Source organism: Amblyomma maculatum, chromosome 10 (assembly GCF_055883805.1).
Source record: "Amblyomma maculatum isolate TAMU_Amacu chromosome 10, ASM5588380v1, whole genome shotgun sequence".
In the NCBI taxonomy this organism is placed as follows: Eukaryota; Metazoa; Arthropoda; class Arachnida; order Ixodida; family Ixodidae; genus Amblyomma; species Amblyomma maculatum.
Window position 1 is genome coordinate 54,880,887 of NC_139353.1, and position 72,089 is coordinate 54,952,975.

Below are 72,089 nucleotides of genomic sequence, written 5' to 3' on the forward strand. Positions count from 1 at the left end.
TGCAGAGGAAGCTCGACAACTAGCGCGTGTGCGAATCAAAAATCAGCAAGAACATGATGCACGACGCTACAATCAGAGACACCGACATGTCATCTACGAACCTGGCGACAAAGTGTGGGTCTGGACTCCTATTCGCCGCCGTGGACTCTCCGAAAAATTATTGCGGCGATACTTCGGGCCCTATGTTGTCCAGCGACGTTTAACCGACGTCACTTATGAGGTGGTGCCAGACAAGGTGTCGACATCAAAGCGACGCCAGCAACAAGCAGACGTCGTCCACGTTGTGCGTATGAAGCCGTACAACTCGGACTGACCTCATCGAGACGATGCTTCCTGAGGAGGGGGGCAAATGACGCATATAGAAGACGACGCAAAAGATGACATCTGAGACGACAAGCGCGAGCCTGGAAGTGAAAGAAGCTTGAACGCAAGACTTGTTCTGGTCGACCATTCAAACCATCTATCGCTAGGTTCTCCTTGGTGTTCTACCGAGACGTGACAATATATATATATATATATATATATATATATATATATATATATATATATATATATATATATATATATATATATATATATATATATATATATATATATATAACACTCTTCATGAGCACAGATTGGGAAATACTGCTTCCTTTGCTGAAAGCACAGCAAGGGCTGTTTCACAAGAACGATATGATTTCATAGGTACCTATCAGTGGTCTGTTTTTGCTTTCTGGAATTGTCAGAGTGAGATATATTCTAGTTTAGATCCGGCTTGACAGTTCAGCACACCACGAATAGCCCCTTAAAGCTTCCTATGACTCGGCTACATTATGTAGGCTTCTGCGATTAGCGTTCAGCATGAAACCCTCAGGCATTCAAGAAACTTCGCGAGTATATGCTTTTTTGTCGGCATTGAGATGACTTGCTATGAACACGTATTGAGATTTAATCGCTAGAGTTGTGACACTGCTCGAGAATTGGCGGTTACGCACGCAGCGTAACAATAGAAGGTAATGAAATATGCCGATTATTCCAGTTTTCAGAAATTTCATGGGATAACAGAAATGTGGCTGCAGCCGACTAAAAGCTTTTAGGAGAGTAATAACAAGGCTTATTTGTGTGTTTTTTCTGACTTACTTCGTTACTTTATAATACAAAAATGAATCTTATGTTCTTTTAGGAGAGATAACACAAAACAATGCGTGCAAAATTTTAGGACGGTAACTTATCAGAGGAACAAGTGCGATAGTACAGCAGCCATAAACATTTTCGGGTGGAGCACTAGTCTTAATCTGTCATTAATTGAATGGAGGTCAGTTTAACATTATTTCTAATGCACATGTCCTTATGATAGGGTATTTTCTGCTATTTTTCCTCACGTTTAAAGAACGCAAGCAATTTAAGTCTTATAGAAGCAGGAATTTTGCATTTGATGTATTCTCTGAAAAGCAAGACAACAATAAATATTCCTGTATTACTCATACATGACTTTGAAAGAAATCAATCTGAGATAGAAAGTATTATTCAAATTGAATGAGAGGTTTATGTGTATTTTAACATTTGTGTTTATGTCTACTTAAGCGGCAGCAGCAGGAGTAGGAAAGCTGAATTTGGAGTGGGACAATAGCGTTGTAAAGACACCAAATAAAATGAAATAAATAAATAAATCATTTTCATAGACTTTTCCCTCCTTAAGGGCATTTCGCATTCAGAGTCCGGCAGCCAGACATTCAGTTTAGGTCATCAGAAATTTGCAAATATAAACTAGTTTATTTTTCTAATCCGACTGAACATTTAGTTTAACGTATTCCATCAAAATAATCTGATATACGATCCGAGTGTCTGTGACAAATGTGTGTTCTGTTGCTGAGGTAACTGCATCTGAAATTGAAGAATCTTCGAAACACTGCAAGCAGACTGTACATCTTTTTGGCTTGATGAAAAAGCGTAAGCATGTATATTACGGAGCTATTTCAATCTTGCGTGTTGTGGTGATAAGTAGTTTTTTCCTGGAAACCCAGCATCGCTTTATAGATGCTGTGTGGATATGTATTTTATAGGGTGCGTAGAAATTGACACAGCTACTGTCACCACCAGTAGAAACGAGCTGGACTTTGTAACGTTTTCTGTTGCAATATTTTCGGCATGTTTTAGGAATACTTGTCTTGACGTGATTTAGTACAAGGGCTTACCTTCTATCTTCGCAGTGACAGCAACACCACAGAAAAACACAGAAGCGAAAATCTTCACAACCGCCATGACTTTGTTTGGTTTGACCTATAGCGGGAAAATACAACTCGTAAATATATTACTGTAAGAAAAAATCACTGAGCGAAGCCGCCCTTTCGGTTATCTTTGTGTAGTCATACAAATAGATAGTTGCTGGTTTTGGAGCGGATGTAAACGGCTAAAACGAAAACATCCCGATAGCTGATTTGTCGCCGACGAGTTTCCCGTGTCAGAGGCTTAACGCTAGTCATGCCGGATAGATAATGTGCAAATATAGGATTACGCAATTCTACCCAAGTCATTATCCAAATTTAGAGAGCTGTAGTTCCGGGCAACACACCAAACCACGGCTCGGTTAGAAACATTGCTTTATCGCCGTTTTTTATGAGTAATTCTTTAAAATGAATGTGGTTCCACGCACTCAATGGAAATTACACAGTCAACGGCAACAGCGGTATGTGATTCTATTATTTATAACTGTTTTGTTTTTAATGCAGATCCTTGAAACATCTAGTCTATTAAAAATATTACTAACTCCGTGCCAGCTGACTGTCAGTGGTTTTCTGCTGTTTACCTAAAATCGGCATTGAATCGGCAAACACTGCTTGGGAACAACAATAACACAATTCGGTTAACAATACCATCGCAATTCTTTTCATTGCAAAAGAGGCAACAGAGTTCCATGCTGTTAACAGTTGAAGTATATATGTTTGGAACTTTTTTATATAGTGTTACATAAACTGGAGTACTATTTTTCGAAGTAAACTACCATGACAGGTAGCGTGCTTAGAACTGTACACATTTTTGCGTGGCTTTTTAACTTTCACAACGCCACCATAGCTAGAGCAGGGCGCATATATTTGTACAGAGGAGAATGGAGTAATAAAACTAAGCGCACTGTAATAATGGTGGATAACATGCGCCTCCAAAACAATAAAATAAAAAAAAATATCCTTGAACGAACACTACATGTAAAATGATTCCTGCTCGCTACAGTTACTACCCCCGCTTTGTTGAACTTTTTTAAGTGCATTCTGATACTGATTCAAACATCTCGCCTTTTTTTCATTACGTGGACCTGTTTGCGACATTTTTTAAAGTAGGGGCCTGAGCATCAGCGAGTGCTTTTAAACAAAAGCATGAATAGCAATGGGAAAGTGGTTCTCTGTACACTCTCTGCTACGAGTTATTCTAAGGTCATTCCTTTTTGTCAATATAATTTCCGTGATTTAAACCTCAAAGATGGCGACTTCCATCCCGAGAGCGCTTGTTGAAGTAAATAACTTAGTACGTGCGCATTCATGGTTTCTTTGAACTCGGTATCAGCATCTAGGGCACACTGTCTACCTTTAATTGGCATAGCGAAGCGCGCACGTTCTTTTCGGGATATTGAAAATGATCGAAGCTTTCCCTTGAGCAGGATGGCCCTTTTAGCCCTTTGCTTGGGCGTTTTCGTTTCCTGTGTAGTTGTAGAATCATTTTTCTGAAAAATAAACTCAATTAAGGCGTCGCACCAGTTTTGCTTAATGTGCTTAGTCGTGGTTCTTGCTCGCCTGTCAGCTTTGGTGAAAAATATTTGCCCTTCTTTGGGGCTACATGCCCCGTACATACACTGTATGCGATATAAAATTACCAATTTTGGCAGCCTTTGAATCAAAAAGCAGCCTTAGTGACTGCGTATATACATGCTACCCATAATGACACACCAGAGTTCACAAGCTTACACGCAAATGTCGGTCGTGACCCTCAATTGTTGTTGAGACTTAATAAAGTGGCCTTTCGCCGTTTACAACATTATGTTATTCTCTTATAATTAACCAGCTGAATGCATGAACAACGTTGACTATTTACTTTTGGGGCCGGTTAAAATGGGTAAGGTTTTGTGTAACAGTGAATCGGACGTCACAATGAGCTTTGGAAAAACTGCGCCTTCGCTGTGGCCTCTCCGTCATCTACTACAACGCGAATGAAACCTACGTCCGTCCTCTTAAAGACGTTTGTTTTCAGAGGTCTGCTCTTTCCAATTCGCCAATAGCCGTGGCTGGCATTCGTGCTATCTTCAGCTAATGTTATCCGCTATAGCTTTAATGACGGCTTCCGCAAATGCTACGTGTGTTGCTTTTCTCAATGCGATAAGTTCGACTGCGGCCAGCGCTGCAGTTAACAACATAAAATAAGTCAACATTCACTTGCTTATTATTTCGGCGTCCTTACGTACAGCCTACGGCCTCAACTTGATGTCAATACAACATGAAAAAACCGGAAGCAATCAAGTTGACACGCAATCTTCGAGCATTCTACGCGTCACGTGACATTATCGCCATTGAGAACAAGCAATTGGTCTCACTGCCCGCGAAATACCCTTTGCTGAGGGGATGCGCATGCAATTTTTGTTTTGGACATTTTAGGTATGATACATAACTTCTTAGTGTTGAGCCGCCTCATATACAACAATCACGGTTATTGAAAACATTGAAATACTGAAATCCCACTTAGCACGACCTATCTACCTGCCTAGTAATGCACGAATTTATGAATTAATCACTTATCTACTTTTTTAAGCAGGCCCTCGTTATCACGAATAGGAGTTTGCCTGTATCTCTCTACAGAAACGTTGTTGGTTGGTTTGTTGGTCTGTGGGTTTAACGTCACAAAGCGACTTAGGCTATGAGAGACGCCGTAGTGGAGGACTCCGGAGATTTCGACCTCCTGGGGTTCTTTAACGTGCACTGACATCGCACAGCACACGGACGCCACTCCGTTTCGCCTCTATCGAAACGCAGCCGCCGAAGCCGGGATTCGATCCCGCGTCCTTGGGCATAGTGTGTCGAGCGCCTTAACCACTGCGCCACACCGGCGGGGCCTAAGAAAGAAAAAGTGGTAATAACTGAATTTCAAGAAAAACCAAGACGTAATATTGTATGGCAGAAAGTTAATTGTGCTGACAAGATTAAAGCTTTGGTGGGAGAGCTACCACTGAGACAAGGTTTAAATGGAGATATGGAACAGTCATTCGCACTGCATTGGGTTTCTTCAGACTGATGATGTTGACAGGTTCATCACTTACCTAAAGCAATGCATTTTCGTTATCTTTTAGCTGTTTCGTCTATACAACCTTAATATTATAATTTCTGACATCACTGCCACCATTACAAGAATGATTATGTTAAGCCATTTGCTGTAAAGACGTTCACATTGAATTGCCTTCATTATTGAGGTACAAATCGAAACTTTTTGCCTAACAACGTTTATGAAATTCTGAATAAGAATTAAGTTGAATATAGTGGGGATGCCATGGAATAAAAAAGGTGTATTTATTACAGATTAACATGCTTCTTGGTTTAGTTCGTGATCTCATTGTTAATGTTTTCTTAATCTAAAATAGGCTTCCTTTTATTTTGTATTATTTTGGATATGTGCATACGTATGTTATATGGCAGCATTTATATGCCAGCACAGCGTTAGCACTTCTTCTATGTAAGTTGGGCAGAATAGTTAATGCTCGGATGACTGAGGCAGACAGAGTGGGTCACCTCCTCAAAGGAATAGCGCAATACGTGTACAATATTTATGTGTAAAGTAAATGCCACTTCCCTTATTTGAAAAGCTTAAGATGTTCGTAATAAGAGGTATAAAATTATTTTACCTCAGCACCTCTTGTAAAATATTTACGTTCGTTCAGTCTCTGCACTGGTTCGCCGTATTCTGAGTATTGGTGTCTTTTAAGTTTCGCTTTACAGGTTCGTCGGAGACTATTGCGCAGGTATTGAAAGCTTTTGTTTTGGACACACTAAAAGCTTTGGCACTAGTTTTTTAAAAGTGCTGTTGGCAGAATATTTAAGGGATAGCAATATACGTCTCCCTACGAGAAAATTCATTGTTTCGTGGCGTTACCTAATGATGGTAAGCAACGTCGAAGCGATGGGAAGAGAAATAGAAGTCATATGGCCTCAGCATGCCGCACAGAGTACGTCGAAAATTCACGATGCGTCACTGAATGCATACAAAACTATTCGCAAAAGAGGCCACCGCCACCTCAGGCTGTCCTAGATACGTCATTTGTCTATGCACACTTGCCAGAGACTCAGTTTTCCAGTCATTACTACCAAAATTCTGATGCGACTGTTGATTGCATTACATTCTAGATGGTGCAGTGCGATATCTTAATCCTTATAAGCATACATGTGCTGGTCGAGTTGGTGACAGAGTCACTGCCGTAAATCGAGTGGCATGCCTGAAAACCGCTGTTTCGGTGATTACAGTTACCAGACTGTTTGTCTAACATTGTTGTCTACGTAAAATACGCAATGACATCCTGGATACAATACAAGAAGTCGAAACTTCTCTCGAAAAAAGACCCTCACTCAAAATAATTTCGCCCACTTAAATATAATACTGTATATCGTTTGACTAAGTTTCTTGATATACATGACTGCAATGTCCCGCCGTGGTGGTGCAGTGGTAAGACGCCCGACTACTGTGCCGTAGTTCCCGGATTGAACCCGACCACGGTGGTTGCGTTTCGATGGAGGTGAAACGAAGTGGCGTCCGTGTGCTGTGCTATGTCAGCGCATGTTAAGGATCCCCAGGTGGTCGAAATTACTCCGTAACCCTCCACTACGGCTCTCCTTTCTCTCTTTCCACTTTTACTCCCACCTTCCTCCCTTCCTTACGGCGCGGTTCAGGTGTCCATAGAGAAAGTGTGACAGATACTGTGCCGTTCCCTTCCTGTGAACCATTATTATTATCACATGACTGAAATTGAGAACAGGTTAAACTTTGCATTGTGTTATAATTGTTTGTTTACAAACATTCCCTCCACCACAAAATAAATGGCCTTGGCTCTACTTTATTTTTAACTAGGTTGGCCAACAACAGTGATCAGCAACAGTTGTAAGCATACGCAGCCGCAGCACTTATTCTTGAGATGTTCTTCGAAACCAAAATGGCGCTAACCAGCCGGGCAGTTGAATGGGCTTACTAAAGAAGGAAACTGACGGCGGCTGCTCTTCACTTCGTGTGATGCTTCTCCTGTCGTCGAGATATATGTACGGTGCTCCAGACAGCCTTACTGTCTGTATTCACGAATATGACAACGCTTTGTGCAAGAGCAATGAAGGAGAAGTGATCGCACCGTGACCCCCTTTTGGGACCGCTAAGAGGCTCTGATTGAGAGAACGAAAAGCACAATTGCGACGCGACGTGAAACAACACGGGCGAGCTCTGACGTGCTTTTAGACCTGTGATTTTGTTTCGAAAATTTCTCTATTTCGTAAGAGAAATTTTACGATATTTCATTTTGAGTTTCCTAACCAAGTGTCATATAAAAGGTTATTGGTCGTTTCAAAATATCGCTGGCTTAAACGGTTGGACCAATATATCGTTTGCAGATATAGAACCTTCCTACTAGCCTGAAAAGGAAACTCTCACAACAAACAAGCTTAAAACAAGCGTCCCTAACTTGCATAGCGTTTGCACGGAGAGATTAATGTTTGCAAAGACCCAGTCACGCAATAGGTCTCAGGTATGCCAAAACGCTACATTTCACTAAATAAAGCAGATACCTCCGTTGCAAAGAAATCTACAATTTCAGCTTTCTCTCTTCAACCGTAAAGATAATAAATAAAAATAGGCCGCGCAGTTCGGCTGGACAGGCCTCCATTTGTTGTACCAGCAACGCACGGTTCCCATCGACAAGTCTCCTTCGCGTACATAGAAGCGAATGCTTCTTCGCCTGCGGCAGATATAAAGCGTGGGCCATCCGCCATCTACCTATAAGTGAATTGTCTTGGACCACTACGCACTTAAAAGGTCTTTTGCCTAGTCGTCGTCGCTAAGGGCCTTCAAAATGACGTTCACAGGCTCAAACGAACAAAAATGCTGGGCACGTTGGCTGAGGGATATTACTTTCAAGAAATCGTAAAATCAGATACGGCTACTGCTGATGAACAACATCTTTAACTGCAACTCCTGGCTGTTCGTAGTGGATAAAAATTGGGGAACACTAAATTTAGAGTTTCCAGGGTGTGATGCGAAAGCTATACTTTCTGCTGTCGACGGATCATCCTAAGATATCATGACGTATGCTACTCGTTTCTTTACTAATTCCTGAATATGTGTGAAAATTATCTTACACATACTCATTAGCATACAGTTTTCAGTGGTAGTAATGTCGGAAATATCACCAATATTTCATTGGTGACGAAGCAATAAAGACCCGCCCACGTGGCCTAACATTATTCTTTGAGACTCGGCCGTCAAGGATACTGGAGGGTTCTCTTTTTAGTCAAGGATTTAGCCAAGGTTTAAGCTCATATTGTTTGGATCATTCAATGTGGTCCCGCCACAAAACCCGCTGACCCTATGAGCCGGCAGCTACTTGTCAGATGTTTTCTAGCGCCTTTTCGCTCAAAATGGAGGCGCTGACAATGACAATGCCGACGGCGAATTTTTGCACGATTGCCGTATTTAAGGCTATTGTTTTAGAAATAACTTAAAAATCTTTAAACAAGTTGATTAGCTTCTGTCATTAATCTTGCTTATGATGTCCGTCAACAAAAGTATCTGACGTAGGCCGCGTTTTCACCTCAAAACAAGTTAGCAAGAAGAATCGCTGAAACACCTATAGTACATATAAGAATGTTCCCTTCTCCTCCTATTCGCCTCCACTTATTTTCTTCAAGCGCGATTTTGTAAGACAGCTCTATGAAGAACTCTGAGTTACATTTAATTGTTTCTTCAATAGTCAATTTTAAGGGCAGAAACGTAATCATAGACTTTTATTACTTCTTAGCACTTGCTTGCTTCTCAGAAACATTGCATTCACAGCATGTATACGGTCATCTTGTAGTACGGAGTTGAAACTTTGAACTTCACTGAGTGATCCGAAGAGTTGAGTCGTAGAATGAAGCACTTGTATGAGCTTGCTAGAAGACTTCATTTGCATCCTCCAGGGCATCCCGCAGAGCTTCCCGGAAGTTGGGGAAGAAATTACGCATCCAAAGGCCCAGTGGAACCGAAGGAAGAAGCCTGCTAAACACACTGCTTGCAATCCTCCCGACATCACCGAGGCCTTCTACAGTGACCTCAACGTTGTAGGTGTTCACAGGCAAAATGGCGTAATCGGTTGTCATCGCCAGGTACTTCTCGCCGTTGTCTCGAGTGCGGACGCGCAGGTGTACCGTAAAACGGGAGTACTCGGCGCGTAGGGACACGTTTCCCTGCTGTCCTGAGCATGACCTCCAAGGTGCGATAATTTCTACATTGCCGATGTTAATCAAATCCATGTGAACCATTGCCGTGCCTTTCAAACAGTAACGCACAACCGGTCCATACCGCCTAATTTTGTCCATGCCCGTTACGTGCACGCCTCCAATATCTAGGCCAGCAAATACAGGTGAGAAGTCTTCAGGGCCACCGGCGCGGTAAGTTTTCGTTAGCATCTCTATGACCTTTTCCACTTCGTGTTCCAGGTTGATGCCAGAGAAATCGCATTCTGTGTATGAAGGAGAAAAAAAAAGCACGGGAAAAGTTTGCTGGAACAGGAATTCAATTCTTTAATTTCAACCTGCCGCGTGATAATTATGGCATAGCCGACAACGGAGAGAACGACGATTTGGGAAAATCTGTTCATCTAGCCCGAAATCATACTATAATATTAAACTGGCGTGCCTCTGCAATAATCCAAAAGAAAGAGTTCTTGAACCTTGTCTTTCAGAGAAATGTATAGCTTAATTATGACACAAACTAATACATGCCAAGTGCTTTACTTAAAACCTTGCATACTGTTAAAGAGCATTAATCATGTATACCAGACCAACACAGCAAAAGTTACGACGAAGACAGGTAGACACACAAGCTATACACAAGGGTAGACACACAGGTTGCCGTGCCTTTTACTGTGCAGTACTGCCATACATCACGGAAGACCAACTACTGAGAGTCTTACCCTACAAAGCGGATTAGCTAAAGTGTAATTTCGAACGCCCATTTAGGCCACAGTTGTGTCTCTCTTTCAGGCTAAAGCGGAAAGAAATTCAAGAGCTCGCTGTTTTCTTTATTTTGGGCCAGTGATACCCTAAGAAAACACTTAGGGCGACTCGCCTGGCATTGTTCACTGGGCCAGTACCCTGAGCCATGCTGTGAACAAAAACGCTGTTTTGTCCCAGAAATCGCAAACGTCGTTATCCACAATGTAAGCTAATCACTTTTTTGCAGCATCTCTAAGATCCAATCGGTGCCTATTTACGCTTTCCTTCCCTACACCCATCCCTAGCAAGTTGTCTTAATATTTTGAAGTCTTTATTCTATGAATGCTGTTTTATAAATATTGCTCTACTCAGGAATATTCTCGGAGCTGTCACATCCAAGGCAAGTACATTTGCACATGTCGTACATCTCGATATGTTACTTGAAGAACATCCTTTCTAGTATGGAACTTAGTAACGGGTGGTAAAAAAGAATAAGGCAGCATTTCGAAGAATTGGTAAGGAAGCAGTAATGGTGCATGCGTACACGAAGCGAATGACGGCAAATCATTTTATTTTTTATTTGGGACACTTAATGTATTCTTTTTCACTGAGAGCAAAGAAATATGCTTTGCAAATTTCACATATATTTACTGCGAGGATGAGTATTTGGTGCATTGCATAGAAATTAAAATCGCCGCACATGTTTATCGTTCACAGATTTCGGACATTTTAAATTAATTTTTCAAGTGTAAGATGTCCATAAGGAGGCGCTCACGTTTTTGACGGCATTCAGTCGATCACATATTGCGACTTTTATTTCTACACAGAGCCCCTGCGAGGTTACAGCAAGTCTGCTGTGCTACAGAGTGTGGGGCTAATCAGCACAATGGAGTGCATGGAACAAAAACCTCACGGAGAGACATACAAACAGCATAGCACAAAATATACCTTCCAGCCACTTCTTATCCACTCTAGACCTCGGTATCAGAGGCTCTCCTCCTCCAGGTCCACTGGTATAAAGCAGTCATCTACCCCTGCGGAACAGCGCCCGTGCAGTGCTTCTCTTCGTGTGCATGCATCCGATGAAGGCCGCAATGAAGCACCCTTCAGTTTGTATGCGCAGTTGCGTCCACAAGAAACTAGATAGCAGCACTATCTGCCTAGGGCGTTTCTTTTCAACCAATACAAAACAGTTTTGGCGATTTCTCAGATGATACTGAATCGTCTGGAAAAGGTGTTAGCCAGCTCCTGCATACAAATGGCAGCACTATGGCGAGAAACCAGGCTTGGGTATTATTTAGACTACAAATTGTGCATGTGAACTAGTCCCATCGTATTCATTATTTTGTTAATTGAAAAAGATGAATGATGCAATCAGCGTGGACAGCAAATGGTTTGAGTTTCAATGCAGTAACCCGCAGGCTACAACCCCAAGCGAAATCTTGTCTTGCTTGTGTAGCAGCTATGGTCCAGAGCTGGCTGCACAGCAACGCACTGTTATGCATATCAACTGCAGAGATTTAATAGACGGCTAAACTTGTGTTTATCTTCCAGCCAACTACCTAAACCAAGGTGACACAGCTGCAAAACCTGCGCAACATTGCTCTCGCGCGGCAATAAAAATTCGCATCGTCTTCATTTTAAGACGAACGCTTTTCTAGGCTCATGGTGAATATCTCTATTGCGCGTGATTTTGCCAATGTGTAAGCGAGATTCTGAGAGGTTCTGTGAGATGTGTCAGTGAGACGTTGCCTTAGCTTCTGACGTATACATAATTTCCCCGGTAAGGACGTCGCAATAGGTTCTGGCGACGAAGCGAAAGAAAAGAATGTAATAAAATTATAACGAGTTAACTGACACCGAAGATAAAGGAAGAAGAGAAAGGCTTTCGCCATTAAGCATTTAGGCGAAGCTAAGTGGCGAAGCTAAGTGCAATCCTGTAATTATTCTTTTTGCCTTTGCATTCTCTGCTTGTAAACCTTCGAATATTTGGCTCTCCTGACACTATCTTTACGTGGACGTTGTTGGCCCGTAAAAGTCGGTAAGTGATGACATGCCTTTAAGTTTGTACACGTTAGTGCTGTGCTGCATATTTCTAGCGGCACAAAGTTTTAAAATGTGGGCAAGAAGTTATGCGCCGCCACTCACTTCTCAGTATTATCACCTCTGTTCTCCTCAACGGACTGTGCGTCTGATTTTTTTTTTTTCGTTTCGTTGTGAAGTAACTTTCTCCAGTTGCTCGATATTCCTGATAAGTGGAGCAAGCGCAGTGCCTTACCTTGTGGGTTTAATTCCTGTGCAACGAGTTCAAGACCGAATAAGAGAATCGCTGCTAAGAGCCTCACAGCTGACATGACGACTTTTATCTGCAACAGAAAAAACAGGGTGCGTAAGCACAAAGGCCTCACAACGTAGATACCCGAAGGAAAACTACTGGCATGATATTAGTTTGCAGCCAGCACGAAGGGCAAGTAACCGTTCCTGAAGCCTCAATAATAAGCCACTATGAGAAGAGCGTGTTTTGGTGATGTGCTGCGGATTTCTTTTGAGCATCAACAGCACAAGGCGATCCAGTCTCGACTAAAGCATGTTATTTTGACAATTTCTTTCATTAGCGAGCACATTTCGACAATCACGAAAAAGGTGGCAGAAAAAATGTGTATGTGGCATTTAGATATTGAAGCTGATTACCCCATTCATTTCAAGAATGCAATTTTAGAAGAGGAGTGGCGTCTGCATTTTGTGCGTATAGACGGGCTAAGATCATACAAAATTATTCTTTATTTTATGCTTTCTTTTTTCGTAACAGGACATACTAAGAGCGCTACTGTCAGTAATAAATCATCGCATTCTCTATACAAGTAACTTATGAGTATTGTTTCAGCCACAGGGTAAAATGATCGATGAATCAGTGCAAGAAAAAAACTTAGCTGAGGTTTAGACCTTGAGTTACGCGAGAGGTATCTGCATGGCTACGCTTAGGCTCGGCATGAAAGTAAAGACATGGCTTCTGCACGTAGTAGTTCACTATATGGTTTTACCTTTATTTATGCCACAGGCGGCACTTTTCGCCACTTACGTGCGACTAGAAGAAAGCTTCTATAGAGCGGTGGTCCGAAGCCCTCCACTACGCTACCTCTTTCTCTCTGTTTTCACTCCCACCTAGCGAGCATGCCTCAGCGTAACCTACCAGCCAACATATAAATCCCCGCTTTAATCCTGCCGTATGAACGTGCCTGCGTGGTCTAGGGATAACGTGAATGCAAGAGCTTTGGCAGCCTGATTGTGATATCATCCTCCCATATGAAAGGGGAATCCCGAGTGTGCAGCTCGTGCAAAACGTAATGTCAGGAAGCCCTACTGCCAGTTAGTGCTCGGCCATGGCAGCTGCCAGCTACCATCTCCCAAGGCTTCTTCTTTCTTCGCTCTTCGGACAAGCACGGAACGGCACGGACAGGGACGGACAGGCATGGAGAGGCATGGACAGGCACGGGCAATGTAGCTCTCGCTACAAATTATTTTTATTCTGCATTTTTGCCGCCCAAAAGCCGCGGATTGGAACCGCATGAACGATTTCTTATAACTCTCACCACGCCTGTATAGTAATAAATTATTTAATAGGTATTTTTTGATAGTCTAGTCACTCTTTTAACGCTTGCAAGATTCAATCCTGAAAAATTTCTGAATGAATATTCTTGACAAATACTTCGCGTTCTCGCATAGCATAACATTTATTTACAAGATTTACAAAATTTATAATCTCCCGAAGCTGCCCATAGCATTAGACTAGCGTATACATGCAATAATAAAGAAATATAAAACATACATAGCGTTCGTATCCTGTGCATTCAAACAACTGCCGCGTGAGAGGATGAACAAACGAAAAATTAAAAACGCTACTCTGACTACGACTGCGCTCCAAATCCTTGCTCGCGCTATCTTTTCTTGTATTGTGTCTTACATTGCGTGGAAGTTTGCGGAGGCATTTCGAATATGAAAGCCTAATTCCAAAGAGCATTTTCGATAAGAATGTTGTATAACCATGCCACAATAAGCATAAATATGAAACGCTCGGCTACAGCCGGCGATAACCTAAAGATTCCATGGTCGACCAAATGAATCGAGGGGTACATATTTTATACCATGCTAGTCGCACAAACTAGACGTTTTGAATTTTAGCATATACGACAAATCCAGGTTAATATTTTCATCACGCAGCTATAAAAATGACAATTTCATTGAAATGCACAACATATGAATATGAAAGCTCTCAGCTACCCTTGTTGGGCGACTGCAGTACAGCGAATAGAAACGGTAACGAACGTAACACCGGGAACTAAAGTGAACTGCACCTGAGAACTGAGCTTTCTTGCCAAAGCTGAGCGATCCGAATGCCGTTTCAAAGGATTTATCAGTCGAGGATCCCAACTTTACATCCAGTTCAGGATACACACCTTGAGGATCTGGCTCTTTATTACTAGCTCACAGCATGTGCATTGCGCACACCAACATTTGTTTTTACTTAGTCACTAACTCCAAGGCATGCCATCTTTTGCACAAACTGTCATAGCTTCAGGGGCACAGCACGCTGACCTCTTCGCGCTGCTGGATAACCATTGCTTGTATTCGATGCCATCGCAAACCCTGTCGTCATGCTTATATATTCTTGTCTTATCAGACGACATAGGCCAGGTATGCTAACAGCCCTGCGAAGCCGCATTTGCAATGGCTGCTAAACACGCGCTAAGATAGAATTTTTGCACAACTTTGATAAATTTTTTAAGCTTTTATAACCAAACTGATTTTTGGGCGCGCGAGGAACAACCGAATCGTGCATTCTTCGTCGACGATATATGATAGCCCATAATGGGTATATACAGGCACTTAGAGGCAGCGAGACCTTGGAGACTGTCTACATAGTAGCTGCTTGGTACAACGTGAAGTTTCTTACCCTTTTTCTCCCTCTCATAAGCAGAACAGGATACTGCGTTTCCCCGGGGTTACCTGCTTGTCTTTCAATCGTTTTCTATCACTCTCTATCTCTTTGAAAGCCAAAATCTAAAGTATGTTTCTGACCTTCCATTTTCATTAGAATCTGATAATACTGGTTTGAATTCATCCCCTGTACTAAGCTAGTATATTTGCAGTGCTTCATCAAATATTCTCCTGGTTTTCATGGTCTACTCACTTTTTGGCTGCTTCGTCCGCCCTTGAGGCTCAGTAAGATTGTACAGGGAGTTTAACCGGCACTCAGTAGTTACACGTCTGGCTATGAAAACACAAATGAAAGCATCCTTTGCCGTTCCTTTGTAAAGAGCGAGTTGTTGAAAGCTCGCCTTCACCGATACGTCGCGAGAATTGGCTGGCATGCACGTCTTTTTCAGCCAGTTCCATCCGGTCCCATTATAATTAGCGTTTCCGCAGAGGCCACATCCGCTACGTCTCTGAACGCAATAACATGATATCGTAGGCAACGTTGCGGTGCTTCGGGAAATAAATCCAAAGGCATATCAAGCCGTTATGGTAGCTTCAAAACAGTCTCTTTCTTCCTAAGTCGGTAGGTAGTGTTTTTAGGTTTGGTGCTCGCCTTTGTAAGGTCTAGCCGAAATCTTCCTAAAGAAAATAAAAAAAAACGCCCGTCAGGTCTTGACAAAAAGTGCGTTGAGAAAAGTTGGTGATATCTGAATTGGTGGCCAAGTATATAAGTTTGCGCACAATTTCAAGCCAGTAACGAACAGATTCGACGATCCCCCCCCCCCCCCACACTAGTCCTTCCACCCGAAAAACTCTCAAAAGTCTTTGGTCTCTAACTGAAAGAGGGAGAGAAAAACAATAGGTTGTGGAAGGAGCACGATGGCATTTTTTATGATGTACCGATGAGGTGGGATATGATATCTCTTCCCCTCTTCTACGGTTGCTCTTGCATAGGACAAAGTGATCGCTGCTAATGAGGGAATTAGAGAGCATGAAAATAAACTTTTATCAAGAAAGATAAAGAACGACCCAAATTTTCCCAGGATATAATGTTCTGCCCGTATGCATAATTTGAGGCATGTTTTGTTAGTGCGATCATTCTTTTGATGTAAAAATACAAAGCTAAGGAGGAAACGGAAGCTAGGGAATAAACATAATAATGAAGCCGCGTTTGTTCTGCATATTTCTGCGTCGCTGCATAAGACTGGGATACGCTTTTTACCAGCTCTTTATCTTAAGTAATGTGAACTAAGATTACTTTCCCCCAGTATATGATGGCTACATTTTTATGTATTTTTTATGCAAATGCAGCAGTTGTGAGGGGGGCTCCGTGTTGTCTTCCTTCGATGTGTTAGCGTATTTCCCGCCTTTGAAAGACATGTATTACGTACTGAAAGGTTGATGAACGATCAACTAACTTTTAGTTCTTAACAATGCCTCCGCATGGATCATCAGTAACATATTTTAAACTACATCTGCCTTCAATTTGCTGAAAGACGAAGCTGACATACTAAGATGCCTTGTTTAGTATCGACCACATTCACATATAAACTTCGATGACATTCCTTCACATATTACGATATAGTTTTACATAGAAATAGAAAATCCGAAAGCAAAGCGCCCGCTAACTCTACCTTGCCACGGGATATCTTCACGACGTCACAACCAAACAACCAGTCAGTATCTGACCACGTTCCCTGTCAACCCCTGGCAATCGTCATCTTCATGAGTGACACTGATAACTTCTTGCTCACTCTACTGACTGCGACACGTACAATGCCGACATCGTAATTTCGGTAAAATGGGCCATTACCACTGTTCCGTTAAAACCTGCGCCTTTTAAACTACAGCCGTTTTCTTGATTTGGATGTCTCCACTTTGTATTAAATTTGTTTTGTTCGTTTTTTGATTAAGCTTTGTCTTTTGTCTAAACTGATAACTTTCTGCACTTGAACAATGTTTCATGTATTTCAGACACAACAATGTGGTTTATCGTGAGAGTTCCAGAAGACTGGTACAACGCGCCTATTCGCCACCAAAACGGTTGCGCCATGGGGTTGGGCCCGCCGCTCTGGCAACCCGATTCATGATCGAGAGCTGCCTGCTCCCTTGGCAAAAGCGATGAATCCGAGCCATCGTTGATGCGATGAACAAAAGGCGTCTTTATACATTATTTACAGGGCAACATTTACAGTACGCGATCATTCGAAGTTCTTACCATACACGACTGTTATTGTACAGAGCGGCCGGGGGATAACGTCGCGTCCGCTCCTTGCGAGCGGCACTGCATTCGATGGGCGCTATTCACGGTCTCGGTCTCGGTCATAGAGCGCGGGCAACCGATTCCACTCAAATTGTCTCATCCGACGGCAGCACTTGACGGCGACTCTAGAGGTTCATTCAGTGAGCGAGCTTACCGCCTGCTTCAAATCTGCCATGGCGTGATAGCGTATTGCTGCTAGGGTACCAGCGCCAGGCTGTCTAGAAATTCGCTGGCATATTTCAACATGAAGCTCGCTGATGCTTCCTTGCAGTGCGCTGCGGCCTTTTGAAGCAGCACTAGAGCTTGCAAATGCCGTTAGGCGGAGAAGCTTGACGTTCGGGTCAGGTGGAATCTGGGGCGGCTTACCCGGGCTCAACAGTGCATCCGTTTCCTATCGAAAAATAACGTGAATCAGAAGTTCTTCGCCAATTCTACCTCTCGCCTTAGATTCTCGCCAATTATTCGTTGGCATAGAGTTCCGCTTTCCTCACTGGGCAGCATGAGTCATCCCCCTTGGAAAGTTATTTTGGCAGTTTCTCAGCCGCTTCGAGTTCGATGGGATTCTGTGCTTTTAGAATTTCGTTCAATGTGTACTTCCCTGGGCTTGCAAATATAGCAACTAAAGATTTTTGAAATAGCGAGAAACAACAATTCAAAATTCAAACGAGAGAGCGCCATTGTTGCGACATCGGCCATGATATCGAGCGGGTCGCACCAAACTGTTCAGGTTCCTCGCATATCGGAGTTACCAAATTGTCTGAGCGAACGGCAAGAAGATTTTTAGTGAATAGGAAATGTGCTTATTAATAACGATATGAGTAATTTGATATCATTAATGCAATGTTTAGAAAAAAATGGAGGGATGTCTTTTAATTGGGCGGCGGCTCGCGCCATCTGTTACGGCAGCACCGTACGGCCGAAAGTAATTTTGCAGTGAGCGGCGCATAACAAGTAGGCAAAGTAGAAATTTTCTATGCTACTCATTTATTGTTGCTTCCGCAATTAGCTTCTTACTAAGGACACATCGCAACAATAGCTGACAGTCATAAGGCAATGCATACATGAGGTCAAATTTTATTCGAAGAAAAGCAATGCGGTTCTCTGGCGGAGTGGCCCAATAGCATGAGGTGGTCATGCTACTGGGCCACTCCGTCACATCTGGTCATACTGTTTCAACACTTAATATGTTTTCTGGTCCTAAGTGCGTCGTTTGGATCATATCTTCACGTAATTCTCCAGGTGTTCCAGTTTTATGTTGAATTCGTATAAAACTAAACGTTTCTCATTTGCTTCAATTGCGTTCTAGACAAAAGCACAATCATTCGCGCAATAACAGGACTATGATCATTAAACTTACCGAATCTTACAGAGATACCTACTATTGATGGTACGTTTTTTTTTTGTCGTGTTAAATGTGTGCATGCTTGCAAAGGCTCTTATGAGACCCTGATCTCAAAGAACGTTTTCGCTAATGAACTTGGTTCACAATTCTTCAGTAAATATCTACAAAACTCTTGGCAACAGCTGGAAATAACCCGCAGATTCCACCTTCCAGGTGGGTAAACATTGAATTAAATGTTAGCCGCCCCACAAAACGCTTTGCATTTCAGCATACTTGACAAAATCATACTAATCTTGCCATAACCCGCTATAATTACGATAATTTCATTGTGACACAAGGATATATGAACATGAAAATATTCAGCTGGCCCGGTTATGTGATAACGGAAGTAAAGGGAATAGAAACGGTAAACTGCCAAACGTAGATCCAGCGACCAAAGGAAACTGCTTGAACGCTGTGCTTTCTTGCACGAGCTGAGCGGTCCGGATGCTGTTTCAAAGGCTACTACTGTCGAGCATCCTAACTTCACATTTAGTTCAGAACACTGACTTTGAGGATCTCACTCTTTGTCGCTGACGCACACCATGAGCATTGCGATCACCAAAATATCTCTTTTTTTTTTTCCAGTTTGCCAGCAATTCCAAGGCATGCCATCTTTTGTTGTAATCATCATATGATCAAGGAAACAACACCCTGACCTCTATGCGCCGCTCTATAGTCATTGCTTCGACAACCTGGACAAACTGTGACAACCAGCTTATATATTGCTACGGAGAAGATTCACAGTCTGACAGCTGTCCGCACCACTGAGGACGATCACAGCACAGGTCTCAGCACCCGTGTGCTTCGTATTCTTCTGGGAGCCTGTTGCACTTTTTTATCCTCAGCACGACCAGCGAATACCGCTAAGTAACATTACCCCCCATTGGGAAAAGCACTGTCCCAGTGCGTTCTACGTTAGTGAAACAGAATTTGCCTAGTAGGGCTTCAGACGGGACACATGCACTATTTCGGAGGATGGCACTCTGGATCAGGATTTCGGAGACACAGATTCAACTGCGTATGTGACGTCGGTTACGGGCGCAAAATTCGGTAAGGGCCTGTGTAAGGGGGGAAATGTTTTTCGCACAACCCCACTCAACGACACGGGAGCCGCGGAAGACGAGAGATCCAGAAGTGGAGTGGACATTACGGTGACGATTGTTGTACCGGAAGTTTTGGGAGTCGTGAAATGCAAAGAGCCTGGCACGAGCTATCCGGTGGGCATCCTTAGCGCGGGCGATGGCATCACTGGCGAAGTACTGGTGGCGTCTGCTACGGGTAGTGAAGTGTCGAAGGGCAGTAACAGGTGTCGGCCATGATGTAGAATCACGTTCGGGATGGCTCGGGTAATAGCGTACCGCGTAGCGTAATCGGTGGCGAAACGATCCATTTGTTCCCTGAGGCGGAAACTGGGAATGGCCGAAGAAGGTCAACGCCTACACAGGAAAATGGGTCAGTGGGTATGGGGCTTGGCTGCAAATGGTCTAGAGGTAGAATTGTGGGCATCTTTAGAAACTGATACAATTCACATGCGGGAATGTACTGCTGGACGAAGCGGCGAGCCCCGGCCAGTTGAAACGTCAGCGCAGGTTGTCGTATGTGCGAGAGACACCGAGGTGGCCAGCCATGGGAGCATCATGGATCTGTTCAAGGATGGTGGAACTTAGATATTGACGATCGACGAGAAAAAAAAATCTGCTCTATCTGGTTGCCTATTGCGTTGGTATAGGGTGTTCTTGTGGAGTACGAATTAGGTTAGAGATGGATCAGGGCAGTCGGAGGTAAAACGGAGGATAAGGGAATGAAGCGAATGATCTAAGTGTTGTTCATCGGCAATGTTAGAAAAGGTCGAGGCAGAAAAGACACATGCGTCATTGTTAGAGTCGTTAGGACTAGGGGAGTTGACAGGATGATGGGAAAAGCAGTCTGCATCTTGGTGAAGCCGGCCGGACTTGTACACGACGAAAAATGTATATTCTTGTAATCGAAGCGCCCATCACCCCAAACGGCCAGTAGGATCTTTGAGGGAGGAAAGCCAACACAAGGCATGATGGACTGTTATAACAGTAAAAGAGCGGCGAAACAAATAAAGGTGGAATTTTGTAATAAAAGTGCCAGATACTCTTGCTCTGTGATAGAGTAATTCGGTGATGAGAGTAATTCTTTCGGTGAAGCAAGAAGACGGGACCATGAACAACGTGAAGCAAAAAAAGAAGAAACATCAGAAACCAACATTAGAAGTTTACCCTACCTCTCTTCGAAATGTCAAGAGAGTAATGTCCCTGTTAATGTGCCCCCAGAATATTTCCTTCGATGTACTTCCGACGATGAAAGAAGTGGCAAAAATGATGTGATATTATAGAAACACAGAATGATGGCTGAACTCTTAACTGTGCTCTGAATGGGTTTCAATATTGGTTAGCAAAACAGACCCTACTGATAGCTGTTGGAATGCCTATTATTTTCACTAGAAATAATATTTATTATTATAAGCACACAAAAAATCGACCCCAAAAACATCCACCGCTTGGTCTCTACCGAGTGGAAAACAATTATCGGCCTTCGGGTTATCGAGAGTACTTATCAGCATGAAATGGTTACTAACTCCGAGGCCGCCTTATAGTCTAGTGAGTGGCTGCTTTAGCAGAGCGTTCTGGGCAAGGAAGAGCAGTCTTCAGCTGTGGCTCATAACTTACAAAGTAAGCGCTTTCCGCGATACGCTTTCTTCTCTTTTCATCAGGCTCCATTGCTACGACGTGAAGAGAATGCCCAACCATGCCCACTTTGGTGAGTATGCCCATCGAAATTTGGAAGTCACGACTCAGTAAGATCACGGTCAAGTGATATTTGACAATGGTTTTATTCAAACTCAGAACCACAAAATTGTTCAAATTTTTCAAACCGACTTGTGATGAGCAATAAACACGAGGCGTTGACAAATATGTTGTTGAATGTGATCGATGTCGAGGTCATGGTGTAAACATCGTTTCCTTCTCTTATGAAGTTGACAGTTTCAAAGTGAGCGTTGCACCTTGCAATTTCCTGGCAAGAATCCCTTAGCCTGCGTCACAGCTGAGGCGTCACCCACGTTCAAGCGCGCTTTGGCTTCGCTAGACGTCGAGTTGTTTTGGGTGCTTGCTGCTGGAGCCCGAAACACGTCGCTACCAATCGTTGCTTGTTACCGTTCATAAAGCTTTGGCTGCCGCAATGACTTCTGAGGGGTTGTGCCCTGCAGTCGTCACGACGTCGGAGCGCATCTGTATAGGTGGCTATTTATAAAGCCCTCCATATAATACACGCTTTGTGGGCTGCGTGGTTCTTGTCATCCGTGTTTTAATGCTGGTGGTTCTTTCCTGCCGACCCCAACGGCATCTTCGGTCAAGAATTCTGTCATTACAAGGTAAGACATTTGTAAAGGAGGGTAATTATAATGATACAATTCCGGTTCTTGACACAATGCATGCGGTCTTTGATTTTAAACCGCGATGTGTAATCTCCATATTCTCTCTGAAGCGTTTTATAGCAAGTTTTCGCAACATACAGATAAGAAGATAAATTTGCCTCTTCCGGCAGAGTTGATTTCTGGTCAGTTTGGTGTCCGAGTGTTTAAAATAATGACGTCCAGTAGTCTTTGCTTGTGCACCCCTTGAAAATTGACTTGACTGTCCTTGTGAGGCAGTAGTGGTTATGTTGTTCTCCGGAAAGAGAGTTCATTCCTCCTATTTATGGCTAGGTAGCAGCTACTGGTAAGAACAGGCCCACCTGGCTGAAAATTCGTTGCCTTAGCAGGGTGCGTCCAAGAGGATCAGCGTATATAAGGGGCTTGATTATTATGATATCTCTTTAACAGACCCCTATGCCATGCGCGAATTTCACTCGTCATTGCACTCAGGTTGCTGCGAAAAGTTATACTAACTGGAGGCTAATAGAAATCATATTTTAATGTACCGGAGATCTCGACGTGACACATATTAATATCTCCACATCATTCGTCCTTTGAAGTGAAGGTCAGCTACATCGAACGACCCTTGCGCGTATGTGTCTGAAATGTACTATTTTATAGAATAATCCTAATGTGCGTGAGTAGCTTACTGTCTTGTAATAACTGTCGTAGAGTTCATAATCGCAGTCCTGAAGGGTGCAAATGCACATCAGTGCCATGGCCTTTTTTTTGTGGGGTGAGGTTTAGAGGAGCAGAGGAGTTATATTCGATCTTGCGCTTATTTGCCTTCGCTTTTCCTAGCACGCATTGGGAACATTTTTCAATGGGTAGCGCTACTGTTGAAGAAGAGCTTGAGGAGGCATGCCTCGGCTTGCATGCAGTTAGTGGGCAGCTGGGGCTGGCACGTCAGATGGAGCTCTGTACATCGGCGTGCCGTCAGCTTTGTGTGGGCACTTTAGTGTCGAAATGGTCGCAATTAAAAATTAAGCGTGATGAAGACTTTGCGGATCGCTTCATCCTTATTTATTTCTATCTGTGTAGTAGTAATAAACGTCAATTTAAAGTGAAGGAGTCATTACACCTTGAAATTTACTGCCTGCCGCCCAAATGCGGGCGACTAGCTGATTTTTACTGCCCAGACTGCTCTCGGATATTAGTCATGCATTAAAAGTCTAATAATAATACTGAAAAAAAAAGTAACTGAAATATGGAAAGGCAAGTGCATAATGTGCTTTCATCAGTAGGACGAATGAAATTTTTGTGCAAAGCTAGAGGTTAATGAAGACGACGACGCGCAATGCGTAGCGTGAGTGTGGGTTGGAGTATGGATGCGTGCCGGGTGATCGGCTGCACTACGACATTCCATACTCGCTCCCACAGATATATTACTGGATTCGACTCTTCTCCGCCCCAACGATTCTTTTTCTGTCCAAGGTCGGCTAATGCAAGCAAGAACATTCTTTGTTTGGTTTCACCATATGAAATAGTGTCTTCGCACTAGAAGTATGTTGGGTTTATCTTTGTTGCACCTATAAATCCCTGTGAAAGCATTCTTGAAATTATTCACACCAAGGCGCGTGCCATGTGGCGTCATAATCTCGTGTGACGTCATAAAAGGAGTTTTCCGCCAAATACCAGCCTCACACCATTGTGCGTCGCGTAAGTTCCGCTGCTCTTGTATAGGTACTGGTTTACAAAACGTCAGAGGGGATGATGCCGTATTTGTCAGCTTGAGCGGTAATTCCGGGGTCTTATTTTTAAGACGAGTGCATTATTTTTATTATGAATGGCGTTAAGACCGTGTGTGGACAGAAGATCTGGGCAGGACGTGATACCAGAAATATTACGTTATTTTGTATGAAAATTGTGAAGAAACCGATCTTTTTATAGAGTTCAGGGCGGTGTCATGTCATTTCTCTGTCGCGTTTAGCATCGATTTCCTAGTCGATTTTGAGGCTTTTTTACATAGGTGTTCGAAGTGGCTCTATATAAAGCTCTAGTTCTATGCTGTTCTTTGCTTACGTTAAAAACAGTTGCGGTGTTAACCAAAGAACTAGGATGTGCACTGCTCTCTTTCTGTCCTAAAGAAACAATATCGACCTCTGTGCCAATCTCTCACTCCTTAACTGTCTAGAAAAACAATCATAAACCGTGCAAAAAGTATTTTCGCATGTCCTAATTGGCATAAGCGGATTTATTTTCCGAATAATGTTAATATTTTTGAAGAGCTGCGCAGACAGCAAACTGACATCGTAGTGTTGAACACGTAAGCACATTACGGTGGGCATTACATATCAGGCACACTAGACCGCTTCTGAGAGTTTCAAGAGAAAACGTTGTACGAGAGAAGAAATGCGTTGTGAACATCTAGCTAAGAGTAAGCATTATCTATTGATTATATTATTCTTTTGACCTCCATCAGATTATTGACATTACAGAGTTAGCACACCACAAATTGCAATTTAGTTCTTAAGGACCTGTTGCCGTGCCTGTGCTGCTCTTAAAACGAGTTGAAAATCATAACCCTTGCTGCACTACATACCTGCATCGTTGTGTAAAGGCCCTATCTCGACAAACAGCACTCCGATTAGGCACGGGCTTTACTTCTGAGTTTCCTATAAAGGAACACCGAGAGGACGCCGCGAAGTCTATATAGAAATACTACAGCATATACATATACCGCAAACACGATTGTTTACTCAGCTAGCTCCTGTTTTGAAAACAAATGTGAGACGAGACTAAACTCGGAAAGCTGAACGGCTGCGGGTATTGTTTTACGGCTCAGGTAGTATGCACATCAACTAACACCAACTGAACTTCTGCTCCGGCCGGGCGTTTGGAGCAGCCGCTTCTGATAAAAGAGAGCAGAACCACTCTTGCAGTGCCATGCCCGGAGCTGTGATGCGTAGCTTGCCGTACAATCTAGCTCACAGTGGCCGCACTATGGGCGCGTATGTATATAAGAGAGGTAATAAACGCAGGGCACATTAGGGCATGGAAATTGGATCGAGAGTTAAAAGACCTGTGCCTGTCAAAGTAGCAGCCTGCGCGGCCCGTGAGTGTGCCTGAAAACGCACGCTTGCTAGTAAAGTGCCGTATTGTGCTGGCCTACACTAGCCTACACTCCTCCTCAGATTTACTCCTTATGCTCTCGCCATTCCCTATCTCATTTTTTCTCTCCTTGCGCTCTCTTTGCAGTCGAGGCACGTTTTGTTACCTGGTGCTCTCGTACAAATAGTTCACTTTGCTCTAAATAGGTGCAAAAACCATAAAGGTTCCTTAATTTTTTTCTTTCTGAAACTTATGGAGTAGCTTCATTGTAAAAAATGGTCCAAGGCGAAAGTGTATTGCTGGCTCAAGGTCCGTTCCCCGAAATCCGCACTTCAACTAAAAAAAAAAAAAAACAACAACAACGAACGAAATGCTCAACATAGTTCAACTCAAAATCTGTTACAAATTCCATTTTCGCCCATTTCTTCAAGGTGAGTAGGGGTGTATTGAAATAAACACGCAGAGCTTTCTATGCTAACGGCCCGGCTTCAAAGCGCGAGCTCTCAAAAAGCTAGTTAGAGTCTGGAAGTGCTCAGCAGCCTCATTCAGTATTGAATCCCTACTAAAAGCAAATACACACGCCGGCCATCTTACCTGCTCATCTTTATCATCGATAAGAGGAGCGGCGACTCAGGTTTACGTCGCCAAGTTTACGCTCGCTGCGGGGGGTAAATCACTGGTGCTGGCGACCGTCGTTCTGTCGTTCGGCTCTCATGTCCTATGCAGCCCCGAGACGGAACCGGATTTCACGTATTTTTGGCAAAGACGGCGAATGTCAAGGTTATGTCAGTAAAAAAAAGAGGTTCGCTATAAAAAAACAAAGAATTCCTTTTCGCAAAAAAAATATACAGATATTTTTTTGTTGTTACGTAAGAATTTCTATGGTGTTTTTGATAGGAATCCTGTTGGGACGTCAGAACTTTCTTTAGTAACATCAGAATTTTCAATAGTTACAACATTAAGGTATTACAGAAAACTCTGCACAACTACATAAAAAATTGACGTTTGAGACAGAATAAGATATTTTGTCGTCTTTTTAACATGGCTCTGTAGTTTTTTTTTTCTCACTGGGTTGGGTTGCTACCCATGCCACGTTTTCATAAAGTGAATGTCCTGCCAATTTCAACACTTGATTGGATATCTCGTGCATACACAGTAAGTAAGAAAAATCGGCCTCCTAATTGTTTCCAACGCGGTTAACGGCCTGGGGGCGTTTTTCTCCCAACAGCTTCGCTGCCCGTTCACGCTTGCTATCGCACTCGGAAGCGAGAGGATACAGCATGTCAGATACTCTAAATTAAGGGTGTAACGAGCGGCCTTTCGGACGGCGGCGTGCATGTTTTCAATGCCTCGCAGCTTATCGGCGCAAGCCAGATATTCACGGCGTCTTATAAAGAGCCGATGTTGGACTCGATTTATTGTTTCCTACGCGTCGTGCTACTGTAAGCTATCTGTCATTTCAGAGAGGCGGTACAAGTTTCGAGCGAGGCAGAATACGTGGGAGCTCCAAAACGTAAGTAGTACTACTAGCCGTGCGCTGAACTTATACGATCGCACACTATGTGGCTCACATGATTTTAACCATTTCTTTAGAGTTACGGTGTGACGGTAAGGAACCGATGGGGGAACATTTGCATTAATGTGTAAACGTTGTGCTAGATTCAAAGTGTATATATAATTTGAATCATCTGATTGTACCACTGAAAATCAAGCCCTGAAGACACTATTCTATTAATCCACTTCAGAGGAGAAACAATATTTCTTGGTACCCTAAAGCTATCGAAAGATTCTGATCATCCTTCGTGGTACGAGAGGAAAGAAGCCGAGGATAATCAAGGGAAGAAGATGCTTGAAGGTACTTAGAAAAAAATATCTTGACAACGTCTTCAGGATGAGTTTCCACATGCGCACTGCACCATATCATTATTGAAGGATGTTCCTGGCGCTTTAACAACACCTTAAGGAGAAGCTGCCGCGGTTTTAGACTTCGATGAGTTTCGAGCGGTTGAATTTTTGCAGCTTTCACTTAAAGCATGTGAAATATCTTGGCGCTAGCATTTGAAACAATGGCGCAATTAGCGATTAAAACCGCGACGGCTATCAGGCTTCACCGCACTACACAGTGATGGCTTGGGGACGCGTGTTGAAATCATTGACGGTGCCGGTACGTTTCCTGCATAGAAACATTTGGTTTGAAGAAATAAAATTAAGGCTGCTGAAAACAGTGCCCTAGAAATGTTGATTAGCACCATCAGAAACGGCGCAGCAGGAAGTGGGTGAAGGCAACGAACATCAGAAATATTACCTCCCGTGGCGTCATGACCCAACTTCTTTGCAGAACTTTTGTGCTCAGAGGCGAAGCTCGAGGTTTAATCATCGAATACGCCATAATTTTTAATTCTAGTGCAAAAAACGCTTTGCATGCATTACCTACAGCCCTAGGTAGATTTGAATCTTGGAATATCGCAAAATTTTCGAAAAGGGATGCAGCTGCTCTTTAATGAGAGCAATCAAACATATGGCTTACAGCAAACCGGTTCATAAGTTATTTTTATTCAAATATTGCATTTATCAATAGAGTGAAAATAATACATTGTTATATCAAATACTCAGAGCCCACAGCTTCGGTTAGCAAAAAGGCACAAGCTGAGATGGTAGAACACAAATAGAATACAGCGCCACATTGCGCAAAAAAAGAAAAAAAGGCTTGCAGGGGATTTTTGTAATACTATTATTCATTTTACCATTATTCGGCTTTCATCAGGTAGTAATAAATTTTTCTTGCAGGTTTTAAATCGCGTTAATTGTTCTTTGCTGAATAAAAGTCGATTGGCTTGATTTAAATTAACGGATAAATGTATTCGGTGAAGTCGTTTAATAAATCATAAAATACATTATATCGCTCAGGACAATGGTTGCTATTAAAAGAAACCGTCACTGATAGATGTGGCAGTCAGTTACAATAAAAGGGTGGAACAGATAGAGTCAGTAGCTAACCTTGTTGACGCCTCAACCTTTCGCTCTGTCGCCCCCCACCCCATCGTCCGCTAAACCTCAAAGAACCAATTGCTGCTCTTCACCCGATTTTCTGCAAAGTTATTTTCGCTAGTTCCAATCAATACATAGTAGGTGGCAATGAGCCCACGAATTCTCAGGATCCCGCGCCTGGTATTTACAAATGTGTTACATCACATCGAGTGACCGCAACGCAACAATAGCGCTCGGGGTGTTTGTTTTCAGTGCTTTCTTATGGTCATCTGCAGCTGTCAGGAGGGCATGCTGATGGCAAGGGCGTAGTACCAGACAGAAATACCTATAAAGATTTCTCACTTACCAGCATGATGTTACCGATTTATCCCATTATGTCTAACAGTACCGACTATCCCAATGCAGGTCAACAGCGAGTATGGCGGGTCTCGAATTATTGGCTGCAGTAGTTGTCATGGCACTGGCCGCTGAAGCCGGTATCATGAGTGCGAAAGGTAAGTCTAGGTGTCGTTTTCTTTTAGTTTTTGGTTATCAGAATAGTTGAAACGTTTATTTGCGCAAGGCTGGTGGACAGATTTCATTGAAGTCGGTGAAGTAAAACAGAGGCATACAAAACAGCAGGTATGAAATAGTACTAGCTGTGGAAGTATACCTGCATGAGCAGTAAAGTACAGTATCAGCAGAAAATCTCCCATAATTCATGGGGGAGAAGCCACAAAGTAGTCAGTCACCAGGTTAGGTTTCGGCTCTTCCCAAGTGTGTGTGTCCGTATTTATCTTCGTTCTTAATGGTTTTTGAGACAATATCCGGGGAAAGAAAATACCTGGCAAGTATACAATGGTCTACTGGGTTCATGAATGTTGTTTTGCTTACCTGGATGTAAGAGTCTATTGACCGAACTCGGACAACGATACTATTATAGAAGGATAAACTTCTTACTGCTGCTGTAAAGACCGTAATCGCATGCGCTTTGCATTTGCATAAATGTGAGGGCCACAATTATAAAACAATGAGACTTTCAGTATAAGATAAAACAAGGGCGCGAGTGCTGTTAGAAGTGCCAAAAAAGTTTGGTTTATGGTCTATGGGGCTTAAAGTCCCAAACCGACACTTGCCGTGAGAAGCGCTGTAGTGGAGGACTCAGAAACTTTCAACCAGCTGGGGGTCTTTTAACATTTAGGGACATCATAAGCATAGGGCACCCAAATTCAAACACTCTTACATGTACTGGCGCTGGCTAAGCGACAGAATCTCGCTTTGTGGCGTTTCGAGCGCCTCCCAGGGAATTCCGAGAACGGTAAACTGGGACCGCAGTTTAAGGACAGCATACCACTGGCTGTGTTTCTGTGCTGTCTTGTGTTTTAGTCACACTGCATATTATAGGTATGCTCACTAATGAATTTGAAGATAATTATATTACCTGTAAGTTAAATTTAGCTCAGTTGCGCAGAGGACTAGTCCTCTGCTGGAAATCAATTTAAGTAGCAACTTCCAGTTTATGCCAAATCTATTCCGCTTTTAAGGCGATCCTTTTATGGTTCATCTCTCAACGGCGTGTCCGTGCGTGCGCTCGTGTTAATGATTAATCAATCAATAATGTAGAATTAGGCGTATGAAAATTATTTGACGATAAACAGTTATTTATTCAATTAAAATTAGTACTGTTCAAGGCTAATTAGTTAGTTCACCAATAATACTTAGCGACGTGGTTAGTGATAGTTAATTAGTAAGCTTTGAGTCTTCTTGAACACACACACTGTGCATGTGCAGTGCATGGGTTTAAGATGTCTCAAGGCTAATTAACCTCGGGGAAAGTTAATTAACCTTGAACATTACTAATTATCATTGAGTAAGTAACTGCAAACGACACCTCCTAGCCACCACAACTATGCACGCGTAATGACGCCAAACAGAGAGCAGCGACAGTTGTCGTTAAAGGCTTTCGCATCTGCGCACTTCAGATCGTCCAAGTGCCCCTAGACTTTTTTGCGATAACAAAACTTGCATTCTGCTGGCAATTACAAACCCTACAAAAGTCTATGTGCTTGTTTTAATGGTTTTAAATTCTGCTCATTTCAGAGACAAAATGTGATTTCCCAGACATTGACCTCGACGACGAAGTGGACAAATTGCTCGAAAAGTTACCAGCAGCATATTTACCTATGGAGGCCCGAGGCTTCAGGCCTTCTCTCCCTGGTCTAGAAGTTGGTGACCAAAACACGACTGGCTTGAACGAAATTAAGCGATACGGTCCAGTGGTTACATATTGCAAGAACGGCGAAAGCATGGTCCAAGTAGACCTCATCAACATTGGTGACGTTGAACTAAACGTTCCCTTGAGGTCTTGCTCAGGACAAGAAGTCAAAGCAATCCTCCACGCTGAATTCTCGCGCTTCACAGCACAATTTCTCGTCGATAAGGATGGCAGCAGCGGAAAGTATCTAGCCTTGAGCGGCCGGAGTGGCACGCTGCCTGTCACGACGTACAACGTCGAGTTCATTCTGGATGGACTTGGCCCCGGGGGCAGAATTGCGAGTGTAGCTTTGAGCAAGCTCGTCCCGCAGCTCTTCCAGGAAGCATGGACGGCGAGTTTCTTCCCTACTTTCCGCGGGGCCCTGCGAAAGGCTCTACAAGAGAACAATGAGGTCTTTTAGAAGTTTCCAAGCAATTACAACGCAGTGGAGCGGTTCAACTACGAACTACGACCACAAAGGCCTAAGGTATTCCGTCAAACGGCCGTGAGGTAATAAAAACATGTATTCAGTCTCTCAAAATGCTTACTGTTTAAATGCATCATACATGGCGCTAAAAATCGCCATTGATCTGGCATAGCGCGTTCCCATATTCTATACTCTACCTGAAAGTTTAGTTGCACAACTACTGGAGACAAAGACTTTCTAAACACCACCGTGAGAGCGCATAGATCGTCATGTTATCTCTCTATGCCTCTGAGCCCAATTTTGACTTGCTTATTACGTCTGGAATAACGTCTCAACGTATGTGCTCGGAGAAATATTTTGCGAAGGCGCGCCTAAGGGACCGCGGCGGACTCTTGTAAAATATATTGGCGAAAACGATTAAGCGGCGTACTTTAGCACGGATAGAAACCAGAATCCGCGCCAGGCTCACAGTAGCCCCTACTGTGTCGAAAGGTAGTCCACAATAAAGGACTTCTGTAGACGCCGAAACCTTACGGCGCTATTTATCGCTACGCATTGATGCTTTTTCTCCTCAAATCGCAAAACCAAGTCAGAAGTAATATTAGCACCCAACGTTTGCCTTGCAAGACAGGCAGAAGGAATCACGGGAAGGTGAGTGTAGAAGCCATTGTTCAGAAAATTTCAGAATATTGGCTTACATTCATGCACTCTAGGCAGGGCATAAACTTGTGATTTTAAATAAGGAATGTCTACTATTTAATGAAACGTTAAGAAACCTATACCTCCGCCTTACGTTAGGTAATTTAGTCCCTTTCAAACTAACGAACCCAGACTATAATAGCGTGTAATCCAAAAAAGTGCCCTGCCTTCAATTACCAACTATAAACAGTTCGTAGATGTTGTTTAGGAACTGAAATTTCGATAAGAAAAATTTGAAGGACTTTTTTATTTTAATCTAAAAGTTTGCCACAAGAGATAAGTCGAGAAAAGGGGAATGGGATGCAGGAAATAGAAAGTTAAAGAACGTGTGAAGTCCAGGTGCACTTAGGTATTCACAGAGGTTGGCGGTGTAGTGCGTCCATTGTCCACTTCTAGTAGTCACTATCGCGGTTCCACCGCAGGCCCACCTTCATGAGTCGCCATTGTCTAACTGGAGCCGTTGCTGGACACATCCACAAAAAGTGACGCACATCACAGATCTCAAGTGCAGTGTCACAGTGAAAGCACCTGTCAGTCACTGCGAGATTTTTATCACGCCAACGATGACGTACAGATTGGGTCTGAGCCGCCCCAGCCCGAATCCGGTGCACTGATACCTCCTTCTGTGAGTAAGATTACGGGGGAGAGGGTGGGAACATTTAGGAATGAGAGAATTTGAAGGACTTGAAAGGCATGAGTCAGTCCAATAATATGAACCGATTTCTTCAACCACCAAGTATCCTGCTGATTTCTAAGAAACATCGAAGAACCTGCGGGCCGTAGCGATTAATGTCTGTAGAAAGAATTTACACATTGTCGACCCATTTTGCTTTTCATCGCGCGTTTGGCCGTGACGCCAAGCATTTCGAAACGGACACTCCGCCATGTTGCGAGCAGAGCCTAGGATTGGGGTTTTGTTGGACGGCAGAATCATAATTCAATGCAGCTGCGTGCTTCTTCCATTCTACAGAAGTGGAGAGAGCTTCTACGTTTTCAGTTTGAGTACAGGATACTATTTCCAGCGCCTTTGACTGAAAATGTCCATTGAAAATGTCCTTATTGTGGTTCTGTGGTGGTTAGAAGATGCCGGACAGAACAGAATTGTTATGAACGCCTTTTTGCATTGCTTTTATGAGCGCAATACTACAAGCGCTGTTTTAACGCGATAGCGTTAAAGACACCGTGTCGAAGAAAAGCCGGTGTCGGCGTTGTGTTGTAACGCGAAAATCAAAAGAAAGTACGAAAAAGTGGGCGAAAACCCGCAGAGTTGAACACAGCTCCTTTGCTGTTTAAGGCGAGCACGCAACCACTCCAATACAAGAAAAACTTCTGCAAAACGAAAAAGCTCCATCTTCTTTAAATTTGTCCATGTCTAAAGTTACCGGGCTGCTTAGTACGAGCCATATCCTTATCCCGGCAATGCACCCCATCATTAAAACATCAGATCTTTGGGAGGCAAACACATGCATCTAATACGGCATCCAGTTTGGAGGTTCTTCACGTGCAGCATACACACTCCTGCCCAAAGCACATTGCTCCCGAAACACTCATTTGGACGATCTTGGTGGCTCTGCAAGCCTGTCCATCATGCGGCTTTTCCAAAGACTGAACAAACCCATCAACAAAAATAGATCTAAGGCACGACAGAGGTTTTGTCAGGAGGTAAAAATCTAATTGTATATGGTGTAATTTCAATGTCCTTTTTAAGAGTTCTTTGTAGTATGTCCCAAAAGAACATAGCATCACGGCACAGAAAAAAAACAATGATCTATTCTCTCAGGAACGTTAGAGAGATGACAATTCGCCGACAAGGGCACGAACATCTCATCATCATGAAGACATTTCTTGACAGGCAAAGTCGCTGTGTGAAATTTAAAAAAAGAACGTTTTTGCAGCTGCCTGAATGGACATTTGCCTAACACGCTTTAGAACAGTGGTGTTCAAAAACCCCAGATAAGGCTACCGATACAACGGTGTAGGGAACAAAGACTCAGTGAGAGCCTGAGTCGTCTGCTTCCTCGGGAAGCTATGCAGGTAATCTACAGAGAAACGCATAGGGAGAAAATTCAAAGTGTCAGCAACCTCCTTAAGGAATCCTCATAAAGGTCCCTCACGAGCCTGCCCAGTCGGTCCGAATAGGTAAGGCAAATGAGGACTAAGACGCCTAATAAGCACAACTACATGAAAGGGGTGGTTTGCCGATTTGTAAAAGAAAAAAACGGGAAACAAGTTGATGCCCGAACAAGAGAACAAGGCCCACTCCACCAAACTCTAAGGGAAAGAACAAGTTGTCATGCCGCATGGGCTCCCATTGAGAGCGCCACACAAATGTTGCAAATATTTTGTGTATTACCCACGGGTGGCTGCACTGTTAATTATACTGAGACAGAGGGGTTCGAGATATAAGGCAAACAACATTGGAGACAGTGGACATCCTTGACGAACAAATGATTCCAGTGGTATTGGTTTCGTTAGCTCCTGATTAACAATTAGTCGTGTATACGAGTTCATATAGCACAGCCTTATGCCTTTGAGCAAAACGTTACCAATGTTTGCATGCTCCAAGACCACGAACAAGAAATCTTACCCAACTTTATCAAACGCCTTCGCTAGGTCGATTTGAATCAGAGCTACTTGGCTCGTCTCATCTGATACTGTCTCGATTACTGAACGTGCAATATGGATGTGTGTTTGAATACTGCGTCCTCTGGTACCACATACCTGATGCGAACTTATCAAGTCCATAATGATCAGCTGCAGACGACAACAAAGAACTTTGGCGAAACTTTTTGTAATCAACATTACAGAGGGAAATTGGACGATATCCTTCAACAGTTTTCAAACGATTAGTATCTTTGCGTTTGAGAATTAACATTGTGTGGCCTGAATAAAAAGTGGGAGACAGGAAACCCACATCATAAGGTGCTTGGAAAATCATCAATATAGGCGATATGCAAGGCGAAAATGTCTTTTAGAATTCCCTAGTAGCACTACCTGAGCCAGGAGATTTTTGGCTCTGATGGCCTGAAATGGCTGATTTAATTTCGTCCAAAATGATGGGTGCCTCTACTACAGCACACTTCTCATCGTCTAGGCGAGGAAAGTTCTCAAGTAAGGAATTATAATCGGAATACTGATTTGGATCTTCACAACTGCCAAACAGCTTTCGATAATAGTCATAGAAAGCTATAAGAATACTAAGAGCACCACTGTATGTGCAATCACCATACTGAATTTCCAATATATCCTTCGTAAGAACATTCTCTCTTTCATCACTCAGCGCCCGACGTGTTGGTTGGTGGTCAAGAAGACTTCGGGTCCTAGGTCTTATTAGGGCCCCCTTGTATCTTTTCGTCGCAAATTGTTGAAGCTCTGCCTTTGCGTTATTAATTTCTTCAACGTAGGCACCCCGGCTAACCTTCTCTAGATCATGTAGCTCAGTTAGAGTGCGCCCGAGCTCTAGAAGTTGATGTTTCTTCAGAAACGCGGTTCTTGCAGAGGCTTCAATTACCAAGTTTTAGAGCGCAGCTCTTTGGCGCCTGTTCCTGTGTTTCGCGTCGGCGTCGGCATCGTCAACAACGTAACCAGTTCCGCCCCCTTTCATCCCCCCCCCCCCCCCCCCCCCCCAGTTCGAGCCGGCGCTCCGGCGACTGGAGCCTCGCAGGAAGAGGGGGGGGGGGGGGTACACTCGGCCGTGAACAATGGGGGAAGGAGATCGCGCCGCAACCGGAGAACACGAGGAAAGGAGGGGGGGGGGGGGGGGGGGGGGGTCGCCGGAGGCAGCGCTGCCGCCGCTATCGAGTCAAGACAACGTGACTGCATAGAACACCTTCGCCGCCGTGCAGAAAGAGGAGGAGGGGTTCCATCTTTCTTGCTGCGTGGCGGCGAGGGTGCTCTCCAGTTGCGTGCATCGCTTTCTCGCTCGCTTAAGTCGCTAGCGCCGTTAGCTGAGCGGCATCAGTCAGTCGCTGCTATCTGTTCGTCGCGCAACGTTACTATGGGCCCACGCGCTGCCTCCCGCAACCTCAGGATAACTCAGTCGCTCTCTTCATTTCTCCGACCACAAAGCTTATTTCATGACAGCCCAGAACTGTTAGTGGAGTGTTTCTTGAAGGAATACGCGTGCAAAAATTTAAAAAGTTGTCTGTAATTGTACATACGTATCTTGCTCGAAATCTTTGCCTCAATATATCGAAAAGGTGAAACAGCTGATGAGCTGCGCTCAAATTTCGCATTACGAAGTAACATAATTGTGGGCAATTTTTCGGTCTCCTGTTTAAACAAGTCCCATTTTTGAAAAACTGACAGATCATGGCGTAACCATATGTCTTGCAAACAAGTATGAAAAAGAACTGAGCAAGGGTAAATGAGGTACGCTTCAGTTGGCAGATGAGCCAACGTTTCGACAAGTGGACCTGTCGAAACGTTGGCTCATCTGCGAACTGAGGCGTACCCCTTTTACCCGTGTTCAGTTCTTTTTCATACCGTGCAAACCATCTTCTTCCTTTCGTTCTACCTGAATTTGCAAAACAGGTAGGCACAGCACGTTTAAATATTTGAACTGAGAGCAGACAGTTATTCCTCTTCTACAATTCCCATCGAGGCTGAAGTATGTGCCGATGTACCTCACGACTAGAAGAGAGACCATACATTGGTCACTGAAGAAGATGGGCCGTACGGAGTATCTCAGCAGACAGAAAACTGACATTGTAGTGTTGAAAAAGAAAGCACATTACGGTGGGGATTACATACCCGGTAAACTACACCGCTTCGGAGGGTTTCAAGTAAAAACGTTTCGCTACAGAAGAAATGTGCTGTGAACAACTAACTAAGGGTGAGTATTATTTATTGGTGGCAATATTATTTTCATCTGTATCAGATTAATAGTGTATCAGAGCAAGGACATCACAAATTGCAATTTAGTTCCTAAGAACCTGCTGCAATGCCTGCGCAGCTTTTAAACGGAGTTGAAAATCCTAACCCTAACGATACTATATACCTGCATCGTTGTGTAAAGACCCGATCTTGACAAATAGCCCGAAGATGAAGCACGGACTTCATTTCTCAGTTTCCTGTAAAGGAATACAGAGAAGACGCCGCGAAGTCTATATAGAACCACTACACCAGATACATATACCGTAAACACGATTTTTTACACAGCTGGCTCGTGTACTGAAAACAAATCTTAGACGAGACTAAACTCGGAAAGCTGAATGGCCGCGGATCAAGTTTTAAGGCTTAGGTAGCATGCACATCAATTAACACTAACTGAACCACTGCTCCGGCGGAGCGTTTAGAGCAGCCGCCTCTGAAAACAGAGAACAGAACCGCTCTTGCTGTGCCCGACTCCTCCGTCGTGTTGTGCTGGCCTACACTGGCCTACACTGGCCTACACTCCTCCTCCGATTTACTCCTTATGCTGTCGTCATTCCCTATCTCATTTCTTCTCTCCTTGAGCCCTCTGGGCAATCGAGGCACTTTTTGTTACTCGGTGCTCTCGTACAAATAGTTCACTTTGCTCTAAACAGGTACAAATATCATAAAGGTTTCTTCACCGTTATCGTTCTGGAGTGGCTTCATTTTAGAAAATGGTACAAGGCGAAAAGTGTATTGCTTGCCAAGATCCGTTCGCCGAAGTCCGCACTCGAATTGACAAAAAGAACAAACCAAATGCTGAACTTAGTGAAACTTAAAACCTGTTATAAATTCAATGTTCGCCCATATATTCAAGGTAAGTAGGAGTGTATTGAAATAAACACGCAGAGCTTTCTATGCAAACGACCGAGCTTCAAGACGCGAACTCTCAAAAAAGCTGGGTTCGAGTCTGGAAGTGCCTAGCACCCTCAATTAGTAACAAATCTCTCTTAAGAGCGAAGGCACACGCCGACCATTCTACCGGCTCACCTTTATCATCGATAAGAGAAGCGGCGACTGAGGTTTACGTCGCCAAGTTTACGCCCGCTGCTGGGGAGTAGTAGCCGGTGCTGGAGACCGCAGCTTTGCCGTTAGGCTGACTGCATGCAGTCCCAATACGCTACCGGATTTAACGTACTGTTGGCAAACACTGCGAATATCAAGCGTGTGTGAGTATTAAAAATGAGATTCGCATTTAAAAAGATCTGCTTGCAATTCGGAAAAACAAACATTTGTTCTTAAGCCAGAATTTCTGTGGGGGTTTTGACAGGAATCCTGTTGTGACATTAGAACTTTCTGTAGTAACATCAAAATTTTCAGTAGCTACAACAGGAAAGTATCACAGGAAACTCTGCAGAACTACAGAAAAATCTGACGTTTACGACAGAACAACACAATATTTTGTTGTATTCTTAACATGGTTCTGTAGTTTGTTCTCACTGAATTGGGTTGCGACCCGAGCCACTTTTTTATAACCCGAATTGTCTGCCAATTTTAAGACTTGATTTGATATCGCACGCATACACAGTAAGAAAAAGCGGCCTTCTAATTATTTCCGACACGGGTAATGGCCTAGGGGCGTTTTTTTTTTTTTTTTCAACAGCTTCGCTTCATGTCAACGCTTGCTATCGCTTTCCGAAGCGCGCGGATACGGCATGTCCGGAACTCTAAATTAAGGGTGTAACGACCAGTCTTCCGATCGCTGGCTTGCATGTTTTCAACGCCTCGCAGCTTATCGGCGCAAGCCAGATATTCCGGGCGTCTTATAAACCGCCGATGTTGGACTCGATTTAATCTCTCCTACGCGGCGTGCTGCTGTAAGCTGTCTTTCATTTCTGAAAAGCGCTACAAGTTTCGAGCGAGGCAGAATAACTGGGAGCTCCAAAACGTAAGTAGTGCTATGAGCCATGCGCTGAACTATCACACTATCACACACTATCACACGCTGTCACTATACTATCACAGATTATATGGTACCCGTAATTTTAACCCCTGCTTTAGAGTTATGGTGCGACGCTAAGGAACCGAAGGGTGAACATTTGCTATAATGTGTAAAAGGTGTGCTAGATTCAAAGTTTATATATATGATTGGGATTATTTGATTGTGCCACTGAAAATTAAGCCCGAATACATTTTTGTATAATTCAATCTCAGAGTAAAAATCATAGTTTTTGGTACCTTGAAGCTGTTTAATGAATCTGGTCGTCCTTCGTGTTACGAGTGAAATGAAGCTGAAAATAATCAAGCCTAGAAGATGCTGGAAGGTGTTTAGCAAAAACCTCTGGACGACGTCGTCAGGATGAGTCGCCTAGCCTCATGAATATGTGCACCGCACAATAGCATTATAGAAGGATGTTCTTGGTTCCCTAACAATACCTTGATGACTGCAATCAAAAACGTGCCTTACGTCAAACCTGTTCTTTAGTTATTTTTGTTCGAATACTCCATTTAATAATAGAGACAAAATACTTACATTGCTATATAATATATTCAGAGCACGAAACTTCGGTTAGCAAAAAGAGCTGGTATAATAGAACGCAAAACTATTGCAGCGGCAAATTTAGCAAAAAAAAAAAAAAAACTGGCAGTGGATCATTGTAATGCGCATTATATCATTTTTGCGGCTTTCATCAGGTAGTACTGTATTTCTTTTTTTTTTTTTTTGCAGGTGCTAAATCTCGTCTATTTGTTCTTTCCGGAATAAACGTCAACTGGCCTGATTTAAATTAACGGATAAATGTATTCTGTGAATTCGTTTATTGAATCATAACATACATTTTATTTATTTATTTATTTATTTATTTATTTATTTATTTATTTATTTATTTATTTATTTATTTATTTGTTTAGTAATACTGCGGAGTAGTTTGAATCCAAGCAGGAGTGAGAAAAATTACAATACCGAAAAGAATAACGGTCCGTATTAAACGAAGCCGTCGCTGGTACATGTAGCACTCAGTTACAATAAACGAGTGGGAGAGACAGAAAGAGTGAGAGAGAGCCCTTTAATAAAAAACAAAGAATTCAGTCAGTAGTCAACCTAGTCTACTCCTCGACCATTCGCTGTGTCGCATCGTCGCTAAACCTCAAGGAACCAATTGCTTCTGCAGTTCACCCGATTTTTCGCAAAGTTGTTTTCGTTAGTTCCAGTTAGTTAGTTAGCGAAGTAATGGAAGTAGTAGGCGAATATGTCTAGTTAGGACAGGTAGTAACCGCAGATCCGGACCATGAAAAGGAAATAACAAGAAGAATAAGATTGGGATGGAGCGCATTTGGCAAGCACTCGCAGATTATGACTAGCAGCTTACCGGTATCACTCAAGAGGAAAGTACACAACAGTTGCATCTTACCTGTACTCACCTATGGGGCTGAAACGTGGAGGCTAACCAAGAGAGTTCTACTTAAGTTGAGGACAACCCAGAGGGCTATGGAACGAAAAATGGTAGGGTTAACATTAAGAGATAGGAAGCGTGCAGAGTGGGTCAGAGAAATAACTCAAGTTACCGACATTCTAGAGGAAATTAAGAAGAAGAAATGGACATGGGCAGGACATGTAGTGCGAAGACAGGATAATGGATGGTCGCTGAGGGTAACAAACTGGATTCCAAGGGAAGGAAAGCGTAGCAGGGGGCGGCAGAAAGTTAGGTGGGCGGATGAGATTAAGAAGTTCGCAGGGGTCAAGTGGATGCAGCTAGCACAGAACCGGGTAAGTGGAGAAATATGGGAGAGGCCTTCGCCCTGCAGTGGGTATAGTCAGGCTGATGATGCTGCTGCTGCTGCTGCTGCTGATGATGATGATGATGAATGAGCCCAGAATACTGGGGGTCTCGGTCCTGGCAATTTAACGGCACTTTCATCCGACGCGCAGAGAATTGACGCGTAGTGGCTCTTTGGCGTAGTTAAGAAAACTTAAAACAAGATTAGCAGAAAGGGTAGTGAGTAGGCTCTCCGCTGTAGTTTTGTAAGTGCGCCGAAATGGCAAAGCGCATTGTAAATAAGCCCAAAAGGCCTTGTGAGTAGTCTGTGAAGAAAGGTAAATGTAAAACATATATGTAATTTAAAGGAGTGAACAGTCTACGAGTCCAATGCAAACGTTGGGGATTTTTTTTGTTTTTGTTTTAGTATTGAAAAGAGTTAGTCTTACGATGTTTTTTAGGGATAAAGGATTTTAAATGCAAAGCGGAAGGTAAAACAACGCGCCGATGGTGGCAGTTGAATCCACGACCTCAGAATATCACGTCCAGTGCTCTACAAACTGAGCTACATCGACGGCTGTGCAATATATATATATATATATATATATATATATATATATATATATATATATATATATATATATATATATATATATATATATATATATATATATATATATATATATATATAAATATATATATATATATATATATATATATATATATATATATATATATATATATATATATATATATATATATATATATATATATATATATATATATATATATATATATATATATAAATATCCTACCATCGGCGCGTTGTTTTTCCCTTCGCTTTGCATTTAATGCTCCAATAATCAAATCACCATAAAGACAACATTCCTGTATATGTCAACAGTGTAAACTAAAAAAAAAAAACAGCAAAAGTTTGCCTTTTGCTCTGGGCTGTTCGCTTCTTTAAATATATATATATATACTTAAACTCCTAAACACTGAAAATGAGGTCGTCAGTGCTGTATTTTCATACGTACAACAATGTCAAAATAGGCTTTTTCTCCAAGATATAGACTGAGTAACACGGTAGAATGTCTAGGCAGTCAAAAAGAAATAGGATGGTGTAAAATATTTCACGTGACAATGCACTGCAACAGACCGACGCGCAAGAAATTCCTTGTGGACAGGGTGGTCATCATCATAATTATACGGATTTTACACCCTGCTGGTAAAAGGCACCTTCCATATTTCCAAAGCTGATTCCACGTGATCCCCTTAAGCTCATTAACTTCTGTCCGCTTAATATTATGCCGTTCCCTGTTACGACACCTTCCCCTCAAAAACCCACTTGTTGCTCTCAGCAGCCATCTAGTATTTTCCGTCTGCATTACTCGTCCTTCCCCTTCCCATTTCTTCTTGATTTCTACTACAATGAAAGGAACTCGTTTTACCCTTATCCAATCTGCCCGCTTTCTGTCTCTCTTTATATTACATCTAACATACACCTACTGAACGGTCACTGGCGCAATAATGCGTTTGCAAGAAAAAAGGAGGTGGCACTGCTAGTGCAGTGGATTATCGAAAGTATTCATAGATGCAATGTTTTATTTTCGAGGCATAAAAAGAGAAAATTATTTGATTCCCAGAAGAAACCAGCACTTTCAATTTTGTTGCACTTGTTGGCGCAGAATTTTTGATGTCCATGCTTGTTTTGTTTTTTTGCTTTCTGTCTCAGCTTGTTGAGCTATGAGAATTTCGAAATTATAGGCATGCATCACATCAGTAGGAAATTCCGCTGTGCGTAGAGGTAGAGCGAGCAGAGGAAGCAACCAATGCAATAAGGGCTATTAACATTTTCAGTCAGTTGCATTTTCTCATGTTGCTCTTCAGGCTCCTTGAATAGCTTACGCGGTTTATGTACGCGGAACAGCCTGTTAAAATTAAAATTGTGTACTTGATTACAATTGAATAGCTGGAGCCTTACTTATTTTCTATAATATTTGCGCATAAAAAGATTTAATAATCGTTTAGATTTAAATTTACTGATGAGAAACAATATTTTCGCATCCTAATTCGTATTAATCTCTGCTGATTCACCTATTATAGACGTGCTGTTGCAGCTTAATTTAAAAACGACAGAAACAACTCCAGAACACGAAAATGAAGCTTATAAAGTGGTCTATACGTGTGTAAAAAAGGAATGGCGAGGCTGTGTGAATTTGTTAGTATATTTTGGAAGAAGGCGATAATAACGCGATGCTCTCATCGGTATCCAAAGTCTGGTGAAAGAATACTGTGCTGCAAATATCTCTCTTAAAGTGGCGGTTCGAACACATAAATAAAAAATAAATGCTTCCCTAACGACCTTCAGGCTACGTTCTTTGGGAAATGTGTTACATCCCCTTAGTAGAAACTGGGTGTCCGCAAAGCAACAATAGCGCTCAGGGTGCTTGTTATTAGTGTGTTCTTATGATCATCTGCAGATGTCAGCAGGCAATGCTTATGGCAAGGATTTAATACCAGGCAGAAATACCTATTCAGATTTCTCTCCTACCAGCATGATGTTCCCGATTTATCACATTATATCTAACGATACCTACAATCCCAATGCAGGTCAACAGCGAGTATGGCGGGTCTCGAATTATTGGCTGCAGTAGTTGTCATGGCACTGGCCGCTGAAGCCGGTATCATGAGTGCGAAAGGTAAGTCTAGTTGTCGTCTTATTTTGGTTTTGGTTATCAGAATAGCCGAAACGTTTATTTGCGCAAGACTGGTCTGGACAGATTTCAGTGAAGTCGGTGAAATAAAACAGCAGCGTACAAAACGGCCGGTAAGAAATGGTACAAGAGGTGGAAGTATACCTGCATAAATTGGAAGATACAGTATCAGAAGAAATCTCTCGTAATTCATGGGGGAGAAGCCTTAATGTAGTCAGTCACCAGGTTAGGTTTCGGCTCTTCCCAAGTGTGTGTGTCCGTATTTATCTTCGTTCTTAGTAGTTTTGGTGAGATAATATCCGGTGAAAGAAAATACCTGGCAAGTATACAATGGTCTACTTGGTTCATGAATATTGTTTGGCTAACCTGGATGTAAGTTTCTATTGACCGAACTGGGACAACGATACTAATATACAGGGAGAAACTTCTTACTGCTGCTGTAAAGACCGCAATCGCATGCGCTTTGCATTTACGTGAATGCGAGGGCCACAATTATAAAACAATAAGACTTTCAGTATAAAAACAAGTGCGCGAGTGCTGTTGGAAGTGCCGAATACTTTTGGTTTATTGTCTATAGGGCTTAAAGTCCCGAACCGACACTTGCCGTGAGAAGCGCCATAGTGGTGGACTCAGAAACATTCAACCAGCTGGGGGTCTTTTAACATTTAGGGACGTCGCACGGCACCAGGACACCTTTGTTTTTGTTACCGTGGAAAATCGCCCGTCGCCGCAGAGTTCCAATCACGCAGTCGAGTGCCCTAACCGTTGTGTCAAAACGACGGGGAGTGTCACATCATTGCAAAATATCGTAACAACGTCAGGGCTTCATGCGATTTTGCGCAGGCTCAGTGAGTTTTGCGCGGAATGTGCTTCCTTCTCATATTCTCCATACTCCTGTTTAGGTATAGCCGAGGTAAAAATACTCTTCCCACACCCGTATACGCTTGTGTGTGACTATCGATATCCATTAGCATTGTTCAAGCTGCAAAAAAAAATCAACATTTTCAAAGACCGTTGATTTTAAACCCTGAAACAGATGGGCTCATTTTACAAAATTTTCAGGCATCGAATAATCATCATTTCCTCTGAGCCTAATTGCAGCTTACTGATATTAAAACCATTTTCCGGTGTAAAATATAAAGGCGAAAAAAAAATATCAGCTCATATTTCGACCACTACGTTATACTGACAGAGAACTCTTTAATCTGTTTAAATTTAAAACCCTTGGTACCTGAAGAGGCGTATTGAAAGTAACGAACATAGATTTACCGATATATTAAAATGATCTAAAAAACCGTTTTTTCTGATCCAGTTCCGCTAACTATAACGGCTGCATTTACAACCAATGCTTGCTGGTTATGAGAGTGGGTGGAGCTGTGGTAAAAATATGTATTAGGGCTACGACACTAGGTCTCTTATGTTAGGAACAACTTTTGCCACATTGCGCGGTCATTATGAACAGGGCGAATGGTCGTTTCGCGACCACTGGCGAAAGATAAGCGCTTTTTGTCAACACAAAGACTTAACAGCCTTTCCCAAGTTCCATCTACCTACCACCCTAAAGAAAGGTGCGGAATCTCCAATTAAAACAGGCCACAAGATCAGTGGGTGCGTGATTGCTCTCTGTGTGGGTAAACTCACTAATGTAGAGGCGAAACACTGATAAGCAAGAGAAAGGAGCTGAGGTAAAAGGAGACTGCTGCACATGCCCGATCATCAGCCACCTTCTCCGGTTTAAGGTCGGCATCAGGTCAAGAGGCATGTCTAGCTTTCCAGCAGGCCCTGACCCAGAATCGCAAGCCTAGTCAAATCTCCTGTGCTCCTGCAGCTTGAAGGAATCGCACATACAGCATGCATGTACAACACCCTGCGCGCTGAAGCGCTTTGGTATCTTCGTCCCTGCTTCCTTGTCTAAAATAGAAAAAAAAAAAGTTGTTGGTGGCCTACTATCAGATACAATGAACGGTCCAATTCCTATTGTTATTACTACTTTCCTGAAGCGGCTGGAGCCCAGACATTTTTTCATTATTCGATAATCTTTGGGAGCTTAAAGCGATTTTATAATCAAAGCTGGGATTAAACAGATGTTCATACGCATCATTAAACAAAATAAACAAACGCAAGTTATGTCGAACCTTTTTTTTTAGTGGCCTGAACTCACTTAAACTCACTTAACCCTTAAACTCACTTACAGTGGAAATCGTGCAGACAAACAGAATTCATTTGACCGTCAAAATCATTTAAATTTAATATGAGCACCTGGCACTTCTCTAAAGCTTATAGCGTATCGTAAAATAGATATATTGCTTTAACGGGCAACTTTGAGATTCCAGAGGGATAAATATGATTTCCTGCATTGACGTTAAATGCAACAGTGTCTATAATAATTGTGTCAAGAATTTTTAACTAGTGAAAATGCTGAGACCCCTCCCACTAATTGTATTCGCTTATCCTGGATTTCATATCCTGCTGTTTAAGTCTGCAGAGAGCCCAGTAGAAATCAGTTTTTTTTTAAATTTCACTCTTTCCGTCTCAATATCAGCGGTAGAACCTTAAGGCGAAGAAAGCGTTATGTTTCCTACTATAGAGCAAGGAGTATTGGTTAGAACGCTATATTCGGCACCACCACACATGGATGAATTTTGCATGTATTGAGCTTTTAAATCAAATTTGAATAAATGTAAATAAAATCGCGATCTTTACAGAACGTTTTACTTCCGGACACTAAACAAAGCTTGTTAAAGTAGAAAGACGGGCTAGTTGGTCTTGATAAGTAGAGTGCATATTTTGTCAGTGTAAAATTAAAGACAGGACTAAAGGAGAAAGACAAGGGACAAACGCTACGCTGAAAGGGATCAGCGTTTGTCCCTTGTCTTTCTCTTTAGTCCTGTCTTTAATTTTACGCTGACAAAATATGCACTCTACTAAACAAAGCTTATGTACATTACCATCTCCGATTTATTGGTAAAATATTTACTACTAAATTTACAACACTGTAGGACGAACGAAAGGCTTCACTGAGGAAAAATGCATTTTAAAGTGATTTAATTTTACAATTGCAGAGCTAAGGTGATCGCGTCTTGTATTTTTTTTTTTTAGAGAAAAGAGAGGGATCGCTAATAAGGTTGCACGTTTAAGTAGTATACAATTTCAAAACAATCAGTTGTTGTCTTAAGCATAGGACACCCAAATTCAAACATCTTTATATGTACTGGCGCAGGCTAAGCGACAGAGTCTCGCTTTGTGGCGTTTCTAGCGCCTCCCATGTAATTCCGAGAATAGGTAAACAGGGAAAGCAGTTTAAGGAAAGCGTACCATTGGCTGTGTTTTTGTGTTGCCTTGTGTTTTAGTCCCACTGCATATTATAGGTATGCTCATTAATGAATTTGAAGATAATTATATTACCTGTAAGTTAAATTTACTTCAGTTACGCAGGGGCCCAGTCCTCTGCTGGAACTAAATTTAAGTAGCAACCTCCAGTTTATGCTCAGTCTATTCCGCTTTTAAGGCGAAAGCCTTTTATGGTTCATCTCTCAATGGCGTGTCCGTGCGTGCGCCCGTGTTCATGGTTAATCAATCAATGATGTAGAAGTAGGCGTATGAAAATTAGTTGAAGATAAAAAGTTATTTAATCAATAATAGTTAGTAATGCTGAAGGCTAATTAGTTAGATCGTCAACAGTAATTAGTGAAGTAGTTAGTGATAATGAGTAAATCAGTGAGCTTTGAGAATTCTTAAACGCACACACTGTGCATGTGCAGTGCATGCGTTTAAGATGTTTCAAAGCTAATTAGCCTTGAACAAAACTAATTAACCTTGAAAATTACTAATTATTATTGAGTAAGTAACTGCAAACAGCGCTGACTAGCCACCAGAACTGCGCACGATTATTGACACCAAACAGAGGGCAGCGACAGTTGTGGTTAAAGGCTTTCGAATCTGCGCACTGCAGATCGTCAAAGTGCCCCTTAAATTTTTAGCGATAACAAAACTTGCATTCTGCTGGCAATTACAAACACTACAAAAAACTATGTGCTTGTTTTAATGGTTTTGAATTTTGCTCATTTCAGAGACAAAATGTGACTTCCCAGACATTGACCTCAACGACGAAGTGGACAAACTGCTCGAAAAGTTACCAACAGAGTATTCACCAATGGACTCCCGAGGCTTCAGGCCTTCTCTCCTTGGCCTAGTAGTTGTTGACCAAAACACGACTGGCTTGAACGAAATTAAGCGATACGGTCCAGTGGTTAAATATTGCATGAACGGCGAAAGCATCGTCCAAGTAGACCTCATCAACACTGGTGACGTTGACTTAAACGTTCCCTTGAGGTCTTGCTCAGGACAAGATGTCAAAGCAATCCTCCACGCTGAATTCTCGCGCTTCACAGCACAATTTCTCGTCGATAAGGATGGCGGCAGTGGAAAGTATCTAGCCTTGAGCGGCCGGAGTGGCACGCTGCCTGTGACGACGTACAACGTCGAGTTCATTCTGGATGGACTTGGCCCCGGGGTCAGAATTGCGAGTGTAGCTTTGAGCAAGCTCGTCCCGCAGCTCTTCCAGGAAGCTTGGACGGAGAATTTCTTCCCTACTTTCCGCGGGGCCCTGCGAAAGGCTCTACAAGAGAACAATGAGGTCTTTTAGAAGTTTCCAAGCAATTACAATGCAGTGGAGCGGTTCAAATACGAACTACGACCACAAGGCCTAAGGTATTTAGTCAAACGGCCGTTAGGTAATAAAAAAGGTATTCAGTCTGTCAGAATCATACACGTCGCTAAATATCGCCATTGATCTGGCATAGCGCATTCCCATATTCTATACTCTACCTGAGTGTTTAGTTGCAGAACTATTGGAGACAATGACCTTTTAAACACCACCGTGATAGCGCATAGATCGTCATGTTATCTCTCTAAGCCTCTGAGTCTAATTTTGACTTGCTTATTACGTCTAGAAGAACGTCGCAATATATGTGCCCCGGAGAAATATTTTGAGAAGGCGGGCCTATGGGATCGCGGCAGACTTTTGCAAAATATATTAACGAAAACGGTTAAGCGGTGTGCGTTAGCACGGATAGAAAGAAACCAGAATCAGCGCCAGGCTCACAGCAGCCCCAACTGTATCGAAAGGTAGTCCACAATAAAGGATTTCTGTAGACGCCGAAACCTTACGGCGCTGTTTATCGCTACGCATTGATGCTTTTCTCCTCAAATAGCAAAACCAAGTCAGAAGTTGTATTAGCGCCCAACGCTTGCCTTGCAAGACAGACAGAAGGAATCGCGGCAAGGTGAGCGTAGAAGCCATTGTTCAGAAAATTTCAGAATAATGCCTCACATTGATACACTCTAGGCAGAGCATTTACTTGTCGTTTTAAATAAGGAATGTCTATTAATTAATGAAATTATAAGAAACCTATACCTCCACCTTGCGTTAAGTATTTTTTTCCTTTTCAAACTTACGAACGGGGACTATAATATCGTGTAATCTAAAAAGTGTCCTGCATTAAAATAGCAACTATAAACAGTTCGTAGAAGTTGTTTAGAAACTGAAATTTTGATAAGAAAAAATGGACTTTTTTTTAATCTAAAAGTTTGCCACAAGGCATAAGTTGAGAAAGGGGGAATGGGATGCAGGAGATAGAAAGTTAAAGAACGTGTGAAGTCCGGTTGCACTTAGATATTCGCAGAGGTTGACGGTGTAGTGGTTGTCCATCGTCCACTTCTCGTAGTCACTATCGCGGTTCCACCGCAGGCCCACCTTCATGAGTAGCCGTTGTCTAACTGGAGCCGTTGCTGGACACGTCCACAAGTGACGCATATCACAGATCTCAGGTGCAGTGTCACAGTGAGGGCACCTGTCAGTCACTGCGAGATTTTTATCACGCCAACGATGACGTACAGATTGGGTCTGAGCCGCCCCAGCCCGAATCCGGTGCACTGATACCTCCTTCTGCCGAGTAAGATTACGGGGGAGAGGGTGAGAACATTTAGGAATGAGAGAATTTGAAGGACTTGAAAGGCATGAGTTGGCCCAACAATATGAACCGATTTCTTCAACCACCAAGTATCCTGCTGTTTTCTAAGAAATCTCAAAGAACCTGCGGGCCGTAGCATTAATGTTTGTAGAAAGAATTTAGACATTGGCAACCCATTTCGCTTTGCATCGCGTGTTGGCCGTGACGCCAAGCATTTCGAAACGGACACTCCGCCATGTTGCGAGAAGATCCTAAGACTGGGGTTTTGTTGGACGGTAGAATCGTAATTCAATTCAGCTGCATGCTTCTTCCAGTCTACAGAAGTGGAGAGAGCATCTAAGTTTTCAGTCTGAGTAGAGAATGCTATTTCCACCACCCCTGACTAAAATATTGAAAATGTCCTTATTGTAGTTCTGTGGTGGTTAGAAGAGGCCGGACGGAACAAAATTGTTATGAGCGCCTTTTTGCATTGCTTTTATGATCGCAATATACTACCACCGCTGTTTTAACTCGGTAGCGTTAAAGACACCGTGTCGCAGACAAGCCGATGTTGGCGTTGTGTTGTAACACAAGAATCAAAAGAAAGTACAAAAATCAAGCGGAAACCCGCCGAGTTGAACACGGTTCCTTCGCAGTGCGGGGCGAGCACGCAACCACTCCACCACAGAATGCTTTTTTTTTTATTGCACGGAAAAACTTCCGTAAAGAAAGGAAAAACTCCATCTTACTTAAATTTGTCCCCGTCTAAAGTTACCGGGCTGCTTAATACGAGCCATAACTTAGTCACCACTTTATCTTACATGAGGCTAGCCACGTGGTTGCAACCACGTAACCCTAGGCTGTAAATGATCACATGCTCGGCCTCCCTCTTGAACACAAAACTGACATGAAATGCACAAACGTAGTAGTAAGACCTAACGCTCCTGAAGCAAAACTATAGATGAATGCCCATGGTGCTTTACTAATGTTACTATCGAAGAAAGATGTCGGTTTTTAAGAACATGCTTCTAGAAATTTGGCTGTATGATAAGTGGCAGCTTGCGGTGCGATTGCATGTTGGAATGTTGTTTGCGTTTGCTCCTACAGAGTATAAAAACCTATGCTCGCATTCAGTCAAAATTAGTTGAAACAATTACATTTATCCGTGGCTATCACTGTCTTCAAAGCGCTCCAATTCCAAAATGTCCTACCGAAACAAGAAAGCATAAGTAAACTTCATAGAAATATCAAATTTTTTTCATCATTTTCTTCAGCTGCATCTTTTAAGTTACCAGGAAGCCAGACACTTAGAGTCGATGCTCGATTCCCTATTCATCCGTTGTGTGTAGTGGTTGCAGATGATTAGGTAGTATTTTGCATGCTTCTCATTTCATTAGACGTCTATTTTTCTTGTGTCTCAATTCATATGGATTTCGAGATAAAGATAAGGATATTCAGTGAGTCGGAATAGGATTTTTTCAGGAGCTGATTTATATTCTGCCCTACTCAAGGGTATGAATATTCTGTGTTTATGCAAGGCAGCATGCACAAAAAATTGTTATAGTGATTTACTTCGCACTATTTTGCGTAGTGTAATATAACGCATTCAGGTAGTAAATTAGAAGATATTATTTAAAGCAATTGGCCAAATGTTTTGAACACATTTGTTCTTAGTGTTAAAATTCAAATTTTCACCGTGCACTGTATTGAAGAAATGTTTATAGATCACTTGGGTTCGTGCTACCGGTATTCGCGATCCAAATTTTAAATCAGTACGTTTTATATATAAAATACCTTTTCGGTGACAAAAATTTGGTTAATGAAAATGGGATGCTCTGTGTCGTGGTACAGTAAAGATTAAGCAATAATCCCAACGTGAACCGTTGTGAAGCACGTAGGTTGAAAAGCACTGCACATATATCGAAAGCTAAAACAGACGCTTGTGCGAGTTGGTAATTCATAAATGTAGGCAACGCAAAAATGACGGTGACGTTGAAAGTGACTCAGCTGGAAGTCAGCACTCTTTTGTGTTCTTCCTACTTCCCCGTCTTTTTTGCTCTGTCTGCACTGAACCGTCAAAGGCTGTATACTCCTGTGTTTCGAAAGTGGATGGCTATTGTGTTAGCGAAATATTTGCGGGAGACATCCATGGAGGAGCTGAGCACAAATTTAATATCAGACAAATTTTCCTAAAAGCTACCCAGAACAATTTCATCGCGCTGTATTACCATTTTGTACGCCTGTACTTTAATCGCTTGCAACACGGTGGCAATTAGGCTCATCTGTTTCGTTATTGCCTATGTTGTGCACGTTGTAGCCAGACTGCGAAAACCTCGCTTCGAGTGAAATGCATGGTTGTGGCTTCTAAAGCCTAGGTATTCATTTCATTGATACATTTCCTTAGGCAGTGGAAACTTTTAATGAACAATATTGTTCGCTTACACTTGTGATGGCCTGATAGTCTATACTTTTGCAAACTTTGTTTTCAGCCTTCTTTTTCTAGACGACCTCCACGACACGATTCTTAACTAGGGCAGTCGGGAACGTCTTTTCCTTAAGAGCCGTGAAAAATTCGAGCAGCGCAGAGAGGGTGCCTTTACTTTGTTTTTAGATTAGACACCAACTGATCAGTCAAATATAACACGAAGTGAATTGGAACCGCGGTTTCTGCATTCGACAACAAAGCGTTAAACTATTGTGCCACGGAAGCGACGAGAACAGCGGGCTTTATTTGCTCTCTATCACCAAGAAAACGCTACCTTGCATCCAGAGGGCATTAAATTACAATGCTGTATGAGTGTGTGGAGTTCAGAAATTTTATAGGGTGCTACGACGCAGGTCGCGATCCAGGAATTTTGTCTAACTATGCCGAAAGCAGAATATTTGACAACATTCCAAGTTGCCCTAATGTGCAAATCGATATTGCCCACCGAGTGAAAGAATAGCTTACATGGTCGTTTCTGATAACACTAATTATTTCTTGCTGAATTTTATATGGCACGATTATTTCTGTGGCTGTCGTTTTAAACTTTATTTATTTTTATTTACTAGTGATGTTACTTTTCACACATCCTTGTACGGCTAGAAAACCAAGTACAGATCTGTACCTCAATGTTTATTGAAATTGTGGTGTTTTATATTTTCTTAAATAGCACCTTACACTGGTTTTTAACATTGACATATGCTTCAATGTCAAGTTTTGTTTCTGTAATTTTTGATGGTGTGTGTAATTTTCAAACACATGCGATATAACTCCTGAATCTAAAGAGTGACCGATTCATTAAAATTAAGTGCTAGCCTGGTTTAAGTCTGGAAACATGTGAAATAGAACGGCATAGGAAGGTAAAATTCCAGAACTTTATTTCAAGAGACATATAATGAGGATTTTGCTCAAATGCGTGTGTCAATTTTGTCAACACCTTAGTCATGGTGGAAACATACCACATCTCTAAGGTGTGTGGTTGCTTGATGACATTGACCGTTTCGACGGCAGTATTGCACCTCGCGATTTCCTAGAAAGAACCCGGCGTCCCAGCTGAGACGCCAGCAACGCTCAAACGGGTATTTGCTTCGCGGTGGCAATGAGTTGTGCTTGTTGCTGCTGCTTCATGCTCGTCGCTACCAATTGCATCTTGTTACCGTTCATAAAATCTTCGCTGACGCGATGAGTTCTAAAGGGTAGCGTCTTGCTGACGTCGTGCTCTCAAAGCACCACTGCAGAAGCGACTATTTATAAAGGTCTCCAAAAAATATCCTTCTTAGTGTTCGTGGTCTGCATAGGGTTCGTGGTCTGCAAAGGACTGCATAGTTTTTGTGATTCCTCTTTCCGAGCCGGTTGCTTTCTTCTTGTGTTCGCCGAGGAACCTTCCACCGTGAAATCTGCCACTACAAGGTAAGCCGTTTTTTTTATCAATGCTTCCCAATGCCCATCACTTCGGTGAGAAAAATGAAATTCTTCACATTAGCGCACATTGACTCTTATGTAAAGCTGCCCTGTGTGAATTAAATGTTCTCCCTAAATTGCTTTGCATTCGTTCCTTGCTGCATAGAAAAGTGACATTGAATTATACCAATCTGGTAATATTGCCCTGTATGTGTTTTCTCTGTCAGCCTTGAAACGGATGACGTACACGAGTTTTTAATTTCTCTATCTATTTAAAACCGGTGGGAAAGCTTCTTACGACTCTCGCATTGTTAAAATATTTTCCAGGACTACAAGTTTATTTCTGCTGTTGACAGTACAAGTGTGTCTTCACAGGGACATGAGACACCTCCAAAAAAATGGGGAATTTGTGAATTTCGAAAGCTATGGAGATTCATCAACCTATTTGTCAAAACCCAGTGTCATTTCTTAATTAAATGCTCCATCTCGTGGAAACTGCTGCTGAGAGTCAAAGTATGCGAAGGCTAACAGGAGCACTGTTTTACCGCACCACTGATGTTCATGTGGTACGACGCACTATTGCGACTCATCAGCCATTTCCAATGAAAGCAAGGTTGTTCCGGGCGCATGACCCCTCCTGGTTTTCAGTATAGCTTACGCCAGACCAGTCTGGCGTAGATTTGCGTAGTGTATCTGCTTTTAGCATGCTTCCTCGTGCCAAAATTGCATCAGAAAAGCAACTGCTGTTACGAAGAACTCCGGTTACTTTTAATTCTGATTTGTGCGTCGCTTTATACCGGTAATGAACTTTCGTTTTAACAAATAGAAAAATCACGTTCTGACTGCAATTCTATACGTTAGGCGCGGAAATTAACTCATTGTACTGTTAACGCCGGCTTGAAAGATTCACAATTAAGAACAAATGATCGTTCAGTGATCTTTGGATGTAAGGCAACATTGAAATGAAAAGAAGTTTCCCGCAGTACACTTGCCTGGACTTTTTGTGCTCCATGCCTTTAATTTGGCTGCTCTTAATGATTGGTGCTGGTTTGCAACAAGTTACAGGGAATTAGCATTTTTAACTGCCATCTTGCACTGCGAAACTGGCGTCTGTTTTTTTTTTTTTTCTCTTGGCAAGCTATATATCAACAGGCAGCAAATTTTGTTTCTGTCAGTTGAAAACTAAGATAAATGACAAAGGCCAATATATGCTGACTGCACTAAACCGCTTTCGCCAGTTTGAAAAAGCAATGTTGCACAACTGATGTGATTTCAAGTGTACTGCGAAGCACTGGAAGGCCTAATATAGTTTGAGTAGCGCAATAAACCTTCTATCTTAGTTAAACTGAATAACTTATCAGGGTGAAGAGTAAGCAAACCTGAAATTGGAAATTAGTTGCTAAGAACTTGAAGCTTTGCTCGTGCTGCTTCAAAACTGCAGCGTGAAATCACAAGTCCTGTCTGCACCATGAAGCAACGTCACGTGATACGGAAATGACATCTATGATTGGCACGCGTGCTAAGCACGAGGCATAGGAGTTTCCCGCAAGAAAAATCTTCGATGATGTTATCACGCCAAACTCCACACAACCTCAAACATAAAAATCCAGGTTGAAATATTTTCGACGATAACGCTTTTCGGTAATGAAATTTTTAAGCGGAGTTGGCGTAGGCTTTCTAAACAAAGCTTGCAGGAGACTAAGCCCGCGTTGATGAACGGCAGCGGCTATAGATTCAGGCTTCAGTCGTGCGCACATCGATTACAAGCTGCTGAGTTTCAACTCGGGTGGTGCCTTTCGGGGCAACACTCAGCGCAGAAGGAATAACTGCTTTTGCAGTGACCCCTCCTCAAACGAATCGCTCACAAGTACACTCGGCGAAACGTTTTCCTTCGTTTTTATCTTTGCGGTACTTTCATCCTCAGATGTGCTCCCATAATGTTTGCGGCACATTATAAGCAGTTGTAAAATCTAGAAAAATATCCTTATTTCTCTGTTCTAGAGCTTAACGAAGTGCCATGGTTCGAAAATGTGGTGCAGGGATAAAGTGGGTTCCAGTATCGAAATTCAATCCCCGAGTACCATTTCCCAATAAAAAGAAAACAAAAAACTAAACTTTCGCTTTCCGAAGCTCTCAACACGTGCGTTTTTTTTTTTTTTTTGAATACTGCAAGCTAAGGAATGGTGTGCTCAAACTGAACACGAACAGATTTCTACCTAAGAACGCGGCTTCAAGTGTGCTAGCTGTAAATAAGTAATGAGTGGGTTCTGAAGTGGGCAGCGCCTGCATTATATCGCACCGCCCATCTTCCTGGTCACCTTAATCAGCCAAGAAACAAAACCTAGGTCCCAGAGTTGCGTCAAGCGGTTTAGACTCGGAGGTGAGGAGTAGGCTTCAGTTTAGAAGGACGCCGCACCGCTGCCCGCTTCTGAACCCACTCTGGCCACCACGGGGGGGTTTGGTTACTTTAGGCACAGACGTTCCGTGCCAGGCGCGTGTGCAGCACAAAATTTGATCTAATAGCGTAGGTTTGCTTTACGAAAAAAAAAGTGACCTTAAGCTGCCCGCCACGCTATTGTTCCCAAAGGCCGGTTGGAGCACAAAAGAAATAAAAAAGCGGGGTCCTAATCGCCTCTCCAAGAACGGACTTTTTTTTTTTTTTTTCCAATGACACAAGCTTTTACGCTGCTAGTCTACGCTTGCAATCTGCTCGGAAGCACAGCGGATGTGGCATATCCGGTACTCTTAATAAGGGTATAACGAGTGGCAATATCAAGGATGGCAGGCATGTGAAGGACCTACTATCTACTTATCAGCTCTACCCTGCGGTTCCCATAGCCTTATATATAGCCAACTTCGACATCTATCCATACTGTCTTACGAGTTGCCTGGCGTCCTGCTAGCTATATTTGCTTTACGCAAAACACAAAGGAACATTCGAAGGAGCAACTGACAACCCCCAAAATGTAAGTTTACATGCGCATCAAGCTCTTTACTTGTATTCCAGAAGAGGAGGTTTCTCACATATATGGTGCGCGTCATTTAAAATATGTGTGTTAGAATTACGATGCAACTGTAAGAAAAGAAGGGTGAAATTGTTTTATTATGCCTAGGTCTTGATGCGCAAGAGACCAGAAGTATAGGGGATTTTTGTTTAGTCGGTAGAATTTCTGAAAGTTAGGTCTGAAGACGCTCAGCTATTGGCCATCCGTGGAAACGTCATCGCATATATATTTGTTATAAAACTGTTGGCCTGAATCCGACAGATCTCCGCTTCATGTATATGGAAAAGCATGAGTTAATTAAGCATGCAAAGTCAGGTATGGCAATGTGCAACAAGAGAACGTTTAGACTACTGGATCGTATTTAAAAAAAACATATCTTGGCCTACACCCTCTCTTGATGCAGCAGCTTCATGCCTTTAATTGCAATCTAATGTTAATAGTATAATCAATACGTTTGTCAGGCTTCCTAGAAAGAAAATTATGTTGCAACAAAAATATGATTTGCAGCAAAGGTGTTTGTCTTTTACTCTGTTGCATGTTTTCCTTGTTAATAAGCAAATGAACACCTACAGCATTCTAGCTATTACTAGCCACCAAAATGTTGATCCGTGAAGAGACAATAACTGATCAGAGGAAGTTGAAAAGGAATAGGGTGTCACATTACCTAAAGTTCAGTGGTTACTTGTGGCAAAATTATCTCGTGATCTTCCTCTGATGACTTCTAATGACGGTGGTTGTTCATTTATGTTGCTTTTACGCCGCTCTCCATTTTCTGCAAGGGTTAAACATGTCAAATGGCCCAATTTTAACAGGCGATTAAGTAATTTTGTTAAATCATTTAGGGAATTATATAAAGTACACTCAACAAAAATAAAGAACAGCGGATATAAGGGCAAACAATCGCTCAGGACGAACGGTCCTTCACACTAAGTTTCCGAAGAGCAAGGCGTCATCGCCCCACTTTTTAGCCCTTTCTCTGGCAATTCACACCCTTCTCACTATCATCGACTACTCAATATCAGCTACACATTAGTGCTGCAATGTTCCGAACTTAATGCAGAGCGCTTTCTCGTGGTTCCCATCAATACGTGGCCCTCAGAAATCCCCTCCCAACAGTTGGAGCACCAATCATGATACTATAAGAGCACTTTCGAGCATTCCACATGGTTTTGACGCTTGATAATTCTTTGATATCTTGACGAAAAGGAAAGTAAAACTCAGCAAACATATGAGTAAACCCACCATTGCAGCAAGCGTGGGCCCCTCGTCGAAACTATTAAACACTGTGTAGACGCATACAAAACCATTGACATAAAGCAATGAACATGAACTTAGAACGCCTATATAGTACGCAAGCTCACACGCCTCGACTATAGGCAGGTTGCAATGGTAATCAATGATGCACCTTTGCAATTTAAATAAAGTTTCATCCCTCGCAATATCCGACTTAACACGGGAAAATGTGGACATAAGCGCGCCATTTTCATCTGCTATACTAGGTAAGATAGTCCATTTCATTCAAGTGTCCTCATTAGGCTAGAGTCTAAGAATATTTACGGATTCCAAATGAAACCGAATGTATGAAACGTCCGTTAACACTACAAATCAATCAAAATGAGCACAAAACATGCCTCCTTCTAACTGAATGCTTCTATGTATTTGGAGGAAAAGGAAGCCTATAGGACTAATGCAACCGATTTTAAAAGGTAACAATAACGGTAGTGTTTTATTTCAGTGACATCAGAGGCCGAAGCGATTCCTGCGGGAAAATATGCCAACACTTGCGATTTTGTTGCATTTACACGCGACAGTTCTTTGACTATGAAGTTATTCTTCCTTACATTGGAGTTTCGGCTGGTATGGCTAAGAGCTGAATTTACATTACCTATGCGTGTCTCTGCAAAGTTAAATTTTGCTCTGAGGTTTTGGAAAACGCACGCACGCACGCACGCACGCACGCACGCACACACACACACACACACACACACACACACACACACACACACACACACACACACACACACACACACACACACACACACACACACACACACACACACACACACACACACACACACACACACACACACACACACACACACACACACACACACACACACACACACACACACACACACACACACACACACACGCACGCACGCACACACACACACACACACACACACACACACACACACACACACACACACACACACACACACACACACACACACACACACACACACACACACACACACACACACACACACACACACACACACACACCAAATTTCTCTTCACGACTTTCTAAAGGCAGCACTGCATCTGCTGCTTACTATAAGATGACTAACAGCAGCGCTCAATCTTTTTTCTGCAGGCCACCAGCAAGTATGCCGATTATGAAGTGTTTGGCTGCTGCCGTTGTCATGGTTCTAGGTGTTGAAGCCCGTCTATTCAGAACACAAGGTTAGTCTAAGCGGCAATTTTTTAATTTGCGTCTATATTATCGGAAGAATCCGTACAAACATTTCTTAAGTTGGATTTGATTGCGTTGATGTCAGTACAATTGGTGGAAAAAGGCTGCACTGGAAGATTGTGCATCCGCAAAACGTCGGTAATGTACCAAAGGGGATGCCATTGAGGCAGAGTACTATTACAATGTTTCCAGCTCCTCACTATGTCTTAATCTTTTTCCTGCTTTTAATATTTTGGACGGACCACTAACAGAAGACAGAAGACATTTAAAGCTTTTTAGAACTGAGGTACTCTGATCGTGAATAACAATTTATCAACCTGTACGGGAAAATCAACCGCAGTCACTCGGCGTGCACATATTGACAAGCAAGTGAAAACAACCAATTCTATGCGCTCGGCGCAACCTAACATTGGTCATCATTGAGCGATGTTGTGTTTGTGTGCGACAATTATTAAGCCTGATTACGCGCCCCAAACTGAGAGAAAAATGTTAGCAAAAAAATTGAATTTCTTGGATTGGCACCGTTCGCCGTTTCTTTGCGCTCAGAATTTAGAATCATACTGCCATATTGCTTTGCTCTGTAATGAAATCTAGGGAGAATAAAGGCAAATGGGCGTTGTCTGAAATCTCATAGCGCGGAAATATATTTCTAAGCCCAGTGCAATTACAAACAAATTGCTAGTGCATCGTAACATAAGACATCGATGTTCGAAAAACTGAAGAGGGTATCAGGGCTAAACGACACAACGCAGCAATCCGGAATTTCGCGCACATCCGCCGAAACTCTAAGAAAAAAGTTAGGAACAGATTGAGTTGATTCTTATTGTTCGCCGTTCCCTTGCACAGAGTTTAGGGATTCTACTCCGATACTTGGTTGCTTAGTAATAAAATCTTAGTCGAATAACGGCAGCAGGCAGCAAACATTTATCTATTTGTTCTATGCAGGCGCCACCTCAAGGTCTGGAATTCCACTTTCGCAGCACTTACTATATTACTTAGATCCCTGAGCAATCTTCGACGGGAGGCATGTACGCTGTTAGTTAAAGCGAAAAGTATTGAATTCTTCGAAAACTAAACGCACGTATTTTATGCGCCTCGTATTTTGTTCTGTGCAGAGACACCATGCAGTCTGCCAGACATTGACCTCGACGACGAAATAGACCAACTGCTGGAGAAGTTGCCAAAAGATTTCATTCCCATCGTTTGGCGAGGCTTCCAGTATTTCCTTCCTGGCCTAGAAATTGGTAACCTAAACGTGACCGGTATGAACAAGATTAAGCGATATGGCCCAGTGGTTCCTTACTGCATGAAAGCTGAAAGCATGGTCCAGGTAGATCTCGTCAACATGGGCGAGGTTGCCCTAACTGTTCCCTGGAGGATCTGTTCTGGACAAGAAGGCACTGCAACACTCCACGCTGAGTACTCGCGCTTCACAGCACATTTAGTATTTGATAAGGAAGGCAGCAGTGGAAAGTATCTGGCGTGGACCGACAGGTTTCCCACTTTGCCGGTCATGACGCACAACATCGAGTTCATCGTGAAGGGCCTTGGTAAAGGGGGCGAAATTGCTAGCTTTGTAATGAGCAAGCTAATAACAACAGGGTTCCAGGACGTGTGGAAAAAAGGTTTCTTCGTGAATTTTCGCAAGGCCATGCTAAGGGCTCTGCAAGAAAACAATGAAGTCATTTAGGCTCTGCTTACGTGCTGTCAGGTGAATAAAGGATTCCAAAGTAAGTGCTGCGCAGTGGAGCTGTTCACCTACAAACTGCGACCATCGGTATAAATTTTACAAGATGGGTGCACGAGATCCAATAAAACTTCACTATCTCTCATTTGTTTTTGTAGTTTTTTAGAATATTCTCTGTATGGGGGGGGGGGGGGTGCATCATGCTATTCTGTAGTTGGTGTCTGATGTTCAGCGCACGTTAAACAAAACCTGGTGGTTGAAACTTCTGGAGCCCTCCACAACGGCCTCTCTCATAGCCTGAGCCGATTTGGGAACTTGAACCACATAACCAAATTATAACCATAGATGGCTAACATTAAAACACCCTATTTACTTTTTATTGCGTACTTCGATATCTTATATTATTTCAGGAGGTTTTACCTTCTCATCCACATCACAAGAGAGTACAGATAACAAAGGTATTCCTGTGCGGTTCGTCGCCCAGTATGTACTTGCTTCCGGTTTTTATAGGAACGCTGCAATACAGAGCCGTTCTCAAACATACAGCTCTCTACAAAAGACCGCGGAAAGCCTATTGGGCCGGTCCCCGGCGCTCCTGCTACTCGTGCGCGCTCGCTGCGGGAGTAAATAGTTTGTAGGTGTTCGGCTCTCTTATTCTTGCAGACACACGAGAGGGAAAGTGGCACTGGCATCATGACAATGCGTGTGGCATTCCTGACATCCCGTTATTCGAGGATATTCTGGGCCAGTGCTCTTACACCTATTTAAAGTCCAATGTCTCTCTTGTTAGGCGCGCCAAATCGAGTACGCGCTGTGCAAACTGCTACACTGAAGCGGCGCCTCAACAATAAGCCGCGCGACGTTTTCTCATCGCCGCTGGGTTTGGCTACAAATTTCAAGCCGTCTAGAGCCTCTCAGGTGTTCAAGCCGCGAAAAAAAAAATGGTCGCGGACTAGCTTTTCCCTCTGAAATATTACATGCAGTACAGCTTGAAATTGATTCTGTTCGCTATTCTTTTCTTGGTCTTGCGTTTTGCACCCGTCCTGTGTCGCGAAATTGCACTTCTTAGTTGCAAAGTAGAGGACTATTTACTTATTTATTAACAATACTGTAAGCCTTTACGGGCTGTTACAGGCTGGGAAATAAAAATAAAATACAGAAAAAAAGGCACGAACGTTAGTACAAGAAATACAATTCTTGTTTTTTCTCGAAGAGCTCAGCTGAGCTCGTGAAGGCGAATTCCCTTCTGCAAGAACCTATACTGCGATATGTCTTAAAGGTGGTGGTGGGGGAGGGGGGGATCATAAGGGGCTGTCCCAATCCGGATAACATTTCTTGCGCTGCCTGGAGTGATAGAAATATTGTTTTATGAGTAAGCCTACGTTTTTTAAAAAGCCCGCATTGGAATAGACGTTTGGGAAAGTATTATTTGGCCGCTGAAAATGCCTCTACTATGTAGAACGCTTTTTGCTTGTGCTCAAGACATTGCTGCCCCGTTCAAAATAAAGCCAAATGCATTTGCTTATGCCTCCACGCTTACTATAGCTTAAGCACTGCTGTAAATTTCACATGTCATGAAACAGAAGACAGGTGTTTATTTGCTACCTTTGGCCAGAAATGTATTCTATCCAAGCTAATATTAAAGAATAATGCCATAACCGATAATAGGTGACTGCTGCGTCACCTATTTATCGGAGAAAGAGCGCCAGAGACTGACATTGTATTATTAATATATATGAAATGGCGAGTCATAAGTACCTTGAAAGTAAAAAAAAAATGAAAACTTCAATGTTAATGGCTATTGATGCAATGATTAGGTGACGAATGCCGCTGATTTCAAGGGTTCGCGGAAAACGAGCGGGCATTATCTCATTAGCGGCTGCACCGCAGCACTGGTTTCGCAACTGGGCCAGTTAACTGGGACGTGCGGCGAGTCGGGATCGATTCCAACGTACCTGCTTTCTGCGGTTCTTTAGACTTTCCTCTTTAGACTTTTTCGGATGCTGCTGTAATACTGACGAAAGCCATGCCAGAGCACGAAATTCATTCGAAATGAGAGAACTTGGAGGTGGTTTAAGCCTCGTCTTAAGAGTGGAACTGGGTAACACTTCTGTTTCTTTTTTTTAATTTTTTCACTCAAAAATAATACTCCTTGTACTGCGGAGCATACCGCGGCGCCTCTGTGCTCATACGCAAATTACACTGCGCGACATACCACGATTAGACAGTGCCCATACGTGAATTACATTGCTCTTACACACGAATTACACAACACAACATACTATACGTCACTACAGCACTCTTTATTTTGCCAGGACCGCGTCGGGCTCTTCGGTGTGGGGTGACCTGTCTTCTAGATTCTGACCTAGAAAGTGGCGTGGTGCCGGGCGGAGCGTACTGTGAACAAGCAGCCAAAGGGACGGCGGCCAAAAGGAAACCAAAGCTACAGGTCCATGGCGATGATGGGAGCGCATATAACGTCTCCAAACGCAACTAGGCGGCCAGCGGAAGGCTTCTGAATCAGATGATACAGAGGGAGAGAGAAAGAGAGCGAGAGAGGTAAACAACTTTATTATATATATATCAGATGATATAGAGGGAGAGAGAAAGAGAGAGAGAGAGGTAAACAACTTTATTATATATATATATATATATATATATATATATATATATATATATATATATATATATATATATATATTGTACTGTGATAGTCAGCACTTCAGCCATCGACATGCACCAGTGCGTTGTGCGACGAAGACAAAGAAGATGTACGCTGAGCTCGCCGTTGCAAGGTCCTCTCCTCACAGCTCTCCATCCGAGCGTCAATAAACGCCCTATTACAATTGGCGGAGGTGCCGGAAACGATCCCATCCAAACTGCTGCGAAGCCGTATACTGCCCTCTACGACCGCCATGCAAGACGAGTCCACTTCGACGCTGCCGGCCGTTCCACCCACGATCAAGTGTTCTGGCGTCGTGCGCCAGCGTGACCCTTGCCTCTTCAGTGGCACGGCCGATCAAGATGTCGACGACTGGCTGTCATCGTATGAAAGAGTAAGCACCTACAACAAGTGGGATGACTCATACAAGCTCAGTAACGTCATATTCTATCTGACGGACATGGCGAACCTCTGGTTACGCAACCATGAGGCTGACCTGTCATCTTGGTCGCAATTTAAAAAGAATTTCGCGGAAGTGTTCGGCCGCCCGGCAGTGCGTAAGCTTCGTGCCGAACAACGTTTACACGATCGTGTTCAGCGCGCTGATGAGACCTTTACCAGCTACATAGAAGACATCGTTGATCTCTGCAAACGAGTCGACCCGGCCATGCCGGAAGCGAACAAAATCCGCTACATCCTCGAGGGCATTACTGAGGACGCCTTCCAGATGCTGGTAGCGAAAGATCCCACCAGCGTTAGTGAAATCGTGAAGCTTTGCCAGAGCTACGACGAGCTCCGCAAGCGGCGCGCTTCTAGGCGCCGCTCCAGTGTGTGCGACGAAGGCGTATCCGCATTAGCCCTGGGTGGTTCGCCAACTTCTGAAGGGAGCGCGCTGAATCAACAGATGAAAGATTTTATTCGTGAAGAGGGCGCACGTCAACTCTCGCTCCTTCCCCTTTTTCAAGACTCGGGCCGCCTCGTTCCTGAACTGGCTCCATCTTTGGCCCCTACTATACGCCGTGTCATGCAAGAACACGTCGCTGATGTCTTGCCGTCCAACCCCGTGCTGCCGCCTGTGACGGCACCTCTCACAAAGGCCCAAGCAACGGCTAGACCACCACCTTTGCCCACGTCTGGCTCCTATGTGCAGGTCCCGGCCTACCGTTCACCGCCGCATGCTGAGCCTTCGTTCCAAGCCCCACCCTCAAGGTTCCGCCCACATCCTATGAAACCTTGGCGTACTACGGACAACCTTCCGATTTGCTATGCCTGCGGTCGGCCAGGCCATGTTGCACGCCTTTGTCGCCAGCGCCTCCAACCTTCACAGCCTGACATTCGACCTTACCCGTACGATACCGACTCACGCTCGCAAATGATTGCGCCCTGTTCTCAATTTGTCTCACAAGATCGCCAAACCTATGCCACTCGTCGATCACATTCTCCTCGGCGCCGATCGCTTTCTCCAATGCTGCGACGTCCTACCAGCACCGTTGAGGGAAACTAACAGTCGCAGTTCCGGGGGCAAGAACTGCGCTTGTTTCGAATTCCTCAAGTCCTCTGTGTCGTCCTGCTAATGTTATCAAAGTTTGTGTAGAAGGCGCCACAGTTCTCGCTCTCGTCGATACCGGTGCAGCCGTCTCCGTCATCAGTGAAGCGCTCTGCCGTCGAATTCGCAAAGTGACCACTCCGATTTCCGACTTTTCGCTCCGCACCGCCTCATCACAGCACATTCACCCCTCCGCATCTTGCACAGCCCGTGTGCTCATTCAAGACGTCTTGTGCCCCATCGAGTTTGTTGTTCTGCCGAACTGCTCGCATATCATCCTCGGATACGATTTTCTATCGACTCATCAGGCCGTTATTGATTGTGCTCGTGCGCAAATTGCCTTCGCCCCCCTCTGTGATGCCCCCTTCTGTGATACCCCTCCCCGCACTGCAAAACTTCTCGTCGCCCATGACACCGACATTCCTCCGTTTTCTGCTACCCTCGTACCACTGTCTTGTGAGTGTGTAACTCCTTTGACTGCGATTTTTACACCTTCCGAAGCCGCCTCCCGTCATCCCTGCCTCCTTTTTCCGTTCGCAGTTCTCGAAATTCAAGACGGCGAGAGTGCACTTTACGCTTCGAACCCATTTTCTTGCCCAGCAATCCTGCTCCGTGGCGAATGCATTGGACGTCTTGAAGAGCTTGATCCCGGTCATATCACCACTCTTGCTGACTTAACCCCCTCCTTCGGCGTTAGTCTGTGCTCTTGCGATGTTGCGACCGCTTCGACGCCCTCCGACGTTTTCCGACACGCTATTGATGCTGATCTTCCACTTGGGCAACGTGATCAACTTGTCGCCCTCTTGCAGAACTTCGCTTCTTCATTCGACCTTCCTTAAACTGGCTTGGGCCGCACGTCTGTCGTAGAGCACACCATCGACACCGTTAAAACCGCACCTTTGCGCCAGCGCCCCTATCGCGTGTTGGCTTCGGAGCGCCAAGTAATTGCTGATCATGTGGACGACATGCTCCGTCGTGGTGTCATTCGGCCATCCCACAGTCCCTGGGCGTCTCCAGTTGTGTTGGTACCTAAGAAAGATGGCTCCTTCTGGTTTTGTGTCGACTACCACCGGTTCAACAAGATCACGCGCAAGGACGTCTATCCTCTGCCACGCATCGATGACGCACTGGACTGCTTGTAGGGCGCCGAATTTTTCTCCTCGTTGGATTTACGATCTGGCTACTGGCAGGTGCCAATGGATGACGCTGACCGCTCTAAAACTGCCTTCATCACACCAGATGGATTATATAAATTCAACGTCATGCCCTTTGGGCTTTGCAATGCCCCGGCCACATTTGAACGCCTCATGGCCACTGTGCTTCGTGGATTCTAGTGGCGAACCTGTCTTTGCTATCTCGATGATATCATAGTCTTTTCTACCGACTTTCAATCCCACCTGCTCCGACTGAAAGACGTTCTCACTTGTCTCGCTACCGCCGGCCTCCAACTGAATCTGAAGAAGTGCCGCTTTGCTGCTTGCCGACTAACTATTCTAGGTCATGTCGTTTCTAAGGATGACATTCTTCCCGATCCCACCAAACTTCGTGCAGTTGCCGAATTCCCACGCCCAAAATCACTGAAGCAGCTACGAAGTTTCATCGGCCTGTGCTCCTACTTTCGCCGCTTCATCTTAAATTTCGCCTCTATTATTGCTCCTCTCATCCAGCTCCTCTCCGGCAGCTCCGACCTCTCCACAAGGACACCTGCTTGTGATGACGCCTTCAACACTTTACGCCGTCTTTTGGTTTCGCCTCCCATCCTCCGCCACTTCGACCCGAATGCGCCAACTGAGATTCACACTGACGCTAGCGGTATTGGGATAGGCGCCGTTTTCACCCAACGCAAACCTGGTATCCGAGACTTTGTGGTGGCGTACGCAAGCCGTACCTTGACCAAGGCAGAGTCCAATTATTCTGTTACGGAAAGAGAATGCTTGGCCATTATTTGGGCCATCGGCAAATTCCGTCCGTATGTCTATGGCCGACCATTTTATGTGGTCACTGATCATCACGCTCTGTGCTGGCTGGCGTCCCTCAAGGACTCGTCCGGCCGCCTTGCTCGCTGGGCTCTTCGCCTCCAAGAGTATGAAATTCGTGTCATATATCGCTCAGGCCTCAAGCATACTGACGCAGACGCTCTTTCGCACTCACCGCTGCCTCCCTCTTCGTTGTCTGATGAGATCTGCGCCTACGATTTGTCTTCGCTTGCCACTATCGACATGGCCACGGAACAGCGGCGCGACCCGTGGATATCTACACTTCTGGACTTTCTTTCAAGTCACTCTCCAGGTCGTTTGTCTAGGGCGCTTGCCCGCCAAGCTCACCATTTTTCAATTCGTGACGGGCTGCTCTATCGACGCTATTATCTTCACGACGGAAGGAAGTGGCTTTTAGTCATCCCCCGTCATCTCCGCGCCGAAATTTGTGCTGCTTTCCATACTGATCCCCAGTGCGCCCACGGCGGAGTGTTGAAAACCTACACGCGCTTGCGTCTATGCTTCATCTGGCGTGGAATGTACCGCTTTGTCCGCCATTTTGTCCGCTCTTGCCAGTCTTGCCAACGCCGAAAAACTCCTCTCAAGTCTCCTGCTTCGTTGCAGCCGTTGCCCTGTCCTGCCCGTCCGTTTGATCATGTCGGCATAGATCTATACGGTCCCCTTCCTACAACTTCAGCTGGCAACCGCTGGATTATCGTGGCAGTGGATCACCTGACCCGCTAAACTGAGACATCATCATTGCCCTCTGCTTCCGCACGCGACGTGGCTGCCTTTATTCTGAAAAACCTGGTTCTTCGCCATGGTGCCCCTCGCGAACTGCTCAGTGACCGCGGACGCGATTTCTTATCAGATGCTCTTGAGGCTCTCCTGAAAGGATGCCGCATCATAACACCGCACCGCTACCTCGTACCACCCTCAGACGAATGGACTGACAGAACGTTTCAACCGCACTCTGGGTGGCATGCTGGCTATGTACGTGAACACCGACCATTCCAATTGGGACCAAGTTCAACCGTTTGTTCAGTTCAGTTCAGTCGTTCAGTCGTGTCCGACTCTTCGTGACCCTATGGACCATGTCACGCCACGCTTTCCGGTCTCTCACTATCTTCCTAACATCACATAACTTCATCTGCAGTGCCTCGAGGATGCCATCTAACCATCGCGTTCGCTGCCTACCCCTTCTCCGGCGACCCTCAACATTTCCCAACATCACATCTGTCTCCAGCGACTCCTCTCTTCTCATCAGATGACCAAAGTAGCTGAGCTTTAACTTTAGGATTTGACCCTCCAATGAGCAGTCAGGGTTTATGGTCGACAATATTGACTGATTTGATCTTCTGGCAGTCCAAGGAACTCTCAAGAGTCTTCGCCAGCACCACATTTAAAACGCGTCAATTCTTCGGTGGTCAGCCTTTTTCACAGTCCAACTCTCGCATCCATACATCACAACTGGAAAGATCATAGCATGAGTTATACGGATCTTGGTTGGCAGACTAATGTCTCTGCTCTTTACTAGGCGGTCAAGGCTAACCATTGCTCTCTTTCCCAGAAGCAGGCGTCTCTTAATTTCATGGAGACGCCTCCTTACGCATATAACACCGCGACACAGACCACTACTGGATTCTCTCCATTCTTTCTCCTTTACGGGCGCGAGCCACCCTGTACTATGGACACACTTTTTCCCTACCGCACTGACGTTTCCGAATCTTCCCCGCTATCCGATGCCGTCACGTACGCACAAGAATGCCGTCAGATCGCCCGCTCTCTCGCAACAGAAAATCAGTGGCAACAAAAATACCTCCGTGATACCGGCCAAGCTTCGTCATATCTCCCGAACCCTCTGGTGTGGCTCTGGGTGCCCTCCACAACCCCTGGCCTTTCAAAGAAGTTTCTTGCTTGCTACCACGGGCCATATAGGGTTCTCCAGCAAAAATCTGCAGTCAACTACGTAGTTGAGCCCGTCACGCCCTCTGCGGACTTGCATCGCCGTGGTCGTGAAACAGTTCACGTGAACCGATTGAAGCCATTCTATGACCCCGCTGGGCTTTCCGCGCCATAAGTCGCCAGGATGGCTCCTTTTTTTTACCCGGGGGGAAAATGTACTGTGATAGTCAGCACTTCAGCCATCGACATGCACCAGTGTGTTGTGCGACGAAGACAAAGAAGAAGTACGCTGTTCTCGCCGTTGCAAGGTCCTCTCCTCACAGCTCTCCATCTGAGCGTCAATAAACGCCCTATTACAATATATATATATATATATACATTACGGTGTCTAGATGGGTAGGTGTGCCGACCAACGGGGGTAACGCGTGCCTTTTCTTCATGACGCCGCAGTGGCGCCACCAGCGACGGCCCGGTTCATGACCGTTTCCTCCGGCCGTCGCCACGCATGACAGAAAGCGACTCGCTTCACTTTTTTCCAAGTGCAAATGAGTTTATTGCAAACAAGCTGTCTTACGGGAATAGGGAAGGGATGTAAACATATTACAAAGGCAGGGGAGCCGAGTTTAAGGCTGTTTTTTTACGTACAGCGTGTTTGCTGCGTTCCCGATTTTTCAGGCAAGCAACTCCAAACACTGTTATGTCACTTCCTCGTTCTTAATTTTTTTTTTCATTAAAAGTTCCGCGCCATCACAAGGCAACGCGAATATATATTAACACAGTGCTCAGCTGTGATTTATGCGTGTGCATGGGCGTAAGCAGACCTTGCGAAAAAATAAAATAAAACGAGTGCATAAGCTTGTATTGCAAAATGGTATCTTCTAGCTGAACTTTTGAAAGTGCAATAAATGACATGCACACATTAGTGTTTTTGAGTCAGTGAAGTAACACCCCAAAATCATGCCTATGCGTTCAAAGCACGCGTCTCAATTTCAGGTGTTTTCTTTTTTTTTCGTGCGTTTTCACGGGCCAGGTTCTTGCTCTTGACCAAGAAGTGGAGGCGCATGATAGAGTAAAATTTGACGACGCTGTTAGTGATCTCAATCTTATGCTCCTCACACCCAATCATAGGCGGAGGTTTGAGCTGCAGAAAAGAGGCGAAGTCTGCGAGACTTTCTCGCCTCAGTTCAGTGACTGTGAAGCAGTGACTGAAGGTCTCCTCGAGAGATGTCACGAGACTGTTCAAAGCATCAGATGGGAATGTTAAGTTCCCCATGCTTACGTGGGCTGTGAGAGGGCCACAGGCTGAAGGGGAGCTTCTGGCGATGCCAGCAAAACAGTGGCACAATCGGCACATTTAGTCTTTGAAAGAAACTTTCGCGCCACGTGTATCCTGCCAAATAGAAAATCAGCCGCGAATCACTTTTTCCTACCGCCAGGCTGCTGTGGTCGTTGTCAAGCTGGCAAGCGCTGAACATTTCGTGTGCCGCCTGCACATTCCCTATGTCCAGTAAGTCGTCCACATACCTCTGCTGGGTCTCTGGTTTTGCTCTGACATCATCGGTGTCAAGTAAGCTGCTTAGTAGACCGGGTGAAACATTCCCATGATCAGGTGACATGGCCAAGTTCATGAACTCCAGAGTGTTTATGGAGATCAAGAACTGAACGGGGGTTGGATGGTCGTTACTTCCTGACATTTGTCGCAAAACCCCAAACAGTTGCTCCAAGATGTCTTGGCTTAGTCTGGCGGTCATTAAGTACCTGTAGCCTATTTTGGACGACAGATAATCCAAGAGGGAAAGAGGGCTTGACAGCGTGACTCGGAGGCCTTCTGCAGTGCTCCCTGATAAGAATCCCTCCTTCTGAGCACAGCGTTGCCACTCATCTCATCAAGATAGGTGAGGAAGTCACGAAGTCGCCGAGCTTTCGCAGATTTCGGGCGGAGGGCGACAGCTGGAAATCTTGAAGTCATGATATGCTGATGATCTCCTGCATCAATTTGACAAGTCCATCGGTCGCGTGAACTGATCCGTGGTTGTGCTCAATCTGCTGTCTATACGTGAAAAGACTATGCCGGACATCATCAGAGAACAAGCGAAACGCATAATATACGCGCATCTTCTCGAATGTGTCGGGCCTTACAACAGCTTTGTGCACCCTGGGCATTGCCTTCAAGCCGACATGGCTACGTTGATCTAGCTGCCATGCAGCATCAACGTGGCCGATGGATGCCACGCCCTGAGGAGTTGTTAAAGGGTGCTGGAGCAAGCTGTTTCTTACATTCTTCACCAAATGGGAAAAATCGGAGACGAAGTGCAAGGAGCGGTTCTTGTCCACAGGGTGCGGCGACTTGCAGACAACTTGTCCTGCTTTCCCAGAAATTTCAAAAATACGCCACATGGAACGATTCCAGCTAGCAGCGTCTGTTGTTATGAAATCCACAAAAAGTGAGGCGTTTTCTGCCATTATCACACCCTCCACCGTAATTTTTGCTAGCACATCAGCTTTCACGTTCCCCTTCGAGGCGAAAACTCCAAGCACCTGGTGCCACTTTCCCGTGAATGGTTGGAAGAGAACAACTAGGGCGTGATCCGCCAATTCTGAGCTGGAGCTAGATGAAAATTTTTCGAGGTCCACCAAACCGTTCACTTTCCCGTAGTGACTGACCGTCAGGTTCTCAGAAAGTTTAATTTTATCCATCATAATGCCGCCATGACGTTGCTGCTCCGTCATGCATATGCATGTTTCCTTCAAGGCAGCAAACACCAGTTTGTTGAAGCCGAATTCGCTTCGAAATCCGCGCAGGTACCGTTGCAGACACGTTCTGCCGAACAGCAGCATGACCTTCTCCTTGCGCAGGTGCTCATAAAGCCGTTTGCTCCTCATCCGCATTATCAAGCATTCGAGCAGCGCCACTCGCGCTGGTACTTAAAATCCTTCGTGCTTTTCCGCGAAGCATTTAAACAGGCCATGACATGTGACTGTTGTCTTACTGGCAAATTTTCTATTCTTTGCATGAGCGCGCAGCTTTCTAGTTTTGAGTTCTTCCTCCTCATCTCTTCCAGTTTTGTCTCAAGAGTAAACATATTTCGCTTCAGTCTCTTGAACTTTGCGGTTACAAGCTTTCTCTTCTTTTCGCGCTCCCTCGACCTCTGGTCCTTTGTTCTTTTGTACGACAGCTGATATTAGGAGCAACTTTTTTGCGTATCGGCAATGCAAACAGGAGTCTCCTTGACTTGTGGCGATGCCGACGCATTTGGAGCTGAATGTTGTGTTTCCGTGGATTCTTATATTCTTGGATTTCGCGAGGACGGTGTCAAGTTGGTCATTGCATTTTATGCCCTGACATGGAATCATGGCATCCACGTCAGCCAAAAGGTCCCCAATCTGTTCACGAGTTTCCAAATCCAGCTTCTGTGTTATGGCGCCTTGCACGGACACGGTGGCTCGCAGTTTTGACGCACAGTGCTCCAGGAGTATTACTTTCACCAGAACGATGCTCTGTCCGCTTTTTCTGCAAGTCGAGAACGCAGAGGCGCCAGAATCTTCAATAAAGTGATGCGTCCAGCCGCTGTGGGATACCGTGCAGGTAGTGAAGTCAATGTCAACCGGACGAGGTGACACTTCGGTTACAGACGTAGAGATACCTTCACTGGAGCTTGAAGGTACTGGATCGTCCGGCACTGTCTCAAGGTCGTGGCTGTCATTTCTGACAGCCTTGGTTTGGCGGCAGCCTGTAGAATTCTTCGTCTTTCGTTTCGCAGTCACCTTTCTTGACAGGTAAGCAGGAGCATCGGGCAGGACAGAAGGCACGGCATCTTTCGTCAATCGTGGGTGAGAACGTGGGAGGCTAACAACGTTGCCTTCTATCAAATATTTGTAATCCCGTTCGATACACTCTTTGTCAAAATGCCGCTCACACACAACGGAGTGTGGCTGCAACCTCTTGTCGGCACGATGAAGAGCAAGCTCCCACCTTTAGAACAGTTCGGGATCCCGCGGCGCCGAAAACAGCGAGACTTTGAGT

At 43.8% G+C, this 72,089-nt stretch overlaps 4 protein-coding genes across 5 annotated transcripts in view; 3 read left to right on the plus strand and 1 right to left on the minus strand.

Annotated features, from left to right (window-relative positions):
* LOC146176509 (uncharacterized) overlaps nucleotides 1-15,562 on the minus strand; it is a 21,350-nt gene extending 5,788 nt beyond the window's left edge. Inside the window, exons 1-3 of one of the 2 annotated variants that reach the window (XM_084582818.1) lie at nucleotides 15,376-15,562; nucleotides 12,466-12,553; nucleotides 2,181-2,265 (exon numbers count right to left, since the gene is read on the minus strand). In XM_084582818.1, the coding sequence (XP_084438944.1) occupies nucleotides 2,181-2,265; nucleotides 12,466-12,541 (161 nt within the window). In that variant the 5' untranslated portion in view covers nucleotides 12,542-12,553; nucleotides 15,376-15,562. Of the gene's footprint in view, nucleotides 1-2,180; nucleotides 2,266-8,902; nucleotides 9,713-12,465; nucleotides 12,554-15,375 lie in introns of those variants that run through there. The other variant, XM_084582819.1, reaches the window with a different exon arrangement.
* An 11,097-nt stretch (nucleotides 15,563-26,659) lies between these two features.
* Nucleotides 26,660-31,063, plus strand: LOC146176510 (uncharacterized). The gene is made up of 3 exons (XM_084580986.1): nucleotides 26,660-26,814; nucleotides 28,695-28,783; nucleotides 30,369-31,063. The coding sequence occupies exons 2-3, from the start codon at nucleotides 28,708-28,710 to the stop codon at nucleotides 30,941-30,943; spliced, it is 651 nt and encodes a 216-aa protein (XP_084437112.1). The 5' UTR covers nucleotides 26,660-26,814; nucleotides 28,695-28,707; the 3' UTR covers nucleotides 30,944-31,063.
* A 7,268-nt stretch (nucleotides 31,064-38,331) lies between these two features.
* Nucleotides 38,332-48,160, plus strand: LOC146176511 (uncharacterized). Its single transcript, XM_084580987.1, has 3 exons — nucleotides 38,332-38,450; nucleotides 42,871-42,959; nucleotides 47,045-48,160. Exons 2-3 carry the CDS (start codon nucleotides 42,884-42,886, stop codon nucleotides 47,617-47,619), a joined length of 651 nt encoding a protein of 216 aa, XP_084437113.1. The 5' UTR covers nucleotides 38,332-38,450; nucleotides 42,871-42,883; the 3' UTR covers nucleotides 47,620-48,160.
* Nucleotides 48,161-55,628: 7,468 nt separating this feature from the next.
* Nucleotides 55,629-60,355, plus strand: LOC146176512 (uncharacterized). The gene is made up of 3 exons (XM_084580988.1): nucleotides 55,629-55,774; nucleotides 58,191-58,279; nucleotides 59,405-60,355. Coding segments are annotated over exons 1-3 (666 nt in total). The 5' UTR covers nucleotides 55,629-55,772; the 3' UTR covers nucleotides 59,980-60,355.
* The last annotated feature ends 11,734 nt before the right edge of the window (nucleotides 60,356-72,089 follow it).

Excerpts from the sequence above, each read along its gene's own strand:
- LOC146176510 (XM_084580986.1), top strand. The coding sequence starts at position 28,708 with ATGGCGGGTCTCGAATTATTGGCTGCAGTAGTTGTCATGGCACTGGCC. Across the intron at positions 28,784-30,368 it reads CGGTATCATGAGTGCGAAAG|AGACAAAATGTGATTTCCCA; the intron begins GTAAGTCTAGGT and ends TGCTCATTTCAG.
- LOC146176511 (XM_084580987.1), top strand. The coding sequence starts at position 42,884 with ATGGCGGGTCTCGAATTATTGGCTGCAGTAGTTGTCATGGCACTGGCC. Across the intron at positions 42,960-47,044 it reads CGGTATCATGAGTGCGAAAG|AGACAAAATGTGACTTCCCA; the intron begins GTAAGTCTAGTT and ends TGCTCATTTCAG.
- LOC146176512 (XM_084580988.1), top strand. Across the intron at positions 58,280-59,404 it reads CCGTCTATTCAGAACACAAG|AGACACCATGCAGTCTGCCA; the intron begins GTTAGTCTAAGC and ends TGTTCTGTGCAG.